The sequence below is a fragment of the Bos taurus genome, chromosome 21 (genome assembly GCF_002263795.3).
Source record: "Bos taurus isolate L1 Dominette 01449 registration number 42190680 breed Hereford chromosome 21, ARS-UCD2.0, whole genome shotgun sequence".
NCBI lineage: Eukaryota > Metazoa > Chordata > Mammalia > Artiodactyla > Bovidae > Bos > Bos taurus.
Genome location: NC_037348.1, coordinates 1,614,370 through 1,686,458, shown reverse-complemented (window position 1 = coordinate 1,686,458; position 72,089 = coordinate 1,614,370). Strand labels below are relative to the sequence as shown.

The window sequence follows — 72,089 nt, the reverse complement described above, 5'->3', positions numbered from 1 at the left end:
AAAATAGAACCTGGATTTGGAGCTGCTTCTCCCCCTGGTCAGGCAGTCACTCTAATCCATAGCCCCACTCATTTTAGAATACAGCCTTCAGCCTCTCTGATGAGAGAATTTAAACAGAGAACAAGGGAAGCTACCTACAATATTCAACATCCTTCCACATGGTGCTCTTTGAACAGAGCATACCCTATGGACTTCCCCACTCTGCAGAGTAAAACCATCAGCCTCACCTGACCAAGACATTCAGTGCACACTCTGATCTGATTTGAGTCCCCAAATAATGATCTGTATGGGGCCTGGGTTTTGTGTTGCTGTCCTGCCAGAGCAGGGAAGCTAATTTGTAATTTGTTTGACTACTGAATATAGTATCAAGTCCCGGCCAGTAAGCCTTACCAAAGAATCCAGCACATGAAGATCTATTCTACGGCCTTATTTGGGTACAGAACCAAGCTGGCCAGTCATATCCACTGTTCTCATTCAGTGACACATCCCCATCCCCATCCTCAGAGCTTTGCTTCATCCCCAAATATGCCATAATTGCAAGACCCACCTGCCCATGACATTACCAACAGACACATATAGAAACCGAGACTGAGATGACTGGTGAAGCAATGCCTCTGTCAAAGCAAATCTGTAAGACCTGGAAGAGGACCCTGATTACTCAAATGCACAGATACAATGTAAGAAATCAAGAATCATGAAGAATCAGATAAATATGACATATCAAGGGAAACTAGTAAAGCTCTAATAACTGAACATAAAGAAATGGAAAACATTAACTGTTAGACAAATAATTCAGAATAACCTTCTTAAGGGAGCTTAGTGAACTATAAGAAAACACAGAAAACTAAATGAAATTAGGAAAAGAAATAATGAACAAAATGAGAAGTCCAACAAAGAAACAGCAACCCTCAAAAGAAAACAATACAAATCCTAGAATTAAAAATATAATAACTGAAGAATTCAATCAGTTCAGTTCAGTCACTCAGTCATGTCCGACTCTTTGCGACCCCATGAATCGCAGCACGCCAGGCCTCCCTGTCCATCACCAACTCCGGGAGTTCACTCAGACTCACGTCCATCGATTTAGTGATGCCATCAAGCCATCTCATCCTCTGTCGTCCCCTGCTCCTCCTGCGCCCAATCTCTTCCAGCATCAGAGTATTTCCAATGAGTCAACTCTTCGCATGAAGTGGCCAAAGGACTGGAGTTTCAGCTTTAGCATCATTCTTTCCAAAGAAATCCCAGGGCTGATCTCCTTCAGAATGGACTGGTTGGATCTCCTTCCAGTCCAAGGGACTCTCAAGAGTCTTCTCCAACACCACACTTCAAAAGCATCAATTCTTCAGTACTCAGCCTTCTTCACAGTCCAACTCTCACATCCATACATGACAGCAGGAAAAACCATAGCCTTGACTAGACGGACCTTTGTTGGCAAAGTAATGTCTCTGCTTTTGAATGTGCTATCTAGATTGGTCATAACTTTCCTTCCAAGGAGTAAACATCTTTTAACTTCATGGCTGCAGTCACCATCTGCAGTGATTTTGGAGCCCCCGAAAATAAAGTCTGACACTGTTTCCACTGTTTCCCCATCTATTTCCCATGAAGTGATGGGACCAGATGCCATGATCTTCATTTTCTGAATGTTGAGCTTTAAGCCAACTTTTTCACTCTCCTCTTTCACCTTCATCAAGAGGCTTTTTAGTTCCTCTTCACTTTCTGCCATAAGGGTCGTGTCATCTGCATATCTGACGTTATTGATATTTATCCCAGCAATCTTGATTCCAGCTTGTGCTTCTTTCAGCCCAGGGTTTCTCATGATGTACTCTGCATATAAGTTAAATAAGCAGGGTGACAATATACAGCCTTGATGTACTCCTTTTCCTATTTGGAACCAGTCTGTTGTTCCATGTTAGTTCTAACTGAAAGAATTCAATAAAGAGTTTCAAAAGCAGACTCATGAGAAAAATCAGCAACCTGGAGGGTAGGACACTGGAAATTATCCAGTCAGAAAAGCAAAAACAAAAAAGAATAAAAATGAAAGACAAAGGCCTACAGAAATTATGGATCATGATGACAAGAAATGGTATTTGCATTTTGGGAATTATAGAAAGAGAAGAGAAAGGGACAGAAAAAGTATATTTAATGCAGTAGTGGCTGAAATTTCCCCCAAACTGGAGAGATAAATGAATATCCAGACTCATGAGGTTCACATGATCTCAAACAGGGCTACCCTGAGACACATTATAATTAAACTATCAAATGTAAAGGACAAAAAAAAAAAAAAATAGCAACAAGAGAAAAGGGAGAAGCCCCTTCCCTTACTGGAAGGGAGGTTAGTTGGGGCAGAAGGAGAGCTTTGGGGGCCTAGAGAACATAGCAACCAGTCTTGTGCAGGCAGGCAGGACAGAGTAAGAACTACACAAATGGCCCATGCCACAGACCTGCTGGTCCCAGCTTGAGACAGGGGTCCACCCGTACACATGGGGGCTGGGGGCTGGAATGTGGATACTGGAGAGCAAGACCATGAAGGGCACTGCAGTTGGCTGTGAGGAGACAGCCTGAGGGGATGGGAGTAAGGAGTTCTACAATCAGGAATACTCAGAGAGGAAGCTCAGACCGTCATAAAAGCCAAATGCCATTGTTGGGTGACACACAAAGGGCAGGGCTGCCATTGGGACTTCTCCACATGGACCAGCCTCTGCCACCACAGGCACATGGAGGGCTCCAACTGGACTCAGCTTGCACACCCTCACCGTCATCACCACTGTCCAGCCCCCACACCACCTGAGCACTTGGCCTTATCACTGCTTCTCCCCTTTCTTGCCTAACAGGCTTGTGTGTTCCAGGAACGTCTGGAACAGACTCTGGTGGGAGGACCACACAGAGAAGTGGGGCTGAAAACACAGTTGAGTCCCCAAGGCCATGTGACTAAGGAAAAAGTGCTAAAATACCTCCTCATAGCTGCACAAACTTCAGAGATAGCCCTCTGGTGATGGCTTCCTTAATTCAGTGTCTTCTAAACATCCAAAAGAATAACAAGTGCTCCTAGAGCTGGGACAACTCTGGGTTTAGCAGCAATGAGCTTTGTGGTGGGGCCTGGGCCAGAGAAAGAGCTGCCTCCATAGTTCTATAGCATATCCAGGTGTACAACTATTGCAGTACTGGAACATAGCCTCAGTGGGTCTGTGCTGGTGGCCTGATGCCAGAAAGTCATGGGGTAAACTGCCCACATACACACAGTTAAGGTGGAGCCAAGACAGAAGTGCCAACAGCCATATACTTTGTGAGGATGCAGAACTGGCAAAAAGGGACATAACAGAGCACATTCACAGATGAATAGCCCCTGAGGAGATATACTTTGTGGCTTCTCTCCCAGTAGGAGTGCTTTAATACTGCCTTCCTTGCACTGCAGATCAGAAACAGAGCTAAGAAACAGAACTGGGGATTTCTACTCCATCACTGAGGGAGCTGATTCTACCCTTGACAAGGCAGTGACAACCACAGAGAAAAATGGAGGCTCCACTCAAAATCCTAGGAATGCTCTGCTCACCACACCAGTCAAACCTCCTAATGAGGCAATAACACCACAAACCTCCGGACCAAATTTACCAAGCAGTGAGCAGAAACCAAAACCAAGAGGATCTACAATCCTGCAGTCAGCAGATAGGAGACCACAGAAAGTAAGACAAAATGAGATGACAGATGAAGGAGCAAGATAAAAACCTACAAGTGCAACTAAATGAAGAGAAGATAGACAGTCTACCTGAAAAGGAATTCAAAGTAGTAATAGTAAAGATGAACCAAGATCTGAGAAAAAGAACAGAGGCACAAATAGAGAAGATGCAAGAAATGCATAACAAAGAATTAGATGAACTTAGGAAAAAACTGTGATGAACACTACAATAACTGAAATGTAAAATACACTAGAAGGGATCAATAGCAGAATAACTCAGGCAGAAAAACTGATAAATGACCTGGAGGACAGGATGGTGGTGACTGCTGCTGTGCAAATGAATGAAGAAAAAAAAAAAAAATGAAAAGAAATGAGGACAATTTAAGAGACCACTGGGACAGCATTAAAATCATCAACATTCAAGTTATAGGGGTCCCAGAAGGAGAAAAATAGAGAAAGGGCCTCAGAAAACATTTGAAGAGATTATAGTTGATAACTTCCATAACATGGGAAAGGAAATAGTCACCCAAGTCCAGGAAGCCCAAGAGTCTATTCCAGGATAAACCCAAGGAGGAACATGTCAGTGCATGTATTAATCAAACTAACAAAACTTAAACATAAGGGGGGAAAAAAAAAAAAAAACCAACAAGGGAAAAGCAATAAATAACATACAAGTGAGCCCCTGTAAGTTTATCAGCTGATTTTTCAGCAGAATCTCTGCAGGTCAGAAGGGAATGGCATAATATATTTAAAGTGATGAAAGGGGAACATGTAAAAGCAATAATAATCTACCCAGAAAGAGTCTCATTCAGATCTAAAAGAGAAACAAAATCGTACAAAGCAAAAGCTAAAAGAATTCAGCACCACAAAACCAACATTACAACAAATGCTAAAGGAAATGCTCTAGGCAGGGGAAATGAGAAATACAAGCAAACAAACAAGAAACTACAACAGACAGAAACACAAAAAAGAAACAGCTACACAAACATAACACTAATGATGGTCATCAAACCACAAGAGAAGAAAGTAAAAGAGAAATGTAAGAAAAGAGGCCTACAAATTTAAAACCAAACCATCAAGAAAATGGCAGTAGGAAGATACATGTCAATAACTATCTTAAATATAAGTAGATTCAGTGCTCCAAGTAAAAGATATAGGCTGGCTGAATGGATGCAAAAATAAGATTGTATATATGCTCCCCAAAAGAGACCTGCATGATAACTGAAAATGAGGGGATGAAAAATGATATTCCATGCAAATGGAAATCAAAGTAACTCTGGAACAGCAATATTCATATTTGACAGAATAGGCTTTAAAATAAAGACTGTTATAAGAGACAAGGAATGCCATTATATAATGACCAAGGTATCAATCCAAGAAGTTATAACAATTTAAAATATATATAGGAACACCTCAATATATAAAGTAAACACTGCCAGCCATAAAAGGGGAAATCCACCATAGCACAATAATATTGGGGAGTTTGAACACTCACTTACACCAATGAACAGATCATTCAAATATAAAATTAATAAGGAAACACAAACCTTAAATGACATAGTAGACCAGATAGCCTTACTTGATATTTATAGGACATTCCATCTGAAAGCAGAAGAATACATTTTCTTAACTGAACATGGAACATTCTTCAGGACAGATCACACTCTGGGTCACAAACTTAAGAAAACTGGAATCATACTGACCATCTTTTTTGACCACAGTGCTATAAGATTAGAAATCATTTACAAGAGAACAACTGTAAAAAACACAAATATATGGAGGTTAAACAATATGTTATTAAGTAACCAATGGATTATTGCTTATTTCTTCTTACTGAAGAAATAAAAGAAGAAATTTAAAAATACCTTGATTGGAAATGCAAAAAACCTCGAATAGCCAAAGCAATCTTGAGAAAGAAGAATGGAACTGGAGGAATCAACTTGCCTGACCTCAGGCTCTACTACAAAGCCACAGTCATCAAGACAGTATGGTACTGGCACAAAGACAGAAATATAGATCAATGGAACAAAATAGAGAGCCCAGAGATAAATCCACACACCTATGGACACCTTATCTTTGACAAAGGAGGCAAGAATATACAATGGAGAAAAGACAATCTCTTTAACAAGTGGTGCTGGGAAAACTGGTCAACCACTTGTAAAAGAATGAAACTAGAACACTTTCTAACACCATACACAAAAATAAACTCAAAATGGATTAAAGATCTAAACGTAAGACCAGAAACTATAAAACTCTTAGAGGAGAACATAGGCAAAACACTCTCTGACATAAATCACAGCAGGATCCTCTATGACCCACCTCCCAGAATACTGGAAATAAAAGCAAAAATAAACAAATGGGACCTAACTAAAATTAAAAGCTTCTGCATAACAAAGGAAACTATAAGCAAGGTGAAAAGACAGCCTTCAGAATGGGAGAAAATAATAGCAAATGAAGCAACTGACAAACAACTAATCTCAAAAATATACAAGCAACTCCTACAGCTCAGTTCCAGAAAAATAAATGACCCAATTAAAAAATGGGCCAAAGAACTAAATAGACATTTCTCCAAAGAAGACATACAGATGGCTAAAAAACACATGAAAAGATGCTCAACATCACTCATTATCAGAGAAATGCAAATCAAAACCACAATGAGGTACCATTTCATGCCAGTCAGAATGGCTGTGGTCCAAAAGTCTACAGGCAATAAATGCCGGAAAGGCTGTGCAGAAAAGGGAACCCTCTTGCACTGTTGGTGGGAATGCAAACTAGTACAGCCACTATGGAGAACAGTGTGGAGATTCCTTAAAAAACTGGAAATAGAACTGCCTTATGACCCAGCAATCCCACTGCTGGGCATACACACCTAGCAAACCAGAATTGAAAGAGACACGTGTACCCCAATGTTCATCGCAGCACTGTTTATAATAGCCAGGACTTGGGAGCAACCTAGATATCCATCAGAAGATGAATGGATAAGAAAGCCATGGTACATATACACAATGGAGTATTACTCAGCCATTGAAAAGAATACATTTGAATCAGTTCTAATGAGGTGGATGAAACTGGAGCCTATTATGCAGAGTGAATTAAGCCAGAAAGAAAAACACCAATACAGTATAGTAACACATATATATGGAATTTAGAAAGATGGTAATGATAACCCTGTATGCGAGACAGCAAACAAGACACAGATGTATAGAACAATCTTCTGGACTCTGTGAGAGAGGGAGAGGGTGGGATGATTTGGGAGAATGGCATTGAAACATGTATAATATCATGTAAGAAATGAATCGCCAGTCCAGGTTTGATGCAGGGTACAGGATGCTTGGGGCTGGTGCACTGGGATGACACAGAGGGATGGTCTGGGGAGGGAGGTTGGAGGGGAGTTCAGGATGGGGAAAACGTGTACACCTGTGGCGGATTCATGTTGATGTATGGCAAAACCAATACAGTCTTGTAAAGTTAAAATAATAATAATAATAATAAATGATAAATCATTACAAAAAAAAAAAAAAAAAAAACCAAAACCTTGGGACACATTACAAGAAAAATACAATGATCCAAAGCCTATGGGATGCTGCAAAAACAGTCCTAAGAGGGAAGTTTTTAACAGTAAATTCTTACCTTAAGAAACAAAAAAATCAAATAAACAATGCAAACTTATACCTAAAGCAACTAGAAAAAGAACAAACAAAACCCAAAGTTAGTAGAAGGAAAGATATCATAAAGATCAGAGCAAATATAAATGAAATAGAGATGAAGAAAACAATACTAAAGAGCAATGAAACTAAAAGCTTGTTCCCTGCAAAGATAAACAAATTGATAAACTTTAGCCAGACTCAACCAGATAAACAAAGGAGAAGACTCCAACATTAAAATTAGAAATGAAAAAACAGAAGTTATAACACATGCCACAGATATCAAAAGAATCATAAGGGAGTACTACATGAAACTACACACCAATAAAATGGACAACTTGGAAGAAATGGACAAATTCTTAGAAAAGTACAACCTTCCAAGACTGAACTAGGAGGTAACAGAACATATGAATAGACTAATTGTAAGTACTGAAATTGAAACTGTGATTCAAAAACTCTCAACAGACAAAAGTCCAGGACCATATGACTTCACAGATGAATTCTACCAAATATTTATTGAGAGGTTAAAATCTACATTTTTGAAACTCCCAAAAACATGGAGAGGAAAGGACACTCCCAAGCTCATTTTTCAAGGGCAACATCACCCTGACACCCAAACAAGACAAAGATAACACAAAAAAGATTACAGGCCAGTATCACTGATCAACATAGACCTCAGTATTCTCAACAAAATACTAGCAAACTCAATCTACCAACACACTAAACAGTTCATGTGTCATGATAAAGTGGAATTTATCCCAGGGATGCAAGGATTTTTCAATATCTGCAAATCAATCAATGCGGTTGAGGTTATTCTCATCAACAAATTGAGAATAAAAATCATACGATTTCCTCAATAGATACAGAAAAAATTTTTGAAAAAAATTCGGCACCCATTTATGACAAAAAATCTTCAGAAAGTGAACATAAATCTACCTCAAAATAATAAAGAGTATATATGACAAACTCACAGGAAACATTATTTTCAAAAGTGAAAAACTGAAAGGATTTCCTCTGAGATTAGGAACAATAAAAACAAAGATATTCACTCTTGCCACTTTTATTCAATATAGTTTTGGAAGTTTTAGCTGCAGCAATCATAGAAGAAAAAGAAATAACACAAATATCAATTGGAAAAGAAAATGTAAAACTGTCACTGCTTGCAGAGGACATGATACTGTACATTAAAAAAGATCTTAAAGAAGCTATCAAAAATTATAAGAGCTCATCAATGAATTGGTAAAGTTGTTGGATATAAACTCAATACGCAGAAATATATAGCATTCCTATACAATAACTCGGGCTTCCCTGGTGGCTCAGAGGTTAAAGGAATGCAGGAGACCCGGGTTCGATCCCTGAGTCGGGAAGATCCCCTGGAGAAGGAAATGGCAACACACTCCAGTACTCTTGCCTGGAGAATCCCATGGGGTGAGGAACCTGCTAGGCTACAGTCCATGGGGTCACAAAGAGTCGGACATGACTGAGTGACTTCACTTTCACTTTCATACAATAACAATGATAGATCAGAAATAGAAATTAAGGAAACAATCCCTGAAGGGACCTTCAAAATAGCGGAGGAGTCATGGTGATCACCTTCCACCACACAAATACAACAAAATATATCTACATATGGAACAATACCTACTGAATGCTGGTAGAAGACCTCAGACTTCCAAAAGGGCAAGCTAATCTCCAATATGAATAAGAAAAAAAAAAAAAAAATAGACAAAGGAATGGGGACAGGACCTGTACCTCTGGAAGGGAACTGTGAGGGAGAAAAAGTTTCTGAACACTAGAACACCCCACTCAATGGTGGGAACAGGAAGGACCATCTAGAGACCAGCAGGTCCCAGACTATGACACTTGTCTGCATGCCCATTGGCATGGGTGTGCGATAGGTGTTGAGGCTCAAGCTTTGGAGAAAACTAGGGTTGACTGCTATGAAGACGGTTTGAGGGGATGCAGCTCAATCAGTCCAGAAAGAACCCTGGGCTTGTCAGAGAGACAAGGGATCCTTGTTGAAGCGTGGTGAGGGGGAGGTACAGGCCAGGAAAGTAGCTTCTAACACCATGTGCTCACAGCTGGCAAGGCACTGCCTATGTGAGCTCCAGAGGTGGTGCAAGTCTCAGCTTCTATCTCCAACCACAGAAGTGGGTGATATGGCTGCTACCACTGCCACCAAGCTATGAGCAAGTGCAGGTCATTGTACATGGCTTCCAGGAAATCTGTGCAGCCTGACACTGCAATGAAGGGCCAACTCCTCTGGGAAAATGCACAGTTGCCTCAGGCTGTAGCAACTTCCTTTGCAGCCTCTGCTGCTGCAGGAACTCCTTACACATTCCAGTTGTGTGAGGAACTCCTCAGACATCCCTACCTCTCCCCAGGCTGAGTGAGCAAGCTTAGCCTATGCTTTTACCACCTCCTGTCTGGGCAGGGAACAGGTGCAGGAGGGCAGCATACAAAGGGAAGTGAGAGTCCAAAACCAAAGCTATGTGACCAAGGGCTATGTGACCGAAGAGGAAGGGAATTTTCACATGCCGCTGAAAGAGCAAAAGATTAAATCCCCACAGTTGGCTTGGTAAACCCTGCATCTGTGGAATATCTGAACAGACAAGAAGTGTTCCCACATTTGAGGCTGTGAACTTTGGGGGCAACTGTGGAATTTGGATACAAGTACAAGCTAGAATAAGTCCAGGTCCGAATTTGAGCTGACCCCACCGTGTCAACAGCAGATCCAGGGACCTTCCAAGAAATACTGGAGGTCTTCCTAGATAGGCAGATTGGCTGGAGCTCACGGTGGGGGCAAAGAGAGTGACAGATGAGGCCACAAGAAAATTTTCTTCCTATTACAACTCTCTCCCTCTCTCTCAAAAATATACATATTCTTTTTTGTTCTATTGTTGTTCACTTATTTTTTATTCAGTTTTTTATTCTTTTACTTTAAATGTTTTCATTTTATTTTTTCCTATTTCTATTGTACTTTTAAATTTACTGCATTTTCCTTTTATTTTTGTCCCTTGTTTTGCCTTATCTTTTAAAATTATATTTTACATTTTTCTTTTTTCTTTACTTCTTTGCTGTTTTGTATTTTTCCTTTTGTTTTCATCTGTCTTTTGTTTTTACATTTTTTTCTATGATCATATTTGTTTGCCTGTTTTATGCTTTCTTTGCCTTTTACAGTTTACTTTCTGTGTTTGATTTTCTTTTGGTTTCATTTTTTGCTAGTTTAGTTTGTAGTTTTTTTTTTTTTTTTGTAGTGTTTGTTTTTATTTAGGGATTATTAGTTTGCTGTCTTCTTTACTGTTTTCTCTCTCTTTTTTTTTTTCTTTCTCTTCATGAATGTGAGTGTGTGAGTTTCATTTTATGTTTTTGTCTGTTTAGCTTTAAGACAACTTTTACCATTTGTATTAGGGTACAATACATTAGGGTACATGTCTGTCCATGTTTTTTTGGATCCCACCAATGTCCAGTAAGCTCTGGTACTAGAAAACAGGGAAAGTCCCCACCGACAGGAAGGCTAGCCAAAGCACTGATCCAATACCATCCACTGGGAGCAGACTCTGTTTGTAAGAGGAACTATGACTCTGCAGTCAGTGAAAATCAGAACACAAGCACAGTAAGTTAGATGAAAGGGAAGACAGAGAAACACACAGTAATGAAGGAACAAGGTAAAAACCCACACAAACAAACAAATGAAGAAAAAGTAGGCAGTATACATGAAAAAGTATTCAGAGTAACGATAGGAAAGATAATCCAAAATCTTTGAAATACAATGGAGGCATAGATAAATAGAATGGAGGCACGGATCAAGAAGATACAATAAATGTTTAACAAGGACATAGAAGATTGAAAGAACAGGCGATCAGTGATGAACAACACAATAACTGAAATTAGAAATACACTAGAGGGAAACAAAGTAGAATAAATGAATAAATATGCACCCAATATAAAAGCAGCTCAATACACAAGGCAAATGCGACCAGCAATAAAAGGGAAAACTGTCAGTAACACAATAATAGTGGGGGACTTTAACACCCCATTCATATGAATGGATAGATCATCAAGACAGAAAAATAATAAGGAATTGAAAGTCTTACATGGCACTTAGACCAGATGGACCTTACTGATACGTGGAGGGCATTTCCAGTCAAAAGCAGCAGAATAAACTCTATCTTCCGAAGGTGCACATGGATGAATCTCCAAGATAGATCACAGCTTAGGTCACAAATCCAGCCTTGGTAAATTTAAGAAAATTGAAATGGTATTAAACATCATTTCTGACCACAACATTATGAGATTAGATATTAATCACAGGGGTAAAACTGTAAAAAATACAAAAATATGGAGGCTAAATGACATGCTTCTAAATAACCAAGAGGTCACTGAATAACTCAAAGAAGAAATTAAAACAAAACTAAAAATAAATGACAACAGAAACAGGACAACATAAAACATATGGGGTCATCAAAGCAGTATTAAGAGGAAAGTTTATAGCAGTAAAAGCCTACCTCTAGAAAAGAGAAAAACATCAAATAAACAATTAGGTGTTTCGATGTAATATTACACCTAAAGCAACTATGAAAAAGAAAACAAAGTTACAAAGAAAGTGATAAAGATGAGGACAGAAACAAATTAAAAAGAAATGAAATCAATACCAAAATCAATAAAACTAAAAGGTGGATCTTTGAGAAAATAAACAAAATTGACAGATCATTAGCCAGACTCAGCAAGGAAAAAACAGAGAATCTAAAATCAACAAAATTAGAAATGAAAAAAGAGAAATTGAAACAACAATACAAAAGGATCATAAGTGTGGCAAATAGTTGCTTACTGCAAGGAACTATATGCAAATAAAATGGACAACCTTGGAAGAAGTGGGAAACTTCTTGGAAAACTACAACCTTCCAATAATGAACCAGAAAGAAATAGAGCATATGAACAGAAAATCAAATACTGAAATTGAAACAAACTGTTGCAAAAATCTTCCAAAAATAAAAGCCAGTGGTACATGGCTTCACAAGTAAATTCTATCAAACATTTAGATCTAATACCTATCCTTCTCAAACTTTTTCTGAAAAGTTCCAGAGGAAGGGGTCACTTGCAAACAGATTCTACCTGGCCACCATCACCATGATACCAAAACCAGACAAAGATATCACACACAAAAAAGAAATCACAGGCTAAAATCACTGATGAATATAGATGAAATTCCCTCCAAAATGCTACTAAACAGAATCCACAACACATTAAAATGGTCATGCACTGTGATCAAGTGGGGCTTATCTCAGGGATGAAGGGTTTATAAATATATGCAAATAAATCATTGTGATATACCACATTAGTAAACTGAAAGATAAAAATCATATGAAAAGCTCAACAGATGGAGAAAAAGCTTTCAATAAATCTCAAGGCCCATTTAAAATAAAAAGCTATCAAAAAATGGGTATAGAAGGACCCTAACTCAGTATCATAAAAGACATACACAAAGCAACCTAGATATCCATCAGCAGATGAATGGATAAGAAAGCTGTGGTACATATATACAATGAAGTATTACTTAGCCATTAAAAAGAATACATTTGAATCAGTTCTAATGAGGTGGATGAAACTGGAGCAGATTACTTCACTAGAGTGAAGTAAGGCAGAAAGAAAAACACTAATACAGTATACTAACACATATATATGAAATTTAGAAAGATGGTAACGATAACCCTGTGTGCAAGACAGCAAAAGAGACACAGATGTATAGAACAATCTTTTGGACTCGGTGGGATGGGGGCGGGGGGGATGATTTGGGAGAATGGCTTTGAAACATGTATAATATCATATAAGAAACGAATCACCGGTCCAGGTTCAATGCATGATACAGGATGCTTGGGGCTGGTGCACTGGGATGACCCAGAGGGATGGTATGGGGAGGGACGTGGGAGCGGGGTTCAGGATATGGAACACGTGTACACCTGTGGTGGATTCATGTTGATGTATGGCAAAACCAATGCAATATTGTAAAGTAATTAGCCCCTAATTAAAATAAATAAATTTAAATTAAAAAAAAGACATACACAATAAACCTACAGCAAACATTATTCTCAATGGTAAAAAACTGAAAGCATTTTCTCTAAGGTCAGAAACAAGACAAGGGTAAACATTCTTGCTACTATTATTCAATATATTTGTGGAAGTCCTCAGCACAGCAAAACAGAAGAAAAATATGAATACAAATCGAAAAAGAAGAAATAAAACTCTCACTTTTTGCAGATAACATTATATGATACATTGTTGTCTGTTTTAGTCTCTCAGTCAAGTCCGACTATTAATGACTCCATGGACTGCAGGACAGCAGGCATCTCTGTTCTTAACTCTCTCCTGGAGCTTGCTCAAACTCATGTCCATTAAGCTGATGACGCCATTCAACCGTTTCATTCTCTGTGAACCCCTTCTCATCCTGCCCTCAATCTTTCCCAGCATTAAGGTCTTTTCCACGTCGACTCTTTGCATCAGGTGGTCAAAGTCCTGGAGCTTTAGCTTCACCATCAGTCCTTCCGATGAATATCCAGACATGATTTCCTTTGGGATTGACTGGTTTGATCTCCTTGCTGTCCAAGGGACTCTCAAGAGTCTTCTCCAGTGCCACAGTTCAAAAGCAACTCAACTCTTCAGTGCTCAGCCTTCTTTATGGTCCAACTTTCACATCCATACATGACTACTGGGAAAGCCACAGCTTTGACTATATGATTATTTGTTGTCAAAGAGATGTCTGCTTTTTAATACACTGTCTAGGTTTGTCATGGTTTTTCTTCCAAGGAGCAAGTGTCTTTTATTTTCTTGGCTGCAGTCACTGTTCACAGTAATTTTGGAGGCCAAGAAAATAAAATCTGTTACTATTTCCAATTCTTCCCCATTTATTTGCCATGAAGTGATGGGACCAGATGCCACGATGTCATTTCTGGAATGCTGAGTTTTGAACCACTTTTTATCACTCTCCACGTTTATGTTGATCAAGAGGCTCTTCAGCTCTTCTTCACTTTTTGGTATTTGGTCTGTGTCATCTGAATACGTGATCACATCAGATCAGATCAGTCGTGTCCGGACTGGTTGGATCTCCTTGCAGTCCAAAGGACTCTCAAGAGTCTTCTCCAAAACCACATTTCATTTTTTTTTAATATCAACTTGTCATTTTATTTCTCTGCATAGATTGAAAAAAATTAGTAGATTTTAAACAAGTTTAGAAGGTAATGGGTGGTTCCCTTACAGGCTGATGTTTACAGCTTCGAAATGAAGAACATTTATTTATTTAGGCTATTTACCTTCTGTTCCCAAAGCTGTTAAATAATTTCTTTCTTAAAGCAGTTAGCACAGAGAAATGCTGTCTATTTCTGAATCCTATTGTAGAATTCAGCATACTTGGGAAAATGCAAACATACATTTTCATGTACATAATGCCATCATTTTTTTATGTGTTTATTTGCATCAAGAGCAAATAATAATGATTTTTTGAAACACATACCATACTGTTACATATCCATCCTTTTTAAAAATGTTGATATATATGATCTCAAGTAATCTTTAATCACATTTTGCATTTTAAGAGACAGACTCATAGAAGTTGTGATAAATTGGTATTTAGAAATGGTGCTTGTCTATTTGACTCTTGTTTCTTTTTTTAATTTCTAATTGGAATGCCCAGAACACAGGTTCATCACTCTGAATGAATCAGTTGATATTCTTTATTCCTTGATATTTATGGTATCTCACATTTGGTTTTTATAGTATCTAAGTGATAGGTCAGTTCAGTTCAGTTGCTAAGTCATACCCAACTCTTTGTGACCCTGTGGACTGCAGCACACCAAAACCACATTTCAAAAGCATCAATTCTTCAGCGCTCAGCCTTCTTCACAGTCCAACTCTCGTATCCATACATGACCACAGGAAAAACCATAGCCTTGACTAGACGAACCTTTGTTGGCAAAGTAATGTCTCTGCTTTTGAATATGCTATCTAGGTTGGTCATAACTTTCCTTCCAAGAAGTAAGCGTCTTTGAATTTCATGGCTGCAGTCACCATCTGTAGTGATTTTGGAGCACCCCAAAATAAAGTCTGACACTGTTTCCACTATTTCCCCATCTGTTTCCCATGAAGTGATGGGACCGGATGCCATGATCTTCATTTTCTGAATGTTGAGCTTTAAGCCAACTTTTTCACTCTCCACTTTCACTTTCATCAAGAGGCTTTTGAGTTCCTCTTGACTTTCTGCCATAACGGTGGTGTCATCTGCATATCTGAGGTTATTGACATTTCTCCCAGCAATCTTGATTCCAGCTTGTATTTCTTCCAGTCCAGCGTTTCTCATGATGTACTCTGCATATAAGTTAAATAAGCAGGGTGACAATATACAGCCTTGACGTACTCAGTTTCCTATTTGGAACCAGTCTGTTGTTGCATGTCCAGTTCTAACTGTTGCTTCCTGACCTGCATACAGATTTCTCAAGAGGCAGATCAGGTGGTCTGGTATTCCCATCTCTTTCAGAATTTTCCACAGTTTATTGTGATCCACACAGTCAAAGGCTTTGGCATAGTCAATAAAGCAGAAATAGATGCTTTTCTGGAACTCACTTGCTTTTTCCATGATCCAGCAGATGTTGGCAATTTGATCTCTGGTTCCTCTGCCTTTTCTAAAACCAGCTTGAACACCAGGAAGTTCACGTTTCACATAATTGCTGAAGCCTGGCTTGGAAATTTTGAGCATTACTTTACTAGTGTGTGAGATGAGTGCAATTGTGAAGTAGTTTGAGCATTGTTTGGCATTGCCTTTCTTTGGGATTGGAATGAAAACTGACCTTTTCCAGTCCTGTGGTCGCTGCTGAGTTTTCCAAATTTGCTGGCATATTGAGTGCAGCACTTTCACAGCATCATCTTTCAGGATTTGAAAGAGCTCAACTTGAATTTCATCACCCCCACTAGCTTTGTTCGTAGTGATGCTTTCTAAGGCCCACTTGACTTCACATTCCAGGATGTCTGGCTCTAGGTGAGTGATTACACCATTGTGTTTATCTGGGTCGTGAAGATCTTTTTTGTACAGTTCTGTGTATTCTCGCCATCTCTTCTTAATATCTTCTGCTTCCGTTAGACCCATAACATTTCTGTCCTTTATCGAGCCCATCTTTGCATGAAATGTTCCTTTGCTATCTCTGCTTTTCTTGAAGAGATCCCTAGTCTTTCCCATTCTGTTGTTTTCCTCTATTTCTTTGCATTGATTGCTGAAGAAGGCTTTCTTATCTCTTCTTGCTCTTCTTTGGAACTCTGCATTCAGATGTTTATATCTTTCCTTTTCTCCTTTGCTTTTCACTGTCTTCTTTTCACAGCTATTTGTAAGGCCTCCCCAGACAGCCATTTTGCTTTTTTGCATTTCTTTTCCATGGGGGTGGTCTTGATCCCTGTCTCCTGTACAATGTCACAAACCTCCGTCCATAGTTCATCAGGCACTCTATCTATTAGATCTAGGCCCTTAAATCTATTTCTCACTTCCACTTTATAATCATAAGGGATTTGATTTAGGTCAGACCTAAATGGTCTAGTGGTTTTCCCTACTTTCTTCAATTTATGTCTGAATTTGGCAATAAGGAGCTCATGATCTGAGCCACAGTCAGCTCCTGGTCTTGTTTTTGCTGACCGTATAGAGCTTATCCATCTTTGGCTGCAAAGAATATAATCAATCTGATTTCGGTGTTAACCATCTGATGATGTCCGTGTATAGAGTCTTTTCTTGTGTTGTTGGAAGAGGGTGTTTGTTATGACCAGTGCATTTTCTTGGCAAAACTCTATTAGTCTTTGCCCTGCTTCATTCCGTATTCCAAGGCCAAATTTGCCTGTTACTCCAGGTGTTTCTTGACTTCCTACTTTTGCATTCCAGTCCTCTATAATGAAAAGGACATCTTTTTTTGTGTGTTAGTTCTAAAAGGTCTTGTAGGTCTTCATAGAACCGTTCAACTTCAGCTTCTTCAGCGTTACTGGTTGGGGAATAGACTTGGATTACTGTGATATTGAATGGTTTGCCTTGGAAATGAACAGAGATCATTCTGTCGTTTTTGAGATTGCATCCAAGTACTGCATTTTGGACTCTTTTGTTGACCATGATGGCCACTCCATTTCTTCTGAGGGATTCCTGCCCTCAGTAGTAGATATAATGGTCATCTGAGTTAAATTCACCCATTCCAGTCCATTCGCTGATTCCTAGAATGTCGACGTTCACTCTTGCCATTTGTTGTTTGACCACTTCCAATTTGCCTTGATTCATGGACCTGACATTCCAGATTTCTATGCAATATTGCTCTTTATAGCATCGGACCTTGCTTCTATCACCAGTCACATCTACAGCTGGATATTCTTTTTGCTTTGGCTCCATCCCTTCATCCTTTCTGGAGTTATTTCTCCACTGATCTCCTGTAGCATATTGGGCACCTACTGACCTGGGGAGTTTCTCTTTCAGTATCCTATCATTTTGCCTTTTCATACTGTTCATGGGGTTCTCAAGGCAAGAATACTGAAGTGATTTGCCATTCCCTTCTCCAGTAGACCACATTCTGTCAGATCTCTCCACCATGACCTGTCCATCTTGGGTTGCCCCACGGGCATGGCTTAATTTCATTGAATTAGACAAGGCTGTGGTCCTAGTGTGATTAGATTGACTAGTTTTCTGTGAGTATGATTTCAGTGTGTTTGCCCTCTGATGCGCTCTTGCAACACCTACCGTCTTACTCGGGTTCTCTTACCTTGGGCGTGGGATATCTCTTCACGGCTGCTCCAGCAAAGCGAGTATGTGGTATTATTGATATTTCTCCTGGAAAACATGACTCTAGCCTGTGTTTCATCCAGCCCAGCATGTCGCATGATGTACTCTGCATATAATTAAATAAGCAGGATGCCAACATACAGCCTTCGCGTACTCCTTTTTCAATTTTGAAACAGTCTGTTGTTCCATGTCCAGTTGTAAATGAGGCTACTTGACCTGCATACAGATTCCTCAGGAGGCAGGTAATGTGGTCTGGTATTCTCATCTCTTTAATAATTTTCCATAGTTTGCTATGATTTACACAAAAACTTTAGAATAGTCAATGAAGCAGAAGTATTTTTTTTTTTTTTTTCTGGAATTCCCATGCTTTTTCTATGATCCAGCCAATGTTGTTAATTTAATTTCTGGTTACTCTGTCTTTTCTAAATCTAGCTTGTACATATGGAATTTCTTGGTTGACATACTGTTGAAGCCTAGCTTGAAGGATTTTGAGCATTATCTTGCTAACATGTGAAATGAGCACAATTTACAGTGGTTTGAATATTTTTGGGCATTGCCTTTGTTTAGAGTTGGAATGAAAACTGACCTTTTCCAGTCCTGTTGCCACTGCTGAGTTTTCCAAATTTGCTGGCATATGGCATGCTGCACATTAACAGCCTCATCTTTTAGGATTTGAAACAGCTTGGCTTGAATTCCTTCACTTCACTAGCTTTGTTCATAGTAATGCTTCCTTAAAGCCCATTTGACTTCACACTCCAGGATGTCTGGCTCTAGATGAGTGATCATACCCTTGTAGTTATCCAGGTCATTAAGAGCTTTTTTTCCTTACAGGTCTTTTGTGTCTTCTTTCATGCCTTCTTAATATCCTCTGCTTCTGTTAGGTCCATACCTTTGTTGTGTCCATATTTGCATGAAATGTTCCCTTGGTATCTTTAATTTTCTTGAAGAGATCTCTAGTCTTTCCCATTCTATTGTTTTCCTCTATTTCTTTGCATTGTTTTCTTTTCTTTTTTTAAAAATTTTATTTTATTTTTAAACTTTACAATATTGTATTGGTTTTGCCAAATATCGAAATGTATCTGCCACAGGTATACATGTGTTCCCCATCCTGAACCCTCTTCCTTCCTCCCTCCCCATACCATCCCTCTGGGTCGTCCCAGTGCACCAGCCCCAAGCATCCAGTATCATGCATCGAACCTGGACTGACGACTCGTTTCATATATGATATTATACGTATTTCAATGCCATTCTCCCAAATCATCCCACCCTCTCCCTCTCCCACAGAGTCCAAAAGACTGTTCTATACATCAGTGTCTCTTTTGCTGTCTCGTAAACAGGGTTATTGTTACCATCTTTCTAAATTCCATATATATATGCGTTAGTATACTGTACTGGTGTTTTTCTTTCTGGCTTACTTCACTCTGTATAATAGGCTCCAGTTTCATCCACCTCATTAGAACTGATTCAAATGTATTCTTTTTAATGGCTGAGTAATAAGAACGCTTTTTTATCTCTCCTCCTATTTTTTGGAACTCTGCATTCAGATGGGTATCTTTCCCTTTCTTCTTTGCTTTTCACTTCTCTTCTTTTCTCAACTATTTTTCCAGCGTCCTCAGACAATCATTTTGCGTTGCATTTCTTTTTTGGGGGGATGGTTTTGTTCACTGCCTCCTGTACAGTGTTACAAACTTTCTGTCTGAAAAAGTTACAAACTTTTTCAGGTCCTTTGTCTATCAGATCTAATCCCTTGAATCTGTTTTTTACTTTCACTGTGTAATCATAATGGGTTTGATTTAGGTCATGACTGAATGGGCTATTGGTTTTCTGTATTTTCTTCAATTTAAGTCTGAATTTTGCAATAAGGAGCTCATGGTCTGGGCTATGGTCAAATCCAGGTCTTGTTTCTGGATAAAATGAAATATAATCAATCTGATTTCACAATTGACCACCTGGTGACATCCATGTGTAGAGTCATCTCTGTTGTTGTTGGAAGTGGGTGTTTGCTATGACCCATGGGTTCTCTGGGCAAAACACTGTTAGTATTTGCACAATTTCATTTTGTACTACAAGGCCAAATTTGCCTGTTACTCCAGGTATCTCTTGATGCCATATTTTTGCATTCCAGTTCCGTATGATGAAACAGACATCTTCTTTTTTTGGTGTTAGTTCTAGAAGGTCTTGTAGGTCTTTCTAGAACCATTCAGCTTCATCTTATTTGGCATTAGTGATTGGGGCATATACTTGGATTATTGTGATGTTGAATGATTTGCCTTGGAAACAGAGATCATTCTGTTGTTTTTTTGTGACTGCACCCAAGTACTGCATTTCCAACTTTTATTGACCATAAGGGCTGCTCCATTTCTTCTAAGGTATTCTTGCCCACAGTAGTAGATAAAATCATCATCTGAATTAAAATTGCCCATTCTTGCCCATTTAAGTTCACTGGTTCCTTAAATATCTATGTTCACTCTTGCCATTTCCTGTTTGATCACTTCCAATTTACCTTGATTCATGGACCTAACATTCCAGGTTCCTATGCAATATTGTTTTTTCACAGCTTCAGAATTTACTTTCACCACCAGACATATCCAGAACTGCACACTGTTTCTGCTTTGGCTCAGCCTCTTCATTCCTCCTGGAGCTAATTCTCCCCCTTTTCCAGTAGCATATTGGGCACCTACTGACCTGGGGGCTTCATTTTCCAGTGTCATATGATTTTGCCTTTTCATACTGTTCAGGGAGTTCTCAAGGAAAGAATGCTGAAGTGGTTTGCCATTTCTTTCTCCAGTGGACCACGTTTTGTCAGAACTCTCCACCATGAGCCATCCATCTTGGGTGGCCCTACATGTCATGGTTCATAGTTTCACTGAGTTATACAAAGCTGTGGTCCATGTGATCATTTTGGTTAGTTTTCTGTGATTGTCATTTTCCTTCTGTCTGCTCTCTGATGGATGTGGATAAGAGGCTTGTGTAAGTTTCCTGATGGAAGGAACTACCTGTCTGGAAAACTCGGTCTTGCTTTGGTAGGCGGGGCCATGTTCATAAAATTTTAATACAATTTTCTGTTGATGGGTTTGGCCTGAGGCCGCCTATCCCTAGATTCTGAAGGCTCTATTGGCAGCCTAAAAGCTCAATGGTAGGGGTAATTGCAACATCTTCTAAGAGGACAAATACCAGCTTTACAAAGAATACCTTAAATTTGCCCACAGAAAATTGCTACAGCTAATCAACTAATTTAGTAAAGTCGCAGAATATAAAATTAATACACAGAAATACCTTGTATTACTACACACTAATAATGAAAGGTCAGAAAGTTAAATCAAGGACATAATTCCATTTGCCACTACAACCAAAATGTTAAAATACCTAAAAATTAATGTACCTAGAGAGGCAAAAGACCTGTGTGAAGAAACTTATGAGACACTGATGCAAAAAATCAAAGATGACATAAACAGATGGAGAGATATGCCATGCCTTTGGATCGGAGGAACCAATATTTTGAAAATGACTACACTACTCAAAGAAACCTACAGATTCAATGCAATCCCCATTAAATTACCAGTATCATTTTTCACAGAACTACAGCAAAATATTTTACAATTTGTATGGCAACACAATAGACTCTGAATAGCCAAAGCAATCTTGAGATAGAAAAATGCGGTTTTAGAAATTAACTTTATTATACACTACAAAGCTTCAGTAATCAAAAAAGTATGGTACTGGCATAAAAAAAGAAATATAGACAAATGAAACAATCTATTAGGTCCAGAGATAAACCCTTGCACCTATGGATACTTTATCTTTGACAATGGGGGCAAGATTATATAATGGAGAAAAGAAAGCTTCTTCAAAAGGTGGTTTTGGAGAAACTGTACAGCTATGTGTAAAAGAATGAAATGAGAACACTTCCTAAAGCCATCAGTTCAGTTCAGTTCAGTCGCTCAGTCATGTCCAGCTCTTTGGGATCCCATGAACTGCAGCACACCAGGCCTCCCTGTCCATCACCAACACCCGGAGTTCACCCAAACCCATGTCCATCAAGTAGGTGATGCCATCCAACCATCTCATCCTCTGTCGTCCCCTTCTCCTCCTACCCTCAATCTTTCCCAGCATCAGGGTCTTTTCAAATGAGTCAGCTCTTTGCATCAGGTGACCAAAGTACTGGAGTTTCAGCTTCAACATCAGTCCTTCCAATGAACATTCAGGACTGATCTCCTTTAGGATGGACTGGTTGGATCTCTTTGCAGTCCAAGGGAATCTCAAGACTCTTCTCCAACATCACAGTTCAAAAGCATCAATTCCTCGGTGCTCAGCTTTCTTCATAGTCCAACTCTAACATCCATACATGACCACTGCAAAAACCATAGCCTTGACTAGACGGACCTTTGGTGGCAAAGTAATGTCTCTGCTTTTCAATATGCTATCTAGGTTGGTCGTAACTTTCCTTCCAAGGAGTAAGCGTCTTTTAATTTCATGGCTGCAGTCACCATCTGTAGTGATTTTGGAGCCCAGAAAAATAAAGTGTGACACTGTTTCCACTGTTTCCCCATCTATTTGCCATAAACTGATGGGACCAGATGCCATGATCTTAGTTTTCTGAATGTTGAGCTTTAAGCCAACTTTTTCACTCTCCTCTTTCACTTTCATCAAGAGACTCTTTAGTTCTTCTTCACTTTCTGCCATAAGGGTGGTGTCATCTGCATATCTGAAGTTATAGATATTTCTTCCGGAAACCTTGATTCCAGCTTGTGCTTCCTCCAGCTCAGCATTTCTCATGACGTACTCTGCATATAAATTAAATAAGCAGGGTGACAATATACAGCCTTGATGTACTCCTTTTCCTATTTGGAACCAGTCTGTTGTTCCATGCCCAGTTCTAACTGTTGCTTCGTGACCTGCATAGAGGTTTGTCAAGAGGCATGTTAGGTGGTCTGGTATTCCCATCTCTTTCAGAATTTTCCACACTTTATTGTGATCCACACAGTCAAAGGCTTTGGCATAGTCAATAAAGCAGAAATAGATGTTTTTTCTGGAACTCTCTTGGTTTTTCCATGATCCAGAGGATGTTGGCAATTTGATCTCTGGTTCCTCTGCCTTTCCTAAAAGCAGCTTGAACATCTGGAAATTCATGGTTCATGTATTGCTGAAGCCTGGCTTGGGGAATTTTGAGCATTACTGTACTGGTGTGTGAGATGAGTGTAATTGTACAATACTTTGAACATTCTTTGGCATTGCCTTTCTTTGGGATTGGCATGAAAACTGACCTTTTCCAGTCCTGTGGCCATTGCTGGGTTTTCCAAATTTGCTGGCATATTGAGTGCAGCACTTTCACAGCATCATCTTTAAGGATTTGAAAGAGCTCAACTGGAATTCCATCACCTCCACTAGCTTTGTTCGTAGTGATGCTTTCTAAGGCTCAGTTGACTTCACATTCCAGAATGTCTGGCTCTAGGTGAGTGATCACACCATCATGATTATCTTGGTCATGAAGATTTTTTTTGTACAGTTCTTCTGTGTATTCTTAAGGGGCTGAGGCCGAGAAGAGCTACCCACGTCCAAGGTCGGGGAGGCAGCTGAGAGGAGCAACCCCACGTCCAAGGAGCAGCGGCTGCACAGGCACAGGAGGGCGGAGAGGAGCTACTCCACGTTCAAGGTCAGGAGGGGTGACCTCATCCAATGTAAGGAGCAGCAGCTGTGCTTTGCTGGAGCGGCCGTGAAGAGATACCCGATGTTCAAGGTAAGAGAAATCCAAGTAAGATGGTAGATGTTGCGAGAGGGCATCAGAGGGCAGACACACTGAAACCATAGTCACAGAAAACTAGCCAGTTTGATCACACAGACCACAGCCTTGTCTAACTCAATGAAATGGAGTAGGGCCACCCAAGACAGAGAGGTCATGGTGGAGAGGTCTGACAGAATGTAGTCCACTGGAGAAGGGAATGGCAAACCACTTCAGTATTCTTGCCTTGAGAACCCCATGAACAGTATGAAAAGGCAAAATGATAAGATACTGAAAGAGGAACTCCCCAGGTTGGTAGGTGCCCAATATGCTACAGGAGATCAGTGGAGAAATAACTCCAGAAAGAATGAAGGGATGAAGCCAAAGCAAAAACAATACCAAGTTGTGGATGTTACTGGTGATAGAAGCAAGGTCCGATGCTGTAAAGAGCAATATTGCATAGGAACCTGGAATGTTAGGTCCATGAATCAAGGCAAATTGGAAGTGGTCAAACAGGAGATGGCAAGAGTGAACATCGACATTCTAGGAATCAGCGAACTAAAATGGACTGGAATGGGTGAATTTAACTCAGATGACCATTATATCTACTACTGTGGGCAGGAATCCCTTAGAAGAAATGGAGTAGCCATTACGGTCAACAAAAAAGTCTGAAATGCAGTACTTGGGTGCAATATCAAAAGTGACAGAATGATATCTGCTCATTTCCAAGGCAAACCATTCAATATCACGGTGATCCAAGCCTAGGCCCCAACCAGTAATGCTGAAGAAGCTGAACGGTTCTATGAAGACCTACAAGACCTTTTAGAACTAACACCCCAAAAAAGATGTCCTTTTCATTACAGGGAACTGGAATGCAAAAGCAGGAAGTCAAGATACACCTGGAAGTAACAGGCAAAGTTGGCCTTGGAATACAGAATGAAGCAGGGCAAAGGCTAGTAGAGTTTTGCCAAGAGAACTCACTGGTCATAGCAAACACCCTCTTCCAACAACAGAATGGGATATTGCTAAACTATAAAAGGGAATGGAACTGGGTCATTGATAGACATATGGATGAACATAGAGAGTGTCATACAAAGCAAAGTAAGTCAGAAAGAGAAAAACATATATGTTAACACATAGAAGTGGAATATAGAAAAAAAATGGTATAGATGAGCTTATATGCAGAGCAGACATAGAGACACAGAAATGGAGAACTCTATTCAATATTCATTGGTGACCTAAATGGAAAGGAAATCCAAAAAAGAGGTGTTATATGGATAGAATATCTCATTCCCTTTGCTGTACAGCAGAAATTAACATAAAATTGTTAAGCAACTACACTCCAGTAATTAAAAAAACAAAACAGAAGAATTGGTAAAGAAAACGTGGCATGTATATACAATGAAATATTACTGAGCCATAAAGAAGTAAATAATGGCATTTGCAGCAACATGGATAGACCTAGAGATTGTCATACTGAGTGAAATAAGTCAGACACAGAAAGACAGATATCGTATGACATTGCTTATATGTGGAATCTGAGAAGAATGTGCAAATTAACTTATTTACAAAACAGAAGTAGAGTCACAGTTGTAGAAAACAAACTTATGGTCATCACAGGACAAGAAGGGGACTAATTGGGAGATTAGGATTGACATAAATACAGTATTATATATAAAATAAATAACTAATAAGCGCCTGCTGCATAGCACAGGGAACTTTACTCAATATTCTTTAATGGCCAGTATCAGAAATGAGTCTTTAAGAAAGAGGAGTGGATATATTTACTTATATAATTGTTTTGCTGTGCTGTATACCAAAATCTAAAACATTACTTTAAATCAACTATAGCCCATAAAATTTAAGAAAGATAATTGTGACTTTGAAAAAGTCACATGGATGGAAGAATATCAGAATGGTTATGCTAAGTGAATGGCTATGCTGAGAGAGTCAGTTCCTAGGCAGGTTGATAAGTCCAGGATCCCCAAAGAGAAGAAAGGGGTCTGGAATTCTCAAGGAAGAGGAGAGGACAAACATCTTTTTTTTTTTTTTTCTCTCTCTACATTCCTTAGTCTTAGTCACATAAAACATTTTTTTTTTCTTTAAGCCCAGAACTGATAATTACACATCAAACAACTCAGCTTAAACTCTGTACTAAGGATTATATAACAATAATGTATCCTGCTTGAGGATGGTTTCTCCTTCCTGGAAACCTTCTGGCTAATCCTGTTATCTTAAAATGTAAACTATGGGAGTGAGTCTAGTAAGATCTTTACAACCTTGAGACATTCCTTTGATTTATTGTAATAACCTATTAGAAAATTATATAACTCTCTTGCTAACACTAGCGAGGGGGGCACTCTCTGTCCCCCTTCTGATGTCTATGTCAGAAGCTCTCTTTGTCCCTTTTTATACTTTAATAAAAGTCTGCTACACAAAAGCTCTTAAGCAATCAAGGCTGGTCCCTGGTCCTGAAGCTAAATCTTCTTTGAAGATCATGAATCCAACATCGTTCACTGTAAGCTATCAATGCTATGTATCAAGCATACAAAAAAGTACGCAGTATGTGATCCTATTATATAATTTTAGAAAATGCAAAAAAGTCTATAGTGACGGAAAGCATATCAGTGGTTGCTTGGGGATGAGATGTCAGAGAAGACCAAAGAGGAGGGGTTGTCAAGGGTCACAGTGAAACTTTGAAGGGGAAGAGAGTATTAATAGTATAGTCATTGTCTTGAGAGCAGTGATGATTTCCTGAATATATAAGCCAAACTTTTAAAATAAAGAATTAATTACATGCAAAAGAGCATATGCCTCTAGAAAATTATGAAATGATATAAATTTACTACAGAATGATACTATTTGGCCAAAGTTGACAACTGTTTACTTCCTAGTTCTCTATATAAAAGAACATGACCAGTGTTGAGAAAGTCTCAACATATATAAATGAAACTATACAAATCTATGAAACATCTAATCTAATGTTTCATTTAAGGCTGCTGTTTCCTTGCTGACTTTCTATCTGAATGATCTATCTATCCATTGATGGAATTTGGGTGTTAAAAGTCCCCAGCTATTATTGTGTTGCTATCAGTTTCTTCCTTTAGGTCTGTTAATAATTGTTTTATATATTTTGGTGCTCCAAAGTTGCATGTACATATATTGAAAAATGTTTTTAATGATTGTTCCTTTTATCATTATATAATGTCCATCTTTGTCTCTTGTTACCTTTGTTTTTCTTTCTTTTTTTTTTTTTTTTGGTTTATTTGGCTGCACCAGGTCTTGGTTGCAGCACGTGGGCTTTTAGTTGTGATATGTGGGATCTAGTTCCCTGACAAGGGATCAAACCCAAGCCTCCTCCATTGAGATCTCGGAGTCTTGGCCACTGGACCACCAGGAAAGTCCCACTGTTACCTTTTTTTCTTTTATCTATTTTGTCTGATAGATAAAATAGGCCTTTTAGGGCTTCCCTGATAGCTCAGTTGGTGAAGAATTTCCCTGCAATGCAGGAGACCACGGTTCGATTCCTGGGTCGGGAAGATCCACTGGAGAAAGGATAAGCTACCCACTCCAGTATTCTTGGGCTTCCTTTGTGGCTCAGCTGGTAAAGAATCCGCGCGAAATGCTGGAGACCTGGCTTCAATCTCTGGGCCGGGAAGATCCCTCGAAGAAGGAAAAGGCTACCGACTCCAATATTCTGGCCTGGAGAATTCCATGGATTGTATAGTCTATGGAATCACAAAGAGTCGGACGCAACTGAGCGCCTTTGGCTCCCACTTTGTCTGATACAAGTGATTACACTCACTTTCTTTTGGCTGCCATTTGCTTGGAGTATCATCTTTCATCCCTTCACTCTGAGCCTGTTTTTCTTTAGAGCTGAGGTAAGTCTCCTGGAGGCAGCATATAGTTAGATCTTATTTTTTAATCCATCCAGCCACTCTATGTCTTTTGATTGGTGAACCATTTACATTTAGGATGATTATTGATAAATGAAGACTTATTGTTGCCATTTCATCTCTTATTTTCTGGTTGTTTGATATCGCCGTTGTTTCTTTTTCCTTGTGTTTCTGTTTTCCAGTTTTTGGTGGTTTCTGTGTACAGAACATCTCATCCAAGTGCAGCAGAATAAACACTCTTCTCAAGTGCATATGGAATTTTCTCAAAAAATGTGTTGAGATACAAACAAGTCTCAATACACTTAAGAAGAGTGAAATCTTATCGAAAGTCTTTTCTGATAACATTGAATGAAACTTCTACAACGATGTAGAAATCAACAAGAAGAAAACTGGAAAAATCACAAATATGTGGAAACTGAACAATGTGCTACTAAACAATATGCAACTGAATAACTATGAGGTCAACACAGAAATCAGAGGAGAAATTAAAAATACTGAAGATGAAAATACGACATGCCAAAACCTATGGGATGCAGCAAAAGAGGCACTAAGAGGGAAGTTTAAACAATACAGGCTTACCTCAAGAAACAAGACAAATCCAAATAAATAATCCAACCTCACACCTAAAGGAACCAGGAAAGAATAAATGCAGCCCAAAGTCAGTAACAGGAAGGAAATAACAAAGATCAGAGTAGAAATAAATGAAATAGACTAAAAATATAATAGTAAAGATCAATGAAACTAAGAGCTGTTTGAAAAGATAAATAAAATTGACAAACTTTTAGCTAGCCTCAGAAAAAAAGAGGTAAGACTCTGATAAAGGCAGAGACGAAAGAGGAGAAATAAGAATGGGTACCACAGAAACACAAAGAATTATAAAAGAATATTATAATTATCTGTATTCCAATAACTGGACAACCTAGAAGAAATGGACAAATCTTAGAGTCATACAATGTTCCAAGACTAAATCATGAAGAAATAGAAAATGTGAATAGACCAAACTCTAGTAAAGAGATTGAAACAGTAATAAAAAACCTCCCCCAAACAAAAGTCCAGGGCAAGACAGCTTCCCAGGTGAATTCTATTAAGCCATCAAAGAGGATTCAATACTTCTCAAAGTCTTCCAAAAAATTGAAGAGGAGAGAATACTTCCTAACTCATTTTACAAGGCCCATATTATCCTGATACCACAACCAGACAAGGACAACACAAAAAAAGGAAATTAGGGGCCCATTTCTATGATGAGCATGGAGAACTGTATGATGATGGATGGGAACCAAAGTTTTGGTGGTGAGCATCCTGTAGTAGGTATTTCTACACAGTAGAAATCTAATGTTGTACATGTGAAACTTATAGAATGTAATAAAGCAATGTTACCTCAATCAAAAAAAAAATAAATAAATAAATGAAACTATAGGACTAATATGGTAAAGAAAAACCAAAACTCTGTAGGCATGGAAAGCAAGATTTGTTTTTGACAAGAAGTGGGATGAAAGATGTGCTTTCACTGAGGAAAACAATGAGTAATTTTATCCTAAAGCAGAGTGACTAGTTAATATTCCAGAATATGAAAGAGGAACACAGAAGATTAAAATGGAATGGGTATTTTAAAAATGTTGTAGAAAGACTGTGGGAAAAGTCCTGAAAAGGAATTTTATAATCTATGATCAAATCTGGCTAATGATGAATGGATTTATTTATGTTTTTTTAAACTTAGCCTTAAGAATAATACTACATTGATGTGAAATAAGAATTTAGTTCTGTTACAGAAATTAAGTTTTCTTAGATTTCAGGTCTACATTGAGAAGAAATTGAAAAAAATGCTTTCCTTTACCTTTTACTTATTGTGCCTGGCAAACCAAGATTTTGTGACTTAAATTTATTTTGTCTCCTTCATATTGTCTTTATAATTCCTTTGATTGCTTAAGAAAATAGAGCTTTCTCAACATTTAGGGAGCTACATTTTTTTACAACTATGCCATTTCCTGCATTTCCTCTGGTTATTTGTCACTTTGGTTAAATATGTAACTAAGTACACTTTCACAGTTTCCTGTGATACTATTTAATGAAGTGTTCAAACCTTTTGATAATATTGACAACGTCTCAAAATCAATATTAAAAGGGAGACTTTTTACTTCAAACTGATGTGAGATTCCCCAGAGTGCCATTGGCAAGTTTTAAAGGATTTGTTTCTTACTTTATAAAAGGGAGATGCTAAAAAGAATTTGGTTACTTAGTATGTTAAACTATGTGGGAAATGCTATCAAATAATAGAGGTAATAAATTTCTTAGTTTATATGAGGTGGATAAATGTTCCTGATACAGGTATTCCAGAAATTGTATAAATTTCATAGAAATCTGTCAAAACCCTCATTGTCCAGTTATGTTAAAATGCTGCATACTACCTAAATAACTAGTTGTCTTTATACAACAAGCTGTCATAAGAAATTTAATAGTGGCCATTTTAAGTCACTTAACAGTTACAGATAGTCAATGTTTTGCTTTGATTCTTTTGTAAAAGTTTTTAAAGTTAACTACAGGCAAGAATCCTCCATGTTGGCCTAATGTGACCAAATTTGAATCCATACCACTGGACTGAGTAATAATATTCAGAAGCATGAAGACATTAATGTCACTAAAACTGCAAACCACCAATCACACAGAATAAGAATTAATTCCATGTGAATGAATGAACTGACAAGGAAAATTATAATGTTTTGGACATTTGGGAGGAAAACTTCCATAGTTACTTTAGTTTTGTTTATGAGATTGAAAAATATCCTTTTCTCTCAAGCTATTAATATGTGTAACTTTCTGCAATTTGGTAAATTATGGCTTTGTGTACAAAGATAGAATATTTATTTTTTATCTCTATTCCCCAAATTCTAAAATCTCAATCAGTATTCTTATATTTATGATAATATAGTTATTGGGATAAGTTCAACGACAATTTTTTCTTGCAGGAGGATACATTTGGAAACACTGGTTAATTATAACTAAAGCTTTTTTTTTTAAATTTTATTTTATTTTTAAACTTTACATAATTGTATTAGTTGTGCCAAATATCAAAATGAATCCATCACAGGTATACATGTTCTCCCCATCCTGACCCTCCTCCCTCCTCCCTCCCCATACCATCCTTCTGGGTCGTCCCAGTGCACTAGCCCCAAGCATCCAGTATCGTGCATTGAACCTGGACTGGCATTTAAAAAACTAAGGTTGAATTTAAGGACAATTTTTAGAAAGTCTCCCTTGGAAAATATGACCTGTAATTGGCTTATGGGGTTTCCTAACTTATATGTCATTAAAAAAGGTCACTTGATAGCACATCTGGTACCTCAGAATATTTTGGGGAATGTCCAAGGTAAGGAGCAGCGGCTGTGATTTTCTGGAGCAGCCGTGAAGAGATACCCCAAGTCCAAGGTAAGAGAAACCCAAGTAAGACGGTAGGTGTTGCAAGAGGGCATCAGAGGGCAGACACACTGAAACCATAATCACAGAAATCTAGTCAATCTAATGACACTAGGACCACAGCCTTGTCTAACTCAATGAAACAAAGCCATGCCCTGTGGGTCCACCAAAGAAGCGCAGGTCATGGTGGAGAGACCTGACAGAATGTGGTCCACTGGAGAAGGGAATGGCAAACCACTTCAGTATTCTTGCCTTGAGAACCCCATGAACAGTATGAAAAGGCAAATGATACGATACTGAAAGAGAAGTCCCCAGGTCAGTTGGTGCCCAATATGCTACAGGAGATCAGTGGAGAAATAACTCCAGAAAGAATGAAAGGATGTAGCCAAAGCAAATACAATACCCAGTTGTGGATGTGACTAGTGATAGAAGCAAGGTCCGATGCTGTAAAGAGCAATATTGCATAGGAACCTGGAATGTCAGGTCCATGAATCAAGGCAAATTGGAAGTGGTCAAACAAGAGATGACAAGAGAGAACGTCGACATTCTAGGAATCAGCAAACTAAAATGCACTGGAATGGGTGAATTTAACTCAGATGATTATTATATCTACTACTGCAGGCAGGAATCCCTTAGAAGAAATGGAGTGGCCATTATGGTCAACAAAAGAGTCCGAAATGCAGTATTTTGATGCAATCTCAAAAACGACAGAATGATCTCTGTTCGTTTCCAAGGCAAACCATTCAATATCACAGTAATCCAAGTCTAGGCTCCAACCAGTAATGCTGAAGAAGCTGAACGGTTCTATGAAGACCTACAAGACCTTTTAGAACTAACACCCCAAAAAGATGTCCTTTTCATTATAGGGGACTGGAATGCAAAAGCAGAAAGTCAAGAAACACCTGGAGTAACAGGCAAATTTGGCCTTGGAATATGGAATGAAGCAGGGCAAAGACTAATAGAGTTTTGCCAAGAAAATGCACTGTTCATAGCAAACACCCTCTTCCATCAACACAAGAGAAGACTCTACGCATGGACATTACCAGATGGTTAACACCGAAATCAGATTGATTATATTCTTTGCAGCCAAAGATGGATAAGCTCTATACAGTCAGCAAAAACAAGACCAGGAGCTGACTGTGGCTCAGATCATGAACTCCTTATTGCCAAATTCAGACATAAATTGAAGAAAGTAGGGAAAACCACTAGACCATTCAGGTCTGACCTAAATCAAATCCCTTATGATTATACAGTGGAAGTGAGAAATAGATTTAAGGGTCGAGATCTGATAGATAGAGTGCCTGATGAACTATGGACGGAGGTTTGTGACATTGTACAGGAGACAGGGATCAAGACCACCCCCATGGAAAAGAAATGCAAAAAAGCAAAATGGCTGTCTGAGGAGGCCTTACATAGCTGTGAAAGAAGAGAAGAGAAAAGCAAAGGAGAAAAGGAAAGATATAAGTATCTGAATGCAGTTACAAAGAATAGTAAGAAGAGATAAGAAAGCCTTCCTCAGCAATCAATGCAAAGAAATAGAGGAAAACAACAGAATGGGAAAGACTAGAGATCTCTTCAAGAAAATTAGAGACACCAAGGGAACATTTCATGCAAAGATGGGCTCGATAAAAGATAGAAATGGTATGGAGCTAACAGAAGCAGAAGATATTAAGAAGAGGTGGCAAGAATACACAGAACTGTACAAAAAAGATCTTCACAACAAAGATAATCACAATGGTGTAATCACTCACCTAGAGCCAGACATCCTGGAATGTGAAGTCAAGTGGGCCTTAGAAAGCATCACTACAAACAAAGCTAGTGGGGGTGATGGAATTCCAGTTGAGCTCTTTCAAATCCTGACAGATGATGCTGTGAAAGTGCTGCACTCAATATGCCAGCAAATTTGGAAAACTCAGCAGTGGCCACAGGACTGGAAAGGGTCAGTTTTCATTCCAATCCCAAAGAAAGACAATTCCAGAGAATGCCCAAACTACCGCACAATTCCACTCATCTCACACGCTAGTAAAGTAATGCTCAAAATTTCCAAGCCAGGCTTCAGCAATACGTGAACCGTGAACTTCCTGATGTTCAAGCTGGTTTTAGAAAAGGCAGAGGAACCAGAGAACAAATTGCCAATATTCACTGGATCATCAAAAAAACAAGAGAGTTCCAGAAAAAAACATCTATTTCTGCTTTATTGACTATGCCAAAGCCTTTGACTGTGTGGATCACAATAAATTGTGGAAAATTCTGAAAGAGATGGCAATACCATACCACCTGACCTGCCTCTTGAGAAACCTATATGCAGGTCAAGAAGCAACAGTTAGAACTGGACATTGAACACCAGACTGGTTCCAAATAGGAAAAGGAGTACATCAAGACTGTATATTGTCACCCGGCTTATTTAACTTATATGCAGAGTACATCATGAGAAACGCCGGGCTGGAAGAAGCACAAGCTGGAATCAAGATTGCCAGGAGATATATCAATAACCTCAGATATGCAGATGACACCACCCTTATGGCAGAAAGTCAAGAGGAACTCAAAAGCCTCTTGATGAAAGTGAAAGTGGAGAGTGAAAAAGTTGGCTTAAAGCTCAACATTCAGAAAACGAAGATCTTGGCATCTGGTCCCATCACTTCATGGGAAATAGATGGGGAAACAGTGGAAACAGTGTCAGACTTTATTTGGGGGGGCTCCAAAATCACTACAGATGGTGACTGCAGCCATGAAATTAAAAGATGCTTACTGTTTGGAAGAAAAGTTATGACCAACCTAGATAGCATATTCAAAACAGAGACATTATTTTGCCAACCAAGGTCCATCTAGTCAAGGCTATGGTTTTTCCTGTGGTCATGTATGGATGTGAGTTGGACTGTGAAGAAAGCTGAGCACTGAAGAATTGACGCTTTTGAACTGTGGTGTTGGAGAAGACTCTTAAGAGTTCCTTGGACTGCAAGGAGATCCAACCAGTCCATTCTGAAGGAGATCAGCCCTGGGATTTCTTTGGAAGGAATGATGCTGAAGCTGAAACTCCAGTACTTTGGCCACCTCATGTGGAGAGTTGACTCATTGGAAAAGACTCTGATGCTGGGAGGGATTGGGGGCAGGAGAAGAAGGGGACGGCAGAGGATGAGGTGGCTGGATGGCATCACTGACTCGATGGACGTGAGTCTGAGTGAACTCCCGTAGTTGGTGATGGACAGGGAGGCCTGGCGTGCTGCGATTCTTGGGGTCGCAAAGAGTCGGACATGACTGAGTGACTGAACAGAACGGATAAAATAAAGAAATTCACCTAAATCTATTAAGCATTACAAGTTAAAATCTAGTGGCAAATTTTTGGATTGGCTTCAGATTCTCCACAGGCTTTTAAAAGTCCAGTCTGTGATTCCTTTATGAAAAGTTTCAGCAAATTCAAGACACCTTGTGGTCAATCACTAATCTTCCTCTTCTTAAGCAAATAATTGACCATTTTCAATAAGACTGAACTTAATTCTGCAAACATATTAGTCTATGATTCTCTCTCACAGAAGAGGTGGTGACAAGAGGTAAAAGTTATGTTTCAGTGTAAAACTATAATATGCACTTATGAATTCTATCTTGCATATTCTGGCAGTCCTTGAAAAATCCCAATTATTGGTGAATGTGAGCAGAAACTTGCTCTAAAATCCTAAAGACCTGTTCTGAGATATACCTCTGGGGGGCTTTCAATGCCTTCAAATAGCATCCTTGTGAAAAAATGAAACTTTAAGAACCACTAGAGCTGCTGGATTATGTTGTCCAAGAGACAGAGTGGTTTGGACAGGATACTGGTAAGAGAGCCTTCTTTTGTTTGTTGTTGTTCAGTCACTATGTCACGTCCACCTCTTTGAGACACCATGGGTTGCAGCATGCCACAATCCCCTGTCTTTCACTATCTCCTGGAGTTTGTTCAAATTCTCTTGTCTGAGTCCCACTCAAAACTAGTATCTTTCTGGTCATGTGATACACGGGACAGACTAACACTCTAACACAAGAAACATATTGCCTCCAAAACACAAAACTCCCACTACGTGTTGTGGCTCCTAGTTTTGGGGTGGACCAGACACAACAATTTACCCTTCACCTTAAAAGGGATTTATGGACGTGCCCTACACTTTTGGATTCCTATAAATGTCACTGAAGTTGCTTCCTGAATTTTATTTGAATTTATTCTCCATCCTATGATATGCAAATGTATTACTACTAATACATTTAGTTGCTAGGTCCAATCAGCATAATGTCATAATGTCATAATGTCATGCATCAATGGAATTGTGACATCTTGTGGAAGGGAGAAGTGATGAACATCTCTGCAAACTGTGACACAAGACTAGAGCGTTGATATATTCCTAAGTTAGGACAGTGAAGGTGTATTTCTGACCTTGCCACACCAAAGAAACTGCTCCTAGTGGACAGTATGGTGAGGTAAGCATTTGTCAGATCAATAGCGATATGCTGGATATCAGAGTATGTGTGAATTTGCTATATCAATAAAACTACATCTGGTACAGCATCTGCATCACTATCTTAACCTTACAACCATCAACTGATATTTTTCCCTATATTTTTCTTCTTCCCAGGCCAAATAAAAAGGGTTGAAAAGGGGACTTTCAACTACTAGCTTCTTAAAGTCAATCTTAGTTCCTTAAAGCTCTCAGGCAATATCTGATTCGATGCATATCATTCTCAAATATAAAATTCTGAAGTCTTTTAATATAATCAATGTTTCCAACTATGTCCTGTTACAATTAAAAGGTATTTTTATTGAACATATGCAAATTACCACAGTGCCACAAATACAAGAATCAAAATCTAGACGGATAGAGATAAAAAACAACTGCATATCACACAAGGATATTTTACCAAGTTGCTATACTTTTAAGAATAGCTTGAGAGAAATTTCTTTTAGTTCAGAAAATACACATTTTTTAAAAAGCAAAGTTTCAAAAAGAATGACCATGGTTAAAGTTCTGATATAGTTTACTTGATAAGGGATATTAGCTATTTCTGTGGCATGGAACATTGTAACATAGTATTCTGACAAAAAGAATATTGAAAAGTTTATAATTTCTGATTTGACAATGTAGTCTACATAATATAACATACGAAAAAAGAACCAAATAACTTTGGCATCTTTTACAAGATAAGAGATAAATACTTTAAGATTTTCCAGGGGCCTTTTTGTACATTCTCGAAGTTAGTCTGAGGTCAAAAAGACTCCATTTAAAATTCGATTTTGGGAAATTGTAAAAAAATGTCATAAGGTTGAAAACTTCACTAAATAGGATCACCAGGCATTGTGAAACAATAAGTTTATCCCTAGTGACAATTAAAATCTTTCACAGCAAAATATATAAGATTATAAAGCTATAAAAATCTATTTTAATAATGAGAAGTCAGTTTTCATAAGTAGCCACAGATGTTTTAAAGACAATTTGAAGCACATAAAGTTATTTTCATATACAAAATATTGGTTTCCTTGGCAAAAAAATTAATAGGTAAGGCACAAACTTTTCTTAGAATTCATACTACTAATCTAATTTTGTTTTTGCTTGTTTTAGGAGAGAAAGAGAACCAAATTCTAGTTTTGCATCATTGTATTATTAATTCTAAGACAGAGTTTTACAAACCTTGTAAGATTCTTCCAATCTTAGCCAGTTCTGACCACACAAGATGATTCATTTTCCAAAATTCCTTTCCCATAAACCATTTAAAAATTAAAAATAATCCGTTTAATTTTGTCTTGCCCTTCTATATATCATTCTGAAACAACAAATCATTCTCCTTCCAGAAAAATTACTCTCCTTTAACCTTAATGAAAACGTATCTTTCTTATCTTTCACTATCATAAACATGTCTTCCATAGAGAAAAAACACAGTTACCAAAGTAGAAGTGGGAGAAGGGATAAATTAGGAGTATAGGATTAATAAGCATACAGTGCTGCTGCTAAGTAACATCAGTCATATCCGACTCTGTGCGACCCCATAGATGGCAGCCCACCAGGCTCCCCTGTCCCTAGGATTCTCCAGGCAAGAACACTGGAGTGGGTTGCCATTTTCTTCTCCAATGCATGAAAGTAAAAAGTGAAAGTGAAGTTCCTCATCGTATGCAACTCTTAGCGACCGCATGGACTGCAGCCTACCAGGCTCCTCATCAGTCAGTCAGTCAGTTCAGTCGCTCAGTCATCTCTGACTTTTTGTGACCCCATGAATTACAGCACGCCAGGTCTCCCTGTCCATCACAAACTCCCAGAGTTCACTTAGACTCACATCCATCGAGTCAGTGATGCCATCCAGCCATCTCATCCTCTGTCGTCCCCTTCTAGTCCTGTCTCCAATCCCTCCCAGCATCAGAGTCTTTTTCAGTGAGTCAGCTCTTTGCATCAGGTGGCCAAAGTACTGGAGTTTTCAGCTTTAGAATCATTCCTTCCAAAGAACACCCAGGGGTGATCTTCTTCAGAATGGACTGGTTTAATCTCCTTGCAGTCCAGGGGACTCTCAAGAGTCTTTTCCAAAACCACAGTTCAAAAGCATCAATTCTTGGGCACTCAGCTTTCTTCACAGTCCAACTCTCACATCCATACATGACCACTGGAAAAACCATAACCTTGACTAGACGGACCTTCAGGTGGTATGGTATTGCCATCTCTTTCAGAATTTTCCACAATTTATTGTGATCCACACAGTCAAAGACTTTGGCATAGTCAATAAAGCAGAAATAGATGTTTTTCTGGAACTCTTGCTTTTTCAGTGATCCAGAGGATATTGGCAATTTGATCTCTGGTTCCTCTGCTTTTTCTAAAACCAGCTTGAACATATGGAAATTCACAGTTCATGTATTGCTGAAGCCTGGCTTGGAGAATTTTGAGCATTACTTTACTAGCGTGTGAGATGAGTGGAATTGTGCAGTAGTTTGAGCATTCTCTGGCATTGCCTTTCTTTGGGATTGGAATGAAAACTGACCTTTTCCAGTCCTGTGGCCGCTGCTGAGTTTTCCAATTTGGCTGGCATATTGAGTGCAGCACTTTCACAGCATCATCTTCCAAGATTTGAAAGAGCTCAACTGGAATGCCATCACCTCCACTAGCTTTGTTTGTAGTGATGCTTTCTAAGGCCCACTTGACTTCACATTCCAGGATATCTGGCTCTAGGTGAGTGATCACACCATTGTGATTATCTTTGTCATGAGGATCTTTTTTGTACAGTTCTTCTGTGTATTCTTGCCACCTCTTCTTAATATCTTCTGCTTCTGTTAGGTCCATACTATTTCTGTCTTTTATCGAGCCCATCTTTGCATGAAACATTCCCTTGGTATCTCTAATTTTCTTGAAGAGATCTCTAGTCTTTCCCATTCTGTTGTTTCCCTCTATTTCCTTGCATTGATCGCTGAGGAAGGCTTTCTTATCTCTTCTTACTATTCTTTGGAACTCTGCATTCACGTGCTTATATCTTTCCTTTTCTCCTTTGCTTTTCACTTCTCTTCTTTTCACTGCTATTTGTAAGGCCTCCTCAGAGAGCCATTTTGTTTTTTTGCATTTCTTTTCCATGGGGATGGTCTTGATCCCTGTCTCCTGTACAATGTCACAAACCTCCGTCCATAGTTCATCAGGCACTCTATCTATCAGATCTCGACCCTTAAATCTATTTCTCACTTCCACTGTATCATCATACGGGATTTGATTTAGGTCATGCCTGAATGGTCTAGTGGTTTTCCCTACTTTCTTCAATTTATGTCTGAATTTGGCAATAAGGAGTTCATGATCTGAGCCACAGTCTGCTCCTGGTCTTGTTTTTGTTAACTGTATAGAGCTTATCCATCTTTGGCTGGAAAGAATATAATCAATCTGATTTCGGTGTTGACCATCTGGTAATGTCCATGCGTAGAGTCTTCTCTTGTGTTGTTGGAAGTGGGTGTTTGCTATGACCAGTGTGTTCTCTTGGCAGAACTCTATTAGTCTTTGCCCTGCTTCATTCCATATTCCAAGGCCAAATTTGCCTGTTACTCCAGGTATTTCTTGATTTCCTGCTTTTGCATTCCAGTCCCCCATAATGAAAAGGACATCTTTTTGGGGTGTTAGTTCTAAAAGGCCTTGTAGGTCTTCATATTACCGTTCAACTTCAGCTTCTTCAACATTACTGGCTGGGGCATAGACTTGCATTACTGTGATATTAAATGGTTTCCCTTGGAAATGAACAGAGATCATCCTGTCATTTTTGAGATTGCATCCAAGTACTGCATTATGGACTTTTTTTTTGACCATGATGCTACTCCATTTCTTCTAAGGGATTCCTGCCCACAGAAATAGATATAATGGTCATCTGAGTTAAATTCACCCATTCCAGTCCATTTTAGTTCGCTGATTCCTAGAATGTCAATGTTCACTCTTGCCATCTCGCTTGACCACTTCCAATTTGCCTTGATTCATGGACCTGTCATCCCAGGTTTCTATGCAATATTGCTCTTTACAGCATTGGACCTTGCTTCTATCACCAGTCACATCCACAACTGGGTATTGTTTTTGCTTTGGCTTCATCCCTTCATTCTTTCTGGAGTTATTTCTCCACTGATCTCCTGTAGCATACTGGGCCCCTACTGACCTGGGGAGTTCCTCTTTCAGTATCCCTCATTTTTCCTTTTCATACTGTTCATGGCATTCTCAAGGCAAGAATACTGAAGTGGTTTGCCTTTCCTTTCTCCAGTGGTCCACATCGTGTCATACCTCTCCACCATGCCCGCCCGTCTTGGGTGGCTACACAGGGCATGGCTTAGTTTCATTGCGTTAGACAAGGCTCTGGTCCTAGTCTGATTAGATTGACTAGTTTTCTGTCATTTTGGTTTCAGTGTGTCTGCCCTCTGATGCCCTCTTGCAACACTTACCATCTTACTTGGGTTTCTCTTACCTTGGACGTGGGGTATCTCTTCACAGCTGGTCCAGCAAAGCGCAGCCGCTGCTCCTTACCTTGGACGAGGGTTATCTCCTCACTGCTTCCCCTCCTGACCTTGAACGTGGAGTAGCTCCTCTAGGCCCTCCCCACACAGCCACTGCTCCTTGGAGATGGGGTAGCTCCTCCCGGCCATGGCTCCTGACCTCGGACACGGAGTACCTCCTCTCGGCTGCTGCTGTGCTGTCACAGCTTGGCACTCTCGGCTGTGGCCCCTGATCTCGGATGCGGGATAACTCCTCTTGGCCGCCGCCCCTTGGGCATGGGGTCCTCCCAGCTTCTGCCTCTGACCTCAGATGTGGGGTAGCTCCTCTCAGCCGCACTATGTGTGCCGTCGCAGCTCCCTGCGCTCCTCATACACTACCAAATATAAAATAGATAAATAACAATGATTTACTGTTTCTCACAGGAAACTAAATGCAATACCCTGTAATACTCCCTAATGAAAAAGAATTTTAAAAAGAATATATAAACACACACGCATGCACATACAGCTAAATCACTTTGCTGTATGTCTAAAGCTAAAACAATATTATAAATCAGATATACCTCAATTAAGAAAATACATGTATTCTTTTCCTTGCTATTTTTTTTTTTTTACATTACTATACCTGGTAGTATCATTTATAAATCTTGAATAAACTTTTTAAGCATCAGACACCTTTCTTTTACAGAGAAAACTAGGAAGTAATTATTAACTGTCTGGAACGTGTGATCACTCTGCAGTAAATTTATGAATAAATGACTTCATAAATTTCTAGATGCATGTGCTTTTTCTCATGTTTGAAAATGGACTTCAAACATATTTAGCTTCTCTATATTATATATTGAAATGTGCCAAAAGTCTACACAGTTTTGTTCAGCAATTAAAGTTTCTATATTTTATTCTATCTGTAAATGATCTAGATGTTAATGAATATGTAATACTTACCTTAATTTAGATTAGTTTTATAGTTTCATGTTACAAAAGAAAGGTTTGTAATACTATTTTAAGTAGATATACCATAAAACATAATTGTTGAAATATTTATTTATGTATTTTTTCACACCTATATCTATTTAGTCCAATTGTGCTGGACAATAATGTGTGAATTTATCATGAAAATTTCATGAAGTAACCAAACAAATATAATCATCATCCTGAGTTATTTTCCTTGTCCACAAATTAGGTAACTATCCAAAAAAAAAAAAAAAATCAAAAGGCTAAAAACACAAAAAGGTAAACATATGGCTCTTGTGATTTTACATTAAAAAAAATTCCTACTGTTTGATATGCATCATGCAATTCATTTTTATTTTACATTTAATACTCAGATGGTATTTATAATTTTACATTGTGGATCTCAGGAAACATTATTATGAACGAAGCTAGTGGAGGTGATGGAATTCCAGCTAAGATATTTAAAATCCTAAAAGATGTTGTTGTTAAAGTGTTGCACTCAATATATCAGCAAACTTGGAAAACAGCAGTGGAGACAGGATTGGAAAAGGTCAATTTACATTCCATTCCCAAAGAAAGGCAATGTCAAAAAATGTTCAATCTACCATACAATTGTGCTCATTTCACATGCTAGCTAGCAAAGTTAAGCTCAAAATACTTCAAGCTAGGCTTCAGCAGTACATGATCCAAGTACTTCCAGATGTACAAACTGGGTTTAGAAGAAGCAGAGAAACTAGAGATCAAATTACCAAAATTTGTTGGATCATGGAGAAAGCAACAATATTCCAGAAAAAATCTACATCTGCTTTGTTGAACATGCTCAAGCCTTTGACTGTGTAGGTCACAATGAACTGTGGAAAATTCGTAAACAGATGTAAGTACCAGACCACCTTACCTGTCTCCTGAGAAGCCTATATGCAGATCAAGAAGCAACAGTTAGAAGCGGACATAAAACAACTGTCTGTTTCAAAATTGGGATCAGAGTACTGCAAGGCTTTATATTGTCACGCTGCTTATCTAACTCATATACAGGGTACAACATGCAAAATTCTGGGCTGGAAGAATCACAATCTGGAATTAAGATACCTGGGAGAATCAACAACCTCAGATATGCATATGATACCACTTTGTTGGCAGAAAGTGAAGAGGAACTAAAGAGCCTTTTGATGAGGGTTTAGTGGAGAGGGAAAAAGTTGCCTTGTGTATGGAACAGTCTTATGGACTCTGTGGGAGAGGGAGAGGGTGGGAAGATTTGGGAGAATGGCATTGAAACATGTAAAATATCATGTATGAAACGAGATGCCAGTCCAGGTTCAATGCACAATACTGGATGCTTGGGGCTAGTGCACTGGGACGACCCAGAGGGATGGTATGGGGAGGGAGGAGGGAGGAGGGTTCAGGATGGGGAGCACATGTATACCTGTGATGGATTCATTTTGATATTTGGCAAAACTAATACAATTATGTAAAGTTTAAAAATAAAATAAAATAAAATTAAAAAAAAGGACTAATACCCAATGTAACGGTATTTAGATATGGGTCTTTGGGAGTTAGTTAGGTAATGAGGGTAATGCCCCTATGAATGGAATTTGTGCTCCTATAAAGGAGACCTCAGAGGTCTTCCTCACCCCTTCCGCCACGTGGAAGGGCACAGAGAGACACAGAGAGGACACAGAGAAGATGGTCACATATAACCTGGCAAGTGAGCTCTCAAAAGCTACTGAATCTGCTGGCAACTTGATCTCAGACTTCCAGCCTCTGGAACCTTGAAAAATAAATTTCTGCTGTTAGTAAAAAAAGAAAAAGAAAAAAAAAAAGAAACTCAACATTCAGAAAACTACGATCAAGGCATCTTGTCCCATCACTTCATGGTAAATGAAAGGGGAAAACAAAGTTTATTTCCTTGGGCTTCAAAATCACTGTGGATGGTGGCTGCAGCCATGAAATTAAATGACTCTTGCTCCTTGGAAGGAAAGCTATGACAAACCTAGACAGCATAATAAAAAGCAGAGCCATCACTTTGCTGACAAATTCTGTATAGTCCAAGTTGTGGTTTTTCCAGTAGTTATCTACAATGTGAGAGTTGGACCATAAAGAAGGCTGAGTGCTGAAGAACTGACGCTTTCAAAATGTGTTACTGGAGAAGACTTTTGAGAATCTCGGACTGCAAGGAGATCAACCAGTCAATCCTAAAGGAAATGAGCAAATTCCAGGAGATAGTGAAAGACAGGGAAGCCTGGTGAGGTGCAGTCCACAGGGTTGCAAAAAGTCAAAAATGACTGAGTGACTAAAAACAATAATAATAAGAGATCCACCTCAGACCTAGGGCACACAGACTGAAAGTGAGGGGTGAATATTCCATGCAAATGGAAGATCAAAAGAAAGTGGAAGTAGCAACACTCATATGAGATAAAATAGACTTTAAAATAAAGACCATTACAAAGGCAAGGAAGGACACTATACAGTGATCAAGGGATCAATCTAAGAAGAATACATAACAATTACAAATATATATGCACCCACCATAGTTATGGTGCACCTCAATACATAAGGCATAGGCTAACTACTATGGAAGAGAAAACTAACAGTAACATGATCATAATGGAGAATTTTATTTTATTTTTTGAAACATATGGTAAATGCTTTATTTTCATATTTTACATTAAAACATAAAACACAAACATTAAAACATAGGGCATGAATAGAGATCCCACTGTCTGGTTTTCAAAGCAGGTACAAGGATATATATAACAAGAAAATATTTTTGAGTCTGCTTAACTCCAAACCCTCAAATGGGAAAACAATCTGGGGTGAAGGAAGATGGTGGGGCAGAGCCTGCATCTACAGATGTCATCTCCCCTCCCAGGCAGAGGGGAGCAGGGGTGGAGGGAAAGTTCTTCCATTGGAGAAATCAGTCACAGTCACAAGAATTTTTGTTTCTCTAACATCTAAACTTACTAGGGGAATGCAAGGACTGGTAAGGCACGAGATTCTTTCAATTTCTCTAATAATACAAGTCCCTTGGTTCCTATGCTTGGGGGTGGGGGTGGATCTCAATCAGCATCAGCTAAGTGTACTTCAACATTAGTCAAATCCTAACCCTGCCCCGGGTTCTGCCCTAGCCAAAGACTAAGGCAACCAGGGCCTGACCACTTGTATAATTTTAATACTCTACTCACACCAATGGACAGATCATCCAGACAGAAAATTAATAAGGAACCACAAGCTTTAAACAATGCATTGGGCCAGTTGGACCTATTTCACATATACAGGTCATTTAATCCAAAAACAATAAATTTCATTTTTTCTCAAGTGTACATGTAACATTCTGCAGAAGATATCACATCTTAGGCCATAAATCAAGTCTTGGTAATTTTTTTTTTTTTTGTCTTTTTTTTTTTCTAATTTTATTTTATTTTATTTTATTTTTTTTTTAAATTTTATTTTATTTTTAAACTTTACATAATTGTATTAGTTTTGCCAAACATCAAAATGAATCCACCACAGGTATACATGTGTTCCCCATCCTGAATCCTCCTCCCTCCTCCCTCCCCATACCATCCCTCTGGGTCGTCCCAGTGCACTAGCCCCAAGCATCCAGTATCGTGCATCGAACCTGGACTGGCAACTCGTTTCTTACATGATATTTTACATGTTACAATGTCATTCTCCCAAATCTTCCCACCCTCTCCCTCTCCCACAGAGTCCATAAGACTGTTCTATACATCAGTGTCTCTTTTGCTGTCTCGTACACCGGGTTATTGTTACCATCTTTCTAAATTCCATATATATGCGTTAGTATACTGTATTTATGTTTTTCATTCTGGCTTACTTCACTCTGTATAATAGGCTCCAGTTTCATCCACCTCATTAGAACTGATTCAAATGTATTCTTTTTAATGGCTGAGTAATACTCCATTGTGTATATGTACCACAGCTTTCTTATCCATTCATCTGCTGATGGACATCTAGGTTGCTTCCATGTCCTGGCTATTATAAACAGTGCTGCGATGAACATTGGGGTACACGTGTCTCTTTCCCTTCTGGTTTCCTCAGTGTGTCACCAGTCAGAATGGCTGCGATCCAAAAGTCTACAAATAATAAATGCTGGAGAGGGTGTGGAGAAAAGGGAACCCTCTTACACTGTTGGTGGGAATGCAAACTAGTACAGCCACTATGGAGAACAGTGTGGAGATTCCTTAAAAAACTGGAAATAGAACTGCCTTATGATCCAGCAATCCCACTGCTGGGCATACACACTGAGGTAATTTTTTTTTTTAATTGAAATAATTTCAAGCATTTTTTTTCTGACCACAATACTATAAGATTAGATATAAATTACAGGAAAAAATAATTTAAAAAACACAAACACATGTAGGCTAAGCAATACCCTTCTGAATAACCAACAGATCTCTAAAGAAATAAAAAAGGAAATAAAATATGCCTAGAAATAAATGGCAATGAAAAACACAACAATGTAAAACCCATGGGATGCAGTAAAAGCAGTGCTAAGAGGGAAGTTTATAGAGATATAAGCTTACTTCACAAAACAAGAAAGACATAAAACAAACAACCTAATCTTAGACCCAAAGCAACTAGAAAAACAAGAACAGCAGAAAACAACCTAAACTTAGCAGAAGCAAAGAAATCATATAGACCAGTGTAGAAATAAATGAAAAAGAAATGAAGGAAACAGTAGCAAAGATCTATCTAAGTAAAAGGTGGTTTTTTGAGAAGATAAACAGAATTGACAAACCATTAACCAGACTCAAACCAAAAAAAGGAAGAAGACTCAAATTAAAAAAAAAAAAAAATGAAAAAGAATTTACAACATAGAACACAGAAATACAAAGCATCCCAAAAGTCTACTATGAGCTAGTGTATGTCAATAAAATGGACAACCTAGAAGAAATGGACAAATTCTTAGAGAAGCTCAACCTTCCAAAGTTGTACAAGGCAGAAATAGAAAATATGAACAGACCAATCACAAGCACAAGAAATCAAAACTGTAATAAAAAATCTTCCAATAAACAAAAGCCCAGGGCCAGATTCCTTCACAGGTGTTCTACCACAGGCTTAGAGAAGAGCTAACACCTATCTTCCTCAGATTCTTTCAGAAAATTGCAGAGGATGAAAACTCCCAAACTCATTCTATGAGGCCACCATTACCTTGATACCAAAACCAGACAAAATTGCCACACACATACACAAGGAAAATTACAGGCCAATATCACTGATGAATATAAATGCAAAAATCCTCAGCAAAATTGTAGCAAACAGAGTCCAAAAACACATGAAAAGGATCATACATCATGATCAAATGGGCTTTATCACAATGACACAAGTATTCTTCAATATATGCAAACCAGTAAATGTGATACACTATACTGACAAATTTGATGAAAAATCACATGATAATTCCAATAGATGCAGAGAAAGCATTTTGCAAAACTCAACTCCCATTTAATATTAAAAACTCTCCAGAAAGTACACATAGAAGGAACATACCTCAACATAATCAAGGCCATATATATCACAAACCCACAGCAAACATTATTATCAACACTGAAAAACTGAGAGCATTTCCTCTAAGATCAGTAACAAGACAAGGGTGAACATTCTCATCACTATTATTCAACATAGTTTTGGAAGTCCTAGCTATAGCAATCAGAGATGAAAAAAGAAATAAAAGGAATCCTTGAAAATGAAAGTCGCTCATCATGTCCAACTCTGTGATCTCATGGACTATGCAGTCTATGGAATTCTCCAAGCCAGAATATTGAAGTGGGTAGCCTTTCCCTTCTCCAGGAGGTCTTCTCAACCCAGGGGTCGAACCCAGGCCTCCCACATTGTAGGCGGATTCTTTACCAGCTGAGCCACAAGGGAAACCCAAGAATACTGGAGTGGGTAGCCTATTCCATCTCCAGCGGATTTTTCCAACCCAGGAATCAAACCTCCTGCATTGCCAGAGGATTCTTTACCAACTGAGCTATCAGGCAAGCCAATAAAGGAATCCAGATTGGAAAATAAGAAGCAAACATCTCATGGTTTGCAGATGACATGATTCTCTACATAGAAAACCTTAAAAAGGCCACCAGAAAATTACTAGAGCTAATCAATGGATATAGAAAAGTCACAGAGTATAACATAAATACACAGACACCCCTTGCGTTCTTACACACTAACAATGAAAAATCAGAAAGTTAAATTAAGGAAACAATTCCATTCACCATTGCAACAAAACAATAAAATACCTAGGAATAAATCTACCTGAAGAGACAAAATACCTACATGCAGAAAACTATAAGACACTGAAGAAAGAAATTGAAATGACACAAAAAGATGGAGAGAGATACCATGTTCCTGGATTGGAGTAATCAATATTATAAAAATGACTATACTACCCAAAGCAATCTATAGATTCAATGCAATCTCTATCAAACTACTCATGGTATTCTTCAGAGAACCAGAACAAAACATTTCACAATTTGTATGGAAATACAAAAGACCCCAAATATCCAAAGCAATCTTGAGAAAGAATAATGGAGTTGGATGAATCAACCTGCCTGACTATACTATAAATCTACAGTCATCACAAAAGTATGGTACTGGGACAAAACAGAAATATAGACTAACTGAACAACATAGAAAGCCCAGAGATAAACTCACATATCTATAAGCACCTTATCTTTGACAAAGGAGGTAAGAATATACAACAGAGAGAAGGCAGTGTCTTCAATAAGTGGTGCCAGAAAAATTGGATAGTGATATGTAAAAGAATTAAATTAGAACACTTTCTAACACAATACACAAAAATAAAATAAAAATGGATTAAAGACCTAAATGTAAGAGCAGAAACTATAAAACTCTTAAAGGAAAACATAGGCAAAACACTCTTTGACGTAAATCACAGCAAGATCCTATATGACCCACCTCCTAGAGCAATGGAAATAAAACCAAAATAAATGAGATCTGCTGCTGCTGCTGCTGCCAAGTCACTTCAGTTGTGTCTGACTCTGTGCGACCCCTGAGATGGCAGCCCATCAGGCTCCCCTGTTCCTGGGATTCTCCAGGCAAGAACACTGGAGTGGGTTGCCATTTCCTTCTCCAATGCATGAAAATGAAAAGTGAAAGTGAAGTCGCTCAGTCGTGTCCGACTCTTCGCGACCCCATGGACTGCAGCCCACCAGGCTCTTCCGTCCATTGGATTTTCCAGGCAAGAGTACTAGAGTGGGGTGCCACTGCCTTCTCCAAAATGAGATCTAATTAAACTTAAAAGCTTTTGCACAGTGAAAGAAACTAAAAGCAAGGTGAGAAGATGATGCTCAGAATGGTTGAAATAATAGGAAACAAAACAACTGACAAAGCATTAATCTCTAACATGTACAAACTGTTCAATACCAGAAAAGCAAAGAACCCAATCAAAAAGTGGGCAGACAATCTAAACAGCCATTTCTCCAAAGAAGACATAGAGATAGCTAATAAACACATGAAAAAGATGCTCAGCATCACTCATTATTAGAGAAACACAAATCAAAACTACAATGAGGTCACACAGGTCAGAATGGTCACCATCAAAAAAATGTATAAACAATAAATACTGGAGAGGGTGTAGAGAAAAAGGGAACCCTCTTGCATTATTGATGGCAATGCAAGTTGATAAAGCCATGTGGAGAACATTATGGAGATTCCTTAAAAACTAGGAATGAAACTACCATAAGACTTAAGAATCCCCCAAACCCTGAGGAACCTATATTGAAAAAGACACATGTATCCTAGTGTTCATTTCAGCATCATTTACAATAGCTAGGAAATGGAAGCAATATAGATGTCCAAGAACAGATGAATGGATAAAGAAGTTGTGGTACATATACACAATGGAATAATACTCAGCTATAAAAGGAATGCATTTGACTCAGTTCTAATAAAGTGGAGGAAACTAGAGCCTGTTATACAGAATGAAGTAAGTCAGAAAGAGAAAAACAAATATCGTAAATACATACATTTATGTATGTACATATATGTATACATATATTCATACATATATGATGCTACATACATATCTGATGCTACTGACAATTCTATCTGCAAGGCAGCAATGCAGATGCAGATATACGGAACAGACTTGTGGGCAGTGGGAGAAAGAAAGAGTGGGACAAATCGAGAGAGTAGCATTGGAAGATGTACATTTAGGTCAGTTTAGTCGCTCAGTCGTGTCTGGCTCTTTGCGACCCCATGAACTGCAGCACACCAGGCCTCCCTGTCCATCACCAACTCCCGGAGTCCACCTAAACCCATGTCCATCAGGTCGGTGATGCCATCCAACCATCTCATCCTCTGTCGTCCCCTTCTCCTCCTGCCTTCAATCTTTCCCAGCAGCAGGGTCTTTTCAACTGAGTCAGTTCTTCACATCAGATTGCCAAAGTATTGGCATTTCAGATTCAACATCAGTCCTTCCAATGAACACTCAGGACTGATCTCCTTTAGGATGGACTGGTTGGATCTCCTTGCAGTCCAAGGGACTCCCAAGAGTCTTCAACACCACAGCTCAAAAGCATCAATTCTTCGGCATTCAGCTTTCTTCATAGCCCAACTCTCACATCCATACATGATCACTGGAAAAACCATAGCCTTGACTAGATGGACCTTTGTTGGCAAAGTAATGTCTCTGCTTTTGAATATGCTATCTAGGTTGGTCATAACTTTCCTGCCAAGGAGTAAGCGTCTTTTAATTTCATGGCTGAAGTCACCATCTGCTGTGATTTTGGAGCCCAAAAAATTAAAGTCAGCCACTGTTTCCACTGTTTCCCCATTTATTTGCCATGAAGTGATGGGACCAGATGCCATGATGTTCGTTTTCTGAATGTTGAGCTTTAAGCCAACTTTTTCACTCTCCTCTTTCACTTTCATCAAGAGGCTCTTTAGTTCTTCTTCACTTTCATTATCTAAGCTAAGTCACTTCAGTCGTGTCCTACTCTGTGCAACCCCATAGACAGCAGCCCACCAGGCTCCCCCGTCCCTGGGATTCTCCAGAAAAGAACACTGGAGTGGGTTGCCATTTACTTCCCCAATGCGTGAAAGTGAAAAGTGAAAGTGAAGTCGCTCGGTTGTGTCTGACCCTCAGTGACCCCATGGACTGCAGACCACCAGGTTCCTCCATCCATGGGATTTTCCAAGCAGGAGTACTGGAGTGGGGTGCCATTGCCTTCTCCACTTTCACTACCATATGTAAAATCAGATAGCTAGTGGAAATTTTCTGTATGACACAAGGAGCTCAAATCTGGTGCTAAGTGACAAGCTAAAGTGGTGGGATGTGGTGGCAGGTGGGCAGAAGGATCAAGAGAGAGGTGACATACATGTACCTATGGCTGATTCATATTGATATATGGCAGAAACCAACACAATATTGCCAAGCAATTATTCTACAATTAAAAATAAATTTAAATTTGGAAAAATAAGAGGAAATTCTACGATTTGCCACAACATGGATTGATATTGAGGACATTATGCAAAATTAAATAAATCAGAGAAGGACAAATACTTATACATATACTTACTTATATATGGAATAGGTTTCCAGATGGCACTAGTGGTAAGGAACTCACCAGCCAATGCACAAGACATAAGAGATGAGGGTTTGATCACTTGGTCGGGAAGATCTCTTGGTGGAGGGCATGGAAACTCACTACAGGATTCTTGCCTGGGGATTTCTAGGGAGAGAGAAGCCTGGTACGCTACAATCCATGGAGTCATAAAGTGTCAGAAACTACTTGGCACTCACACACACACACATGTGGAAGATAAAACAAAACACAGGGACTTGGGCCAAGTGAAAACACTGGCAGTTGACAGAAGTGGAGATAAGGATGGGTAAAATGAGTAAAAGAAGTCAAAATGCACAAACTTCCAATTATAAGATAAATAAGTCCTGGCAATATAAGGTACAGCGTGACGACTACAGTTAACAACACTGCATTTAATATCTGAAAGTTACTAAGAGGGTAAATTTTACAAGTTCTCGTCACAATAAAAAAATTGTAACTGTGGTGATGGATGCTAACAAACTGTTTGATGGTATATATATCTCTTTATGTTGTACACTAAAAAATAATACAACAGTATATGCCAATTATATCTCAATTTTAAAAAGATCCAGAGAATTTTTTTGTTGTAGCCCAGGATCCCAGGAATGAAGCCTACTCCTGACTGATGCTGAAGCTGAAGCTCTAATACTCTGGCCATGTGATGCAAAGAGCTGACTCATTAGAAAAGACTGATGCTGGGAAATATTGAAGGCAGAAGGAGCAGGGGACATCAGAGGAGGAGATGGTTGGATGGCATCACTGATTCAATGGACATGAGTTTGAGCAAGCTCTGGGAGATGGTGAGGTACAAGGAAACCTGGTGTGCTGCAGTCCATGGGGTTGAAAAGAGTCAGACATGACTGAATGATTGAACAACAATAACAAAACAAGGGACAGGCAAGGATCTCCATTTCTGCACACACAAGAAGTCTGAGACTCTAACCTCACCCCAGATAGTGTACTCAGAATTGTAAGAACCAAAATTACTCCTCCTCATGCTTCAACATATATTTGCCTGGAGCACTGGGTCAGGAGCTGGGCTTACCACCAGATACTGCAATGGGCAAGAAGAAGGGAGATTAGATAAAGGTCTCTTTGCAGCTGAGAGTTCTGTCATCTCCAAGGGTTCAGTGGTCCTTCTGATCCAGACCCCATCAAAGGAGCCCGATTAACTGTCAAAGATAGACAAAACTAACAGCAGTTAAAAGGATAAACATAGATTCTCATCAGAAACACACTGCTGTCATAGGAAAAAGGGCCAGTGTGAACAAAACTTCACTTCTGTTTGCTCTGAGGTGACTGAGCATTTTCATGGGAGAACTAGGGAACAGCAGTAATGGGAGCATCGAGGGGGTGCTCAGGAGGGTGAGGAAAGGGGAGAGTTACAGGAAGTGGGAAAGGAGGGCTGTCCCTGTAACCCCTCTGGGTTTGTCAGCCAGCATTTATCAAAGTTAGGCTCCCACAGACACAGAAGCTTATCTCCAGGAGTAGAATAAACAGAAAATTCCTTTGCCTGAGTTTTCTCAGGCTAACACTTTAATGGGGGTGGGGAAGGTCCAGGATTAACCTAGGGAGGCAGCATGGGCTCTTAGAAACTGGTTTTTGTTGTTGTGGTTTTCTTTATAGGCTGAAGTTTATAAGCTTAGTCCGGAGGAGGGCTCAGAGGGGCCGGGCTAGAGTTTTGTCAGACATAACATTTGTTAGAGGCAATGTGCCAACAAAGAAGGATGTGGAGGAGACAGAGGAATGGTGGGAGAAATGAAGAAAACAAACAAACAAACAAACACCTGAAGTTGAGAATCATTAAAATAAGCTAAAGGAAATACTATTTATCCTTGATAGACAAAGTATTAATAATCTACCAACAATTATTATAGATTTGAAGAAAACCCCCAACAAAAAGCTGAGGAAGGGATTGCAGTAGGGAACCTCTTAGCATTGAGACAATGAAAAAAATCGGCAAGGATTGTGTCAGGAAATCAAAGAATCTCTGAGAACACATACACAACGGGATCCTGCAGCCAGTGAGATGGGGCCCATAAAACCCTACCCACCGCCGGACTGAGGCACCCGGGCGCCAGTTGCCAACCTCACCTGTCTTGCTCCCAGTGTGGTCCCTCCTGTACGGGCCGTGGACCAGCTTTGTCCACAGTTTCCTGTTATGGCTGCTCTCAGCTCCCGCGTGTGGACGCTAGATGGCGCCGTGAGCGAGCCAATCTGAAAACCGGGACCAATGCATACAGGTGAAATACCGGGACCACATACTGGTGAAAAATGACCAAGGGAACAGCAACCTACATTCGGGTGGGGCGGGGAGGGCTTGAGGGTCAGAAGGCAGGTGAACTGGGCACTCAAGGTCCTTGCCGGTTCGTGAAACTGAGAACCTACTCTGTCTCCTTCAATTTTTTCCCTCCTCCTGCCCAGAACCCCCTCCTTGTAACATCCAGGGACTTCCTGAGTGGACATGGGCCATTTTTGTTTATTATGATTGTCTTCTCTGACAGGCAAACTTCATGGGCCTAGGATAACTGATAAGGGACAAGACCCAGACCTTCAAAATTCCTCAACACGCAGGCATTCCTCTGTGGGCTTCACCTGGCTCACTTCCTGACCTTCCCTCTTTCATCTGTCCAGTCCCACCAAGGTCTGCCCTTCATGCCCTTGACATCTTCACAAGTCACTGTGCCCAGTGGGCCCTCAGATGCATTGGCTTCCTCACCTGCTGTTGCGTGAGTAAAAGATACTTTTTTCTCTCTCCCCACTTTCAGTCTTGGTTTCCCTCACTGCTCTTCATGTAAGCACTCCTCAGATGTTCTTCTCCAAGAGGTCTTCTTGGGCATCCCATTCCAGCTCTGATTCCTATCCTTGGAGTTCTCAAGCTCAGCTCTCTACTAGAAGCTTAGTTTTCTGAATCTCCACTGGATTGAAATCTCAGAGAATGGGGAGCTTGATCTGTGTTTTAATCCCCCAGGATCCCCACACATGGCATGGACACAGAGTGACAAAGAAGAGTCCCTTATTACTGAAATTCTAAACCAAATAAGGCTATTTCAGTCTGTCACATCTGTTGCCTCTAGTCTTGCTGCATTCTGTATAACATAGCCCCAAATTCTGCAATTATGAACAGGATTCGAATTTTATTATGCTTCCCGAGGGAGTCAGCACTATAGGGTGAGGCTGCTGCTCCTTCCCAAACCACCACCCTTTTAATATTATAAATCACTGTGACACCCAGGGCTCCTTTCCATCTCTTTCACAACCATTCTTTCCTTCTGAGTGGGGAATCTTACCTTGCTGGACCCATGAATTCTATGGGTCTAACTATGAATTCTAACTATGAATTCTCCAAGAATCAGCTCAGAAATGTGTGCTCCTTTTAGAAACCATTTCAAACATCAATTTTGTTTCATCCATTTTGATGTGCACATTTTCTTACATTTTCCATCCTAGAGGAAAAAAAAATAAACCTCTGGTATCTCACAGAGCATGTTGTCATTGCATATGCACACATACACTTGTCTGAGACCCTCTGTTGACATTTTCTTGTGAGATTACCACCATGATATTTAGCAGAACTTGTGCCAGTGTCTTGGAGGGAAGTCTCAGGGACAAAGAAGGCATACTTTTCATTAAGAAATACAATGTTACCATTTCAGGTAGCAATATTACATAGAACATCATGGATATTGATGGTTCTGAGTCTGAACTTGATTCTGAAGATTTAGATACATATTTCGAAGATACTTAAGGAAATGGTAACCCACTCCGGTATTCTCACCTGGGAGATCCCATAGATAGAGAAGCCTGAAAGGCTAGAGTCCACGGGGTTGCAAAGAGTCAGTCATGACTTGGTGACTAAACAACAATACCCTGTGTGTGTGTGTGTGTGTGTGTGTGTGTGTGTGTATGTGTGTATAATAGGATATTTATATATTGCACATATAAATATGTATACAGGACTTATTTCTGTATAATTTGCAAAGGATTCTTTCAATAAGTACAAACTAAGGACTTAGTGACTAAACCACCACCACCACCAAAGATTGTAAGCATTAGCCTGTATTGCAATTGAGCACTTTTTTTTCATTAAAAGCATCTTAAATTAATGATTCTTTAATTTAATGACATATGCTAAGTCCTACCCTTTTGCACTCAAAGGGAAACAGTGAAAATTCTAATTTTGACATTCCTTTTTGTATTACAACTGCCAGGTGTTTTGCCTGTCTTATTTTGTAGAATTTATTTGAATTATCCTTTTATCTAAATATTATGAATCAAAAACCTAAAGTTGGTGTATATAAATCTTTCAAAGTTTGCAGAAGAATCAGCAAATTGTTGGGCAATGAGTTTTGAAAATATGGAAAATTCTAAGGAGCTTCTATCTGAAATGTTGAAATACATTAGCATGTTTTGGGTGACTATGCTTTTGAGTACTCAGCGCAGTAGAAAGAACATGACCATGAAGCAATGAAGCACTTCATGCAGTAAAATAACAAAGAGGAATGACTCCTAAAATTCGTAAGTACTGGAAAATGTTAAATTGGAATCCCAGGAAAAACTGTTTAACATATCAATATGGATGTGAGATTTGAAGTATAAAGAAGGTGGTGAACCAAAAAATTGATGTGTTCAAACTGTGGTGTTGGAGAAGACTTGAGGGTCCCTTGGTCAGCAAGGAGCTCAAATCAGTGAATCCTAAAAGAAATCAATCCTGAATACTCGTTGTAAAGACTGACTCTGAAGCTACAGTTCCAATACTTTGGCCACCTGATGCGAAGAGCTGACTCAGTGGAAAAGACTTTGATGCTGGGAAAGATTGAAGGCATGAGGAGAAGGGGACGAGAGAGGATGAGATGGTTGGATGGCATCACCGACTCGATGGACATGAGTTTGAGCAAACTGCAGGAGATAGTGAAGGACAGAGAAGCCTAGTGTGCTGCAGTTCTTGGGTTCACAAAGAATCAGACACAACTTAGTGACTGAACAACATATCAATACCAAATTTGACTAGATCAGGTGAAGTTGGGACACATTATGATGATACCATAATTCAATAAGTTTCATAAATTTAAATAATTTAAAAGTAGGAAATGATTACAATTTATAAAAAGGACAATTACAAATTGTCCTTTTAGCCTTTTATGAGAGAGTGAATAGATAATTATTCTAGTCATGCTTCAGTTACCAACAGCTTATTCTTGTGTCACAAACTTGGTGATTAAAATGATATAAAGGTTGAATCTGTACATTGTTGAATCTGAGCTATCATATTAGCTATACCCACATTAAAAAAATTATTCCATAATTGAATCATTATATATGTGTGTATGTAAAATTGTTCCAGAATCTGCTGTAGGACATAGCTACAAAGTTGTTACCAAAAAGGAATTATCTGTAGTCAACTCTATTCTAATACCTATTCAGTATCTAGTGTTTTTCCAGGTGCTTCTGCATAGTTGTGTGAATCCTCTTATCTTGGTGTTTCAGTTGGTGAAGGTGTCCGTTCAGATGTAAGTAAGACAGAGAATGACAAATACTAATGATACCACTTGTGTGTGAAATCTGAAAAAAGCCAGTGCTCATAAACAGAGTAGAATAATGGTTTCCAGGTGCTGGGGGCTGGGGGATATAGAGAGATGTTGGCCAAAGGACACAAATTTATAGTAAGAAGATAAAAAGTCCTTAGGATATAATATGCAACATATTGATTATACTTAACAGTACTGTGTTGTATACTTAAAAGTTGCTATAAAACTAGATTTTAAATGTTCTCACAGGAAAAAAAAAGTGATAATTATGTGATATGATGAGGGAGTTAACTAAACTACAGTGATTTTATATTGCAGTCTGTAAATGTATCAAACCATTGTACACTTTAAGCTTATACAATGTGGTATTTTGATTATATAGCAATTGAAAATTGACTGCCTCCCAACCATTTGGAAATAAATTTGCAAAAGTCACATTTGTGCCTATTAAAGTCACAGTCAGTTGAGATCAGGGACCAAGCTGCAGGCATATCATCCTTGCTTCCTGGCACCAAACAGGACTCTAAGCAGACCTGCAGGAGTTTTTAAATTGCTTCTGTTTATCCTCTTCCAGTTTGACTGAGGATGAACCCAGAGTTCTGTGGGCCACTTAAAACTATTTTGTCAATTCATCCTCCCGATGGAATGGATCATGGCCTTTATGAGGTATATATTGTCTTGATTCAAGTTCATGGGTGGCAACACTGCTTCTGCTATCAAAATCTTGAACTTTGTCCTTGATAAACCAATGTCTCATTTTTTTTTCTTAGAGGATTCTGGCCTCCCAGTAAGAACCATGTACGATATTCTTTGTATTTGGAGTCTACCAAAGGACATTCTTGCCTACGGTTTTATGCTAGCTCTAATTACAGGACCTATTATAGTATGTGAATTGACTATAAGGGTCAGAGTCAAAGTTAGAGTTAATGTAAAACCTCAATAAGGGCCCATGGAATTCATTGCTCTAGGATGGGAAGATTATTTAGGAAGCAAAGGAGAATGCCAAACAGAGGAAAGACTCTTTAAGGGCCAGTAGCTATCTCAAGTGGTTTGGGATGCTGATGATACTTATTGCTTAAAATTGACTTTGAAGGTTTGATTGTGTCCCTTCATATTTCTGTCCTTCAAGTTGAGACAGGATCCCTAGAAAGAGATGTAGCCACATGTAGTCTCAGTTTAATCATCTCTGTCATGTGGAAAATAAATGTACTATTGCAATTTTTCAAGGATAAAAATAAATGCAAATGAGAAATAGCTAAAATTATTGCTAATATTCACTGAGCTCCTTTGTGCAACCTTGTTCAAAGCTATTATGTTTTGTCAGGGTACAATTAATGTGTCATGGCTTTGACTAAACATTGCTGACTCTGTCTTGAGGAAAACAGTAAACCTCTGCATGAAAGCCACAATTCAAATTTCAGGAATGAAAGTGGGGCAGGGAAAATTCTTATCTGAATAAGTGCTCCACATAATTGAAATCTGTGTGTCCATTTTATTGATATCCTGATTCCCTTCTTCAAAGCACTCTCCAGGACTGGAGGAGGAGGAGGCATGCTACCCAGTGAGGAGGCAGAAATGGAAATCAGATGGTTGTGGGGCCCATGAGGATATTCTTAAGCTTCCTGAAAGTCCTGGCCTGCTTGACCTGAGATTTTACAACACATAAGAAAAATGAACCTACTGTTTTTGTATGCAGTTGTAGTAAGATATTATTCTATACCTTGAAATTTAAAGCATAACCATGCAACACCTGGGCAATTCTCTTAATGCAATAATCCACAAGAAGTAGCCTCAAAGTCTTCTCCCATCAATGTCTCCTCTTCTCAGCATCTGCTCTCTCCTCTCGTTATTTGTCCCCCTCTGGTTTAGGTGGGGAGCTGACCCAATGTTGCAGACAGGTGAAAGAAGTTCAAGTAAGAAAAACAGGACAATAAAATACCTAATAAAAGAAAAATGGTCAAATTATTTAAAAATTTTAAATCAGGTATACAATACATGCTAATTATGAAATTGTTTCTGAGTTAATCTAGTAAAATGAGTCAAAGATGCTTATGCCATCTTATGAGATTTAAAAAGCAATTTTGGAGGTATCTGGTAATATTTTAAAGAATGTCTTCTGAGCCTATGACTCTCATCTACAAAAATATATACATTGGTTTCGTTATGTATCTTGGGATGTTTATTTCAATGGTGTTTCTTACATCATAATGCAAAACAACAGTAAACCAAGAAAAACATAAATATTGAAATATCAAGGAAAAATGGTAAACTGGAAAGTCACTGTGGCTCATCAATAAAATATGGAAACATTTAAGAGAACAAAACTTAAAAACATCCAAAACCTATCCATCACAATTAGGAGCTATAGAACCTCGTGAAATGTATATCCCAGACAGTGGTGAGAAATATAATCTTTGTAGAGGAAAGATCTACTTAGTGTCATGATTTTAAGGCTTCTTGTTTCTGGGAATTTGTACCCAGTTCTTCCTTTCCTCTTCGTACACATTGTTTTTATGTAATATTACCATGCTGCTAAGTCACTTCAGTCATGTCTGACTCTGTGTGACTCCATGGACGGCAGTCTACCAGGCTCCCCCGTCCCTGGGATTCTCCAGGCAAGAACACTGGAGTGGGTTGCCATTTCCTTCTCCAATGCATGAAAGTGAAAAGTGAAAGTGAAGTCCCTCAGTCATGTCTGACTCTTAGCGACCCCATGGATTGCAGCCTACCAGGCTCCTCCGTCCATGGGATTTTCCAGGCAAGAGTACTGGAGTGGGGTGCCATTGCTTTTAAAATAACAAAAGATAGTTATAGTCAGTGCCTGGAACATATAAAATTCTTGACATATCCTAGCATTATACGTTTATAGGTACTCATGCATATATATGTATTTGTGTGTATATATTTGTGTGTGTATTTGTATCTCAGAGATAGATATCTTCTTCTTCATATAAAGGTTATACTATTCCATCATGAGGGACTCATAATCAAGACCTAATCTTAACCTTCTTACTTCCCAAATGTTCCACCTCCATCTACTATTACACTTAAAGGCAGGACTTCAGCATATGTGGTGGGCACGTTACTCAGTGTGTAACAGTATACTTTACTATGATTTTCATTTTGTTTTTTATTTTTTACAATGTTGTATTGATTTCTGTGATACCACATGAATCAGTCATAATTATACATCTATTCTTTCCCTCTTGAGCTTCCTTCCCTTCACCCGGTCTCCAACCATCTAAGTCGTCACAGAGCACCAGACTGGGCTCCCTGTGGAATCTAGATAAATGGCATGGATGAACCTATTTGATTGGAAGGAGCTGAGACCCAGATGCAGAAAATGGACTTGTGGACACAGTGAGGGGGGGAGTGAGTGGAATGAATGGAGTATGTGGCATCAACATATATGTATTATCGTGTAAAAATGGATAGTTGGTGAGAAGTTACTGTGATGTTTTATAATACATTTTTTGCAAGACAATGGAAATCACTTCTTGACTGCTGGATCTGAGGCAATAGGATCTCCTTCTGCTCAGAACATCTGTGTATCCCCCACAGAACAGAACGGATGCCATGTAGGTGGCTCAATATTTTAATTTGCTAAAATGAATGAGTTGCTGCACTAATTTCACGTTCCTTCAGTTCAGTTCAGTCGCTCAGTCGTGTCCGACTCTTTGTGACCCCATGAATCACAGCACACCAGGCCTCCTTGTCCATCACCAACTCCCGGAGTTCACTCAGACTCACGTCCATCGAGTCAGTGATGCCATCCAGCCATCTCATCCTCTGTCGTCCCCTTCTCCTACTGCCCCCAATCCCTCCCGGCATCAGAGTCTTTTCCAATGAGTCAACTCTTCGCATGAGGTGGCCAAAGTACTGGAGTTTCAGCTTTAGCATCATTCCTTCCAAAGAAATCCCAGGGCTGATCTCCTTCAGAATGGACTGGTTGGATCTCCTTGCAGTCCAAGGGACTCTCAAGAATCTTCTCCAACACCACAGTTCAAAAGCATCAATTCTTTGGTGCTCAGCCTTCTTCACAGTCCAACTCTCACATCCATACATGACCACAGGAAAAACCATAGCCTTGACTAGATGGACCTTTGTTGGCAAAGTAATGTCTCTGCTTTTCAATATGCTATCTAGGTTGGTCATAACTTTCCTTCCAAGGAGTAAGCGTCTTTTGATTTCATGGCTTCAGTCACCATCTAAAGTGATTTTGGAGCCCCCAAAAATAAAGTCTGACACTGTTTCCCCTGTTTCCCCATCTATTTGCCATGAAGTGATGGGACCAGATGCCATGATGTTCGTTTTCTGAATGTTGAGCTTTAAGCCGACTTTTTCACTCTCCACTTTCACTTTCATCAAGAGGCTTTTGAGTTCCTCTTGACTTTCTGCCATAAGGGTGGTGTCATCTGCATATCTGAGGTTATTGATATTTCTCCCAGCAATCTTGATTCCAGCTTGTGTTTCTTCCAGTCCAGCGTTTCTCATGATGTACTCTGCATATAAGTTAAATAAGCAGAGTGACAATATACAGCCTTGACGTACTCCTTTGCCTATTTGGAACCAGTCTGTTGTTGCATGTCCAGTTCTAACCGTTGCTTCCTGACCTGCATACAGATTTCTCAAGAGGCAGGTCAGGTGGTCTGGTATTCCCATCTCTTTCAGAATTTTCCACAGTTTATTGTGATCCACACAGTCAAAGTTTTGGCATAGTCAATAAAGCAGACATAGATGTTTTTCTGGAACTCTCTTGCTTTTTCCATGATCCAGCTGATGTTGCTAATTTGATCTCTGGTTCCTCTGCCTTTTCTAAAAGCAGCTTGAACATCAGGAAGTTCACAGTTCATGTATTGCTGAAGCCTGGCTTGGAGAATTTTGAGCATTACTTTACTAGCATGTGAGATGAGTGCAATTGTGCGGTAGTTTCAGCATTCTTTGGCATTGCCTTTCTTTGGAATTGGAATGAAAACTGACCTTTTCCAGTCCTGTGGCCACTGCTGAGTTTTCCAAATTTGCTGGCATGTTGAGTGCAGCACTTTCACAGCATCATCTTTCAGGATTTGAAATAGCTCAACTGGAATTCCATCACCTCCACTAGCTTTGTTCGTAGTGATGCTTTCTAAGGCCCGGTTGACTTCACATTCCAGGATGCCTGGCTCTAGGTGAGTGATCACACCATCGTGATTATCTTGGTCGTGAAGATCTTTTTTGTACAGTTCTTCTGTGTATTCTTGACATCTCTTCTTAGTATCTTCTGCTTCTGTTAGGTCCATTCCATTTGTGTCCTTTCCACCTTTACATGAAATGTTCCCTTGGTATCCCTAATTTTCTTGAAGAGATCTCTAGTCTTTCCCATTCTGTTGTTTTCCTCTATTTCTTTGCATTGATTGCTGAGGAAGGCTTTCTTATCTATTCTTGCTATTCTTTGGAACTCTGCATTCAGATACTTATATCTTTCCTTTTCTTATTTGCTTTTCACTTCTCTTCTTTTCACAGCTATTTGTAAGGCCTTCCCAGACAGCCATTTTGCTTTTTTGCATTTCTTTTCCATGGGGATGGTCTTGATCCCTGTCTCCTGTACAATGTCATGAACCTCATTCCATAGTTCATCAGGCACTCTATGTATCAGATCTAAGCCCTTAAATCTATTTCTCACTTCATAAGGGATTTGATTTAGGTCATACTTGAATGGTCTAGTGACTCAATGAAACTAAGCCATGCCCGTGGGGCAACCCAAGACGGGCAGGTCATGGTGGAGAGATCTGACACAATGTGGTCCACTGGAGAAGGGAATGGCAAACCACTTCAGTATTCTTGCCTTGAGAACCCCATGAATAGTATGAAAAGGCAAAATGATAGGATACTGAAAGAGGAACTCCCCAGGTCAGTAGGTGCCCAATATGTTACTGGAGATCAGTGGAGAAATAACTCCAGAAACAATGAAGGGATGGAGCCAAAGCAAAAACAATACCCAACTGTGGATGTGACTGGTGATAGAAGCAAGGTCCGATGCTGTAAAGAGCAATATTGCATAGAAATCTGGAATGTCAGGTCCATGAATCAAGGCAAATTGGAAGTGGTCAAACAAGAGATGGCAAGAGTGAATGTTGATATTCTAGGAACCAGGGAACTAAAATGGACTGGAATGGGTGAATTTAACTCACATGACCATTATATCTACTACTGTAGGCAGAAATCCCTCAGAAGATATGGAGTAGCCATCATTGTCAACAAAAGAGTTCAAAATGCAGTATTTGGATGCAATCTCAAAAACGACAGAATGATCTCTGTTCATTTCTAAGGTAAACCATTCAATATCACAGTAATCCAAGTCTATGTCCCAACCAGTAACGCTGAAGAAGCTGAAGTTGAACGGTTCTATGAAGACCTACAAGACCTTTTAGAACTAACACACAAAAAAGATGTTCTTTTCATTATAGGGTAATGGAATGCAAAAGTAGAAAGTCAAGACACACCTGGAGTAACAGGCAAATTTGGCCTTGGAATACGGAATGAAGCAGGGCAAAGAATAATAGAGTTTTGCCAAGAAAATGCACTGGTCATAGCAAACACCCTCTTGCAACAACAGAAGAGAAGACTCTATCATGGACATCACCAGATGGTCAACACCAAAATCAGATTGATTATATTCTTTCCAGCCAAAGATGGAGAAGCCCTATACAGTCAACAAAAACAGGACCAGAAGCTGACTGTGACTCAGATCATAAACTCCTTATTACCAAATTCAGACTTAAATTGAAGAAAGTAGGGAAAACCAATAGACCATTCAGGTATGACCTAAATCAAATGCCTTTCCTTACTCAAATTAAAGGCAAAAGTTGGTCCTAAGGGAACAGAGGTGAAGCTATGAGCCTTTGGAGTGGGAGTACTGATTCCAACACCCTAGACCACCATAGACTAACCTTAGTGAGTATCAAATAGTGAAAATTCACACAAAGGAGAACACTTGAATACAAGCTCTGGCATCACCCAACCACCAGTAGCACTCTGTGCAGGAAGCTTCATCTAAACAATAAACAAAACAAAAAAAGAAATCCATTCATCAGCAGATAGGATTATCACCTCACTCAGCCTTGCCCATCAGAGGAAAAACAAACAAACAAAAGTTCAGCACAAATCTCACCCTATATGAAGCTTACACAAACCATTTAGCAAGTCTTATGAGGGCAGAGGCCAAAAGAAAGAAAGAATTCAACCTTCTTAAAGGAAAGAATTAAACTTTCCTTGAAGCTTGGGAAAAGGATACCTCAAACAGAATAAGTTAAAAAAAATAATGAAAAGGCAGAGAAATACTGCACAAAGCAAGGAACAAACTAGAAGCACAGAAGTTCAAATAAATGAAGAGGAAATAGGCAAACTACCTGAAAAAGAATTCAGAATAATGATAGTAAGGATGATTAAAAAAAAAAACCTTGAAAACAAAATGGAGAAAATGCAAGAATTAATTAACAGAGATCTAGAAGAATTAAAGAATAAACATACAGAGACAAACAACACAATGACTAAAATCGAAAATACTCTAGAAGGAATCAATAGCAGAATATCTGAAGCGGAAGAATGAATCAGTGAACTGGAAGATAAAATGGTGGAAATAACTTCTGAAGGGCAGAATAAAGCAAAAAGAAAGAAAAGAGCTGAGGATAGTCTCAGAGACCTCTGAAACCATATCAAATGCACTAATACTTGAATTATAGGGGTTCTACAAGAAGAAGAGAAAAAGAAAGGGTATGAGCAAATTTTTGAAGAGATTATAGTTGAAAACTTTCCCAACATGGAAAAGGAAATAGTCAATAAAGTCCAAGAGGTGCATAGAGTCCAATACAGGATAAACACAAGGAGAAACATGCCAAGCCACATACTAATCAAATTAACAGAGACTAAACACAAAGAAAGAATATTGAAAGTGGCAAGGGAGAAGCAACAAGTAACACATAAGGAAAACTCCATATGCTTGACAACTGATCTTGCAGCAGAAACTCTGCAGGCCAGAAGGGAATGGCAGGATATATTTAAAGTACTGAAAGGGAAAAAATATACCACCAAGATTACTGTACCTAGCAAGGATCTCATTCAAAATTGATGGAGGAAAAAATAGCAGTTCAGACAAGCAAAAGTTAAGAGAATTCAGTACCTCCAAACCAGCTTTACAACAAATGTTAAAGGGATTTATATAGTCCATAAATGCAATAGAAGAAAAAAGATCTGCAAAGTCAAGCCCAAACAATTAAGAAAATGGCAATAAGAACATATATATTAATAACTACTTTAAGTGTAAATGGATTAAATGCTCCAACCAAAAGACACAGTATGGCTGAATGGATACAAAAAAAAGACCCATATATACGGTGTCTACAAGAAACCCACTTCAGACCTCAAGACACATACAGACTGAAACTGAGGATGGAAAAATATATTCCATGCAAATGAAAAGCAAAAGAAAGCTGGAGTAACAATCCTCATATCAGACGAAATAGACCTTAAAGAAGATTACAAGAGATAAGGACGGACACTACATAATGATCAAGGGATCAATCCAAGCAGAAGACATAACAATTGTAAATATCTGTGCACCCAACATAGGAGCATCTCAATACATAAGACAAACACTAGCAGACATAAAAGGAGAAATTGATAGTAACACAATAATAGTAAGATACTTTAACACCCCACTTACATCAATGGAAAGATCATCAAAACAGAAAATTAACAAGGAAACACAAGTCTTAAATGAAACACTAGATGTCATGAATCTCACTGATATATTCCAGACATTCCCTCCAAATGCAGAAGAATACACCTTCTTTTCAAGTGCACATGGAATATTCTCCAGGACAGACTATATCTTGGGTCACAAATCAAACCTCAGTAAATTTAAGCACTGGGATGACCCAGAGGCATGGGATGGGGAGGGAGGTGGGAGGGGGGCATGGCTGATTCATGTCAATGCATGGCAAAAGCCACTACAACATTGTAAAGTAATTAGCCTCCAATTAAAATAAATAAATTAAAAAAGAGTTATAGGCAATAAAAAAGAAAATTGAAATTGTATCAAGCATCTTCTCTGATCACAATGCTATGAGATTAGATACGAATTAAAAGAAAAAAAGTGTAAGAAACACAAACACATGGAGGTTAAACAACACATATCTAAACAACCAACAGGTTACTGAAGAAGTCAAAGGGGAAATCAAAAAATTTTTAGAAACAAATGACAATGAAAACATGGCAACTCAAAACCTATGGGATGCAGCAGGGGTGGTTCTAAGAGGGATGTTTATAGAAATACAATCCTACCTCAAGAAACAAGAAAAACATCAAATAGACAGCCAAACTTTGCACCTAAAACAACTGGAAAAAGAGAAACAAAAAAAGCCACAAAATTAGTAGAAGGAAAGATATCATAAAGATCAGAGCAAAAATAAATGAAAAAGAAATGAGAGGAACAATAGTTAGTGATTGATGAAACTGGGAGCTGGTTCTTTGAGAAGATAAACAAAATTGACAGGCCTTTGGACAGACTCATCAAGAAAAAAAGAGAGAAGAATAAAGTCAACAGAATTGGAAAGGAAAAAGGAGAGGCTACAACAGACAAGGCATAAATGCAAAGGATTATAAAAGACTATTATAAACAACTATATGGCCATAAAATAGATAACCTGGAAGAAATGGACATATTCTTAAACAAGTTCAATCTTCCAAGACTGAACCAGGAAAAAATAGAAATTATGAAGAATCCAATTACAAGCACTGAGGTTGAAGCTGTGATAAAAAAATCTCCCAAGAAACAAAAGCCCAGGACCAAATGGCTTCACAGGAGAATTCTATCAAACATTTAAAGAAGAGCTAATGCCTATCCTTCTAAAACTCTTTCAAAAAATTACAGACGAAGGAACATTTCCAAATTCATTCTATGAGGCCACCATCACCCTGATACCAAAACCAGAAAGACAATACAAAAAAGAAAACTACAGGCCAATATCACTGATGAACATAGATGCCAAAATTTTCAACAAAATTTTAGCAAACAGAATTCAGCAACACATCAAAAAGCTCATATACCATGATCAAGTTCGGTTTATTCCAGGGATGCAAGTAATCTTCAATATACAGCAATCAATCAATGTGATACACCATATTAACAAAATGAAAGATAAAAAGCATATGATAATCTCAATGTATGCAGAAAAAACCTTTGAAAAGGTTCAAAACTCATTTATGGTTATTTTTAAATTCAATTTTATTTAGGCATAATTTACATAAAATCCACACATTTTAGGTTTATAGGTCAATGACTTTTAAAATTTATTTATTTATTTTATTTTATTTATTTTTAAAATAAATGTATTTATTTTAATTAGAGGCAAGTTACTTTACAATATTGTAGTGGTTTTGCCATACATTGACATGAATCTGCCACAGGTGTACATGTGTTCCCCGTCCTGAACCCCCCTCCCACCTCCCTCCCCATCTCATCCCCGTGGGTCATCCCAGTGCACCAGCCCTGAGCGCCCCGTCTCATGCATCGAACCTGGACTGGTGATCCGTTTCACATATGATATTATACATGTTTCAATGCCATTCTCCCAAACCATCCCACCCTCTCCCTCTCTCACAGAGTCCAAAAGACTGTTCTATACATTTGTGTCTCTTTTGCTGTCTCGCATATAGGGCTATCATTACTATCTAAGTTCCATATATATGCATTAGTATACTGTATTGGTGTTTTCCTTTCTGGTTTAGTTCACTCTGTATAATAGGCTCCAGTTTCATCCACCTCATTAGATCTGATTCAAATGTATTCTTTTCAATGGCTGAGTAATATTCCATTGTGTATATGTACTGCTGCTTTCTTATCCATTCATCTGCTGATGGACATCTAGGTTGCTCCCATGTCCTGGCTATTATAAACAGTGCTGCAATGAACATTGGGGTATACATGTCTCTTTCAACTTTGGTTTCCTCAGTGTGTATGCCCAGCAGTGGGATTGCTGGGTCATATGACAGTTCTATTTCTAGTTTTTAAAGGAAGCTCCACACTGTTCTCCACAGTGGCTGTACTAGTTTGCATTCTCACCAGCAGTGTAAGAGGGTTCCTTTTCTTCACACCCTCTCCAGCATTTATTGTTTGTAGTCTTTTCAATGGCAGCCATTGTGACTGGTGTGAAATGGTACCTCATAGTGGTTTTGATTTGCATTTATCTGATAATGGGTGATATTGAGCATCTTTTCATGTGTTTGTTAGCCATATGCATGTCTTCTTTGGAGAAATGTCTGTTTAGTTCTTTGGCCCATTTTTTGATTGGGTCATTTATTTTTCTGGAATTGAGCTGCAGGAGTTGCTTGCATATTTTTGAGATTAAATCTTTGTCAGTTGCTTCGTTTGCTATTGTTTTCTTCCATTCTGAACGCTATCTTTTCACCTTGCTTATAGTTTCCTTCATTGTGCAAAAGCTTTCAAGTTCAATCAGGTCCCATCTCTTTATTTTTGCTTTTCTTTCCATTACTCTGGAAGGTGGGCCATAGAGGAATCTGCTGTGATTTATGTTGGAGAGTGTTTTGCCTATGTTTTCCTCTAAGAGTTTTATAGTTTCTGGTCTTACATTTAGATCTTTAATCCATTTTGAGTTTATTTTTGTTTATGATGTTAAAAAGTGTTCTGGTTTCATCCTTTTACAGGTGGTTGACAAGTTTTCCCCCATTTGTTAAAGAGATTGTCTTTTCTCCATTGTATATTCTTGTCTCATTTGTCAAAGATAAGGTGTACATTTATGATTAAAACTCTTCAAAAAATGGGCATAGAAGGAACATACCTCAATACAGGAAATGTCATATATGATAAGCCTACAGCAAATATTATTCTCAAAGGTGAAAAACTGAAAACATTCCCCTTAAGTTCAGGAACAAGACAAGGGTGTCCACTTTTGGAACTATTATTCAATATAGTTCTGAAAGTCCTAGCTATAGCAATCACAGAAGAAAAAGAAATGAAAGGAGTCCAGATTATACAAGAAGAAGTAAAGCTTTCACTGTTTGCAAATATCATAATACTGTACATATAAAACGCTCAAGATACTATCAGAAAGTTACTAGAGCTAATCAGTGGATTTAACAAAGTTGCAGGACACAAAATACACAGAAATCACTTGCATTTTATATACTAACAATGAAAAATCAGAAAGAGAATTAAGGAATCAGTCCCATTCACCACTGCAACAAAGAGTTAAATATCTAAGAATAAATTTACCTAAGAAGACAAAAGAACTGTACACAGAAAATTATAAGACACTAATGAAAGAAATCGAAGATGACATAAACAGATGAAGACATATTCCATGTTTCTGGATAGGAAGAATCAATAATGTGAAAATGACTACACTACCAAATGCAATCTACAGATTTAATGTGATCCTTATCAAATTGCCAATGGCATTTTTCACATAGAAATAGAACATAAAAAATTCACAATTCATATGGAAACACAAAAGACCTAAATAGCCAAAGCAGTCTTGAGAAAGAAGAATGGAGCTAGAGGAATAAACCTTTCCAACTTCTGATTATACTACAAATCTACAGTCATGAAGACAGTATGGTACTGGAACAAAAACAGAAATATAGACCAATGGGACAAGGTAAAAAGTGCAGAAATAAACTCATGCTCCCATGGGTACCTTATTTTTGACAAAAGAGGAAAGAATATACAATGGGGCAAAGACAGCCTCTGCAATAAATGGTGCTGGGAAAACTGGACAGCTACATGTAAAGGAATGAAATTAGAACCCCTCCTAACACCATACACAAAGATAAACTCAAAATGGATTGAAGACATAAATGTAAGACCAGAAGCTATAAAACTCTTAGAGGAAAACATAGGCAGAACACTCAATGACATAATCAAAGCAAGATTCTCTATGACCCACTTCCTAGAATAATAAAAGATAAACAAAAGTAAACAAGTGGGACCTGATTAAACTTAAAGCTTTTGCACATCAAAGGAAACTATAAACAAGGTGAAAAGACAACCCTCAGAATGGGAGAAAATAATGGCAAAGGAAACTACTGACAAAGGATTAATTTCCAAAATATACAAGCAGTTCACACAACTCAATACCAGAAAAACAAACAACCCAATCAAAATGTGGGGGAAAAAAAAAAAAAAAAACTAAACAGACATTTCTCCAAAGAAGACATATAGATGGCTAAAAAATACATGAAAAGATGCTCAACATTGCTCATTATTGGAGAAGTGAAAATCAAAACTACAGTAAGATATCACCTCACACCGGTCAGAATGGACATTATCATAGAGTCTACAAACAATAAATGCTGGAGAGGGTGTGGAGAGAAGGAACACTCTTGCACTGTTGGTGGGGATGTAAACTGATACAACCACTATGGAAGACGGTATGGAGATTCCTTAAAAAACTAGGAATAAAACAAACATAAGAGCCAATAATCCCACTCCGAGGCATATACCCTGAGGAAACCAAAATTGAAAGAGACACATGTATCCCATTGTTCACTGCAGCACTGTTTACCATAGCTAGAACATGTAAGCAACCTAGTTATCTATTGACAGAATGGATAAAGAAGTTGCTGTACATATACACAATGGAATATTACTCAGTCATATAATGAAGCACATTTAAGTCAGTCTTAACGAGGTGGATTAACCTAGAACCTATTATACAGAGTGAAGTGAATCAGAAAGAGAAAGATAAATACCGTATTCTAACGTATATATACTGAATCTAGAACAAAGATACCGGAGAATTTATTTACAAGGCAACAATGGAGAAATAGACATACAGAATAGATTTATGGTCATGGGGAGAGGGGAGGAGAGGGTTAGATGTATGGAAGAGTAACAAGGAAACTTACACTACCATATGTAAAATAGATAGCTAATGGGAATTTGCTTTTGGCTAATGGCTTAGGAAACTCAAACAGGCACTCTGTATTAACCTAGAGGGGTGAGATGGGGAGGGAAATGGGAGAGAGGTTCAAAAGGGAGGGGATATATGTATACCTATGGCTGATGCTGATTCTTCTTGAGGTTTGAAAGAAAACATCAAAAGTCTGTAAAGCAATTATCCTTCAAAAAATAAATTAAAAAAGACACACACAAAACATGATTTATTATTTCTATAGATTAAAATTCTTTAGTAGTATCCTGATGCAGAGTCCTGCTTATTGATTTATCCTTATCTATTTGTTTATTTTACTCACAAACCCATGAATATGACATACAACTTCTTTGTAATTCGCCAATATGTGTGATTCCTTGTTACCTTAGTTACATATGCCTTTGTGTGAGTGGTCAAAGAGTTTAAAGGGAATCCCAATTTCCTTGCCTATACTGAACATCCAGAATTAAGTGTTTAGTGATAATTAGTAGCATGCATATTGCCCTGTATACACGCGGTTTTTTTTTTTTTTTTAATTTCTTAGCCCACTCATGATTCTAGAGAGAAAAATAAGAGGTCACGGGAAAATAACCAATAGTTCTGCCTGCAATGTGGGAGAGCTGGCTTCGACCCCTGGGTTGGGAAGATATCCTGGAGGATGGCATGGCAACCCACTTCAGAATTCTTGCCTGCAGAATCCCCATGGACAGAGGAGTCTGATGGACTACAGTCCATGGGGTTGCAAGGAGTCAGACATGACTGAGCGACTAAGTACATATGGGGCCTGTAGTTTGCTCCATTAACGTGAAGAATATATTAACACTGTCTTTCTAATCTTTTTCTGTAGATTTTCTACATTGTAGATGAAAAACTTTAGGACTCAGATTTGGGAAGCTCAGCATTTTATGGTATTTTGCTTTGTTTTAACATGAAACCAAGACAATTACAGACTATGAATTGGCCTGACTACAAATTTGTGCAATAGCCAGAATCCAGGATAGGCGTACATACCTAGGCATAAATTCTAGGAAATCCAGGTCTTCCCTGGAAGCAAGAACTCTGGATTATGGGTGTGGAGAAGACCATGGGTCTAAGCCCTCATCTTTTTATCATGCTTAATAACCATGCAGTACACCAGGATAAAACACTCAGATAAATAATACAGACCTAAAAATCTTCCCTTTACCATGATTCCCAGGTATGGAGCTATGTTCTGAATATGTGCTTGTTTCTAGGCCCTTGCATGAAGGAGAGAGAATAACATAGGAGGACAGTTTATGAACTCCAACAAATAGCAACAATAGGCCAATCATGCTACTGGGTATCAGGAAACTGCACAGATTTAAAAAGTATCCATCACTATGGTGCACAGGGTTGCTCTGCATTTAGAAGGATGGATTTCAGATCTCTTAAGGTCTTTATGAGCCTGTACTAGTTATTCTAAGAAATATATCCTTAATGACTTCACTTGTTTAATGGGCAGAATAATTGTTCATAATGTAAATTTGTGTGTGTACTTAAAAAAAAAAAAAAGCACTAAAAGTAGATTTCTGACACAAACTATTCCATTAGAGTTCTATCTACAATCATTTCTACTATCATTATTCTGGTTACGTGTGTATTTACATAAATATAAACACAAGCAAACACACACACACACACACTTGTATAGATATACCTTCAGATGAAGAATCCACATACTTTTCTAAAGCAGAGTACATTTTTATAAAAGAAACAAACCACAATTTTGATATTAGTCACCATAGAAAAGTGAAATGTAGGGATATATGAAATATACACAGATTTACACTTCTATATTCATAAAATGAAATGAAAATCAAGCAAAACATGCATTCATGTATCTATGAGAAAGTTATTAAATTTTTAACTAATATAGAAGCAAATTATAAAATAATTCTTCATGGTATTCCAAATATTGTATGTTTTTCTGACTATACTCTACTTGTATCTTCTTTTCTACACTATTACAAAAATACAAGGAATTCCAAC

The 72,089-nt window shown here is 38.6% G+C and overlaps 1 protein-coding gene across 1 annotated transcript; it reads right to left on the bottom strand.

Moving 5' to 3' along the window:
• Positions 1–30,863: 30,863 nt before the first annotated feature.
• On the bottom strand, positions 30,864–52,997 carry LOC132343322 (uncharacterized). The gene is made up of 2 exons (XM_059879244.1): positions 52,715–52,997; positions 30,864–40,456 (listed from the first exon to the last, which is right to left on the bottom strand). The coding sequence occupies exon 2, from the start codon at positions 39,199–39,201 to the stop codon at positions 37,858–37,860; it is 1,344 nt and encodes a 447-aa protein (XP_059735227.1). The 5' UTR covers positions 39,202–40,456; positions 52,715–52,997; the 3' UTR covers positions 30,864–37,857.
• Between the last annotated feature and the right edge of the window lie 19,092 nt (positions 52,998–72,089).

What these genes read in the sequence shown, in the direction of transcription:
- LOC132343322 (XM_059879244.1), bottom strand. Translation starts at nt 39,201, where the DNA reads ATGGGGGACTGGAATGCAAAAGCAGGAAATCAAGAAATACCTGGAGTA.